Genomic DNA, 72,089 nt, shown 5'->3' on the forward strand with positions numbered 1-72,089 from the left:
GGCAAATGGAGGTGTGTGACATCACTGGGAATGCACCCAGCCCCTGAACAGACCAAAAATACTGTAGCGGGCACAGCATCCCTGACTTGTGCACTGCCTGCACAGAGTAAGCCGAAGCCAAGTAGGTCAGCGGACAGCCAAATACATGAGCTTGTGCTAGACAACTAACCAAAGATAATATCTGAGGGTGCAGTCCCTGTAAAGAAGATGCAGCCAGTAACATGTAGCTCATCTTTGGTCATTACTGGACAAACGTTTTCTATTTTCTGCGCGTATTTATAAAGACAGATTTTTGCTACTGCGTATTTGTGTGACCTGTGTGCTGGATACTAGACACATATACCTGTACCAGTCATTTAGAGAGGCCAAGGGATTTAGTTACTAAGCAGTGTTATGAGACAGAGTGAAAAGTGATAAGAAAGTGATAAGGTGCCAGCCAATCAGCTCCCAACTGTCATCTCACAGGCTGTATTTGAAAAATGACAGTTGTGAGCTGATTGGCTGGCACCTTATGACTTTCTTATCACTTTTCACTCTGTCTCCTAACACTGCTTAGTAACTAGACCCCCAAGTCTTATTTAGAATAATAATAGGGCATTCTCCTCCGGTGTTCAACACCAAACAATGCTAAGGACTTACAAAGCCTCTATTCTAACACCTTCCTGACACATTTGAAAAAGTGTCCAGTTAACGCTGTCCTGACAATAGAAAACATTCACAAACACAGGGGACCTAGAGTAAAGATGGCAGCCTTTGTTTTAGTAGAAGTGGGGAAGCCATCGTGTCACAGATTTGCATAGACAAGAGGAAGAGTGTGTTTCTTACACATCTATAATATAATATGTCAGACTTCACAACTCATGGGTGGTCTGAATGACAAAGTGATAAACCCGCATATGCTTAAGATCTAATAAATCATTAGCTGTTAGTCCTTGGTCGCTGCAATGATCTTGGAATCTAGGACAGGTGCAAACGTGGTGACCGATGAAGGCCTCAGCCCACAAAATGGCTGCCTCTGTCTGATTACTCAAACTCGGTCCTCAGGTCCCCAAACAGGTCACGTTTTTCAGGTCACCCAGCAGGTGCACAGGTGTATTCGTTACTCAAAAACACAATTTAAAAGATCCACAGGTGGAGCGAAATATTTTCCCTGTGATTTTGGGGAAGAAGTACTAAGCCTTGGAAAATGGTAATGTGGAGAGTGATAAAGTACCAACCAATCAGCTCCTGTCATTTTTTCAAACATAGCCTGTAACATGACAAGTTAGGAGCTGATGGGTTGGAATTTTATCATTCTGACCTTTATCACTCTCCAAAGCATAGTACATCTCCCCCTGTGAGGAAATCTGGAAAACATGAACTGTTTGGGGTCCTGAGGACCGGGTTTAAGAACCTGTGCTATAAGGAAATATTTAAGACTATGGGGGAGATGTACACAAGTGGGGAATACAGCAACCAATCAGCTTCTAGCTAGCATCCATCAAGTAAATTCTATAAAATGATAGGTAGCAGCTGATTGGTTGCTATGGGTAACTTCTCCACTGCATCTCCCCCTATGTGAACAATGCGACCGATTTTAATTACAAATAATAGTGCAAATGTGCCGAACAGATGTTGTAAACAGCGAAGGATTAGTGACAGGCATAGAACCCGAATCCTCATTCCACAGAAAACATAATTAAAAGTAAACGTTAATAAACTCTTCTACAGACCACATTTATAGTCATTAAAGCCTGTATAGACTAATGCACACATACTGCAGTCATTGGCATATGCTCGGTCTTTGGTTATACCGGAGGCTCCGGAGAACTAGCATTGTCATTTGCAAATGTCCATGTAGAAAGGACTTTGTATTCCCCCGAACCATCAGGAACGTGCTACTCGTCAGAGCATGACGAACATGGAAGATTTAAAAACAATCTTATATTCTATTTTAAGAGACAACTATATGTGGCTTGCTTTGTGTATCATTTCTAAAATTATTCAGCAAGACAAACGAAAAACCATGTATAGGGAAAAACCCTGATCTGCAAGTTCGTATTGTTTGCTGTAATTAACCAACCCCTCAAAATACAAGTTTTGCTGGTAAAAGAGCTAACAAAACTCAGGCATATATAAGATGAACCTCACATGCCCTGAAAGAACCAAGATGTTTTACTTCGATTTATATTGACAAGCCATTGCTATCTGCTATCAGCAGCCCCACCTGGCCGGCTCCTCCAATAGACTTAAATGGAGGAAGCCTGTTCGACCATAGGAAAACAATTGCTTCTAATTGAAATTAGATAACAAATACCATCAGCTCAGACAGATTTTTGAATAGTAGGAGGCAACTTGTACTTCAGGGTTAGTAATCCATTCAAGTAAGTATCATCTATAGACTCCACAAGAAGAGTTCCGAACAGTGAATATACTGTATATTAGAAATATAGCCTTACTGTTTGTATGTTACTATGAAGCAATAACTCCAAGGGCTAAAACGTCTTAAAAAGAAAAAAAAGAGGAAGCCTTCCCCACAGCAACCAGATTATAGCGATAGTTTTCTAGAATGCACTGGATAATTGATAGAATCTGATTGGTTGCTAAGTATAACTCCTTCAGAAGAACTAACACATTTACCACAAAATTCTTGTTTAACTTACGGAGCACAAAACCTTGTTTGATGGATAGGCCCTGCATCATATAATCACCACCTACACTGCAATTTGTACTTATTATCCCAAACAGCAGAAATGCAGGGGTTCCACACCAAGGACCTGCATTATCAGCCCTGCAAAGAGGACTACTGTCCACATTTTTCCTGGCTGTCATCGCAAATAAACATGGAAGCTCCCCCCTTGTGGGGTAGAGTTCTCCCGAATTGTGTTGTTCCTTGGCATAGAATTCCCGCAGTTCTCCTACTTAGGAAAGCTATTTTCCAAGGCAATACAATTAGGTGTCAACGCATTTGGATCAAAACTTTATTACAAGGAGATACAAACCATTGGCTCCTACCTTAATCTCCTTATGCAAAAAATCACTACCACTCACCCACTCAACCTGAAATAATGAACATCCGCCTAAAGCAGGAAGAGTATTGATTAATTGGAAAGACAGGACCCTAGTATAGCATCATGTGTGATTGAATAATTAATAACCACATTCATTAGTCACTGAAGGTGATCTAGTTAAGGCAACTACAGTATGCATGCAGCCCTAAATCAATTTTCAGGTTCTCAAAAAAAAAATGTAAATAAAATTATATATATATATATATATATATATATATATATATAAATTTATTGCTTGCTGTGTAATGAAAAAAATAAAATAAAAAAATAAAATAAAATAAAAAAAAATAGAAAATAACAAATAATTGCACCCAGGCCGGCAGCTTGCATGTAATTCACAGGTGGTTCTCCAGCACCATTATCAGTGGCATTAACCAGAGGAAATTAGGTTTCATCAGAGCTTTGCAGTCACTATCCCTCACGGAGGTAAAGAATAAAACTGTCCGATACGCAGCTAAATAGTAAAAATGCCTAAATTCCTTGTGATCAGAGTTTCTTTTTGTTCCGCTCTTCTACTGCGAAATGAAAAAATTGTGATTAAAGTGCGAGAGTACGGACTGGCTCCAGGATTCCGTCACTTGGATGGAATATGGAGAACAGACAGGGTCAAAAGGGGTCATGCGACGACGTACAATTCCTCGCGATCCTCTTTGCAGATCTTATAGCCACAGTCCAGAAACTGCGACCATGCCCAAGTCTTTTTGCTGCGCTCGCGTGGCGGGAGCAAAAAGGCCACGCTGATTGCCACCATCATGTGCCAGAGGCTGTGGGTGTAATAGTAATTGGCGCTGGTCTCAGCGAAGACGTAGACTGAAATAGCGATTAAAGCCAACGAGACCCCGGGTATGAGGAAGAAGACCCAGCGCTGCCAGCTGGGCGGGTAGCAGTGGCGACGCCTCACTCCTCGGATGGACTGGAATTGAAGAGAGCAATTATGTCAGTCAGGGACATTTAAGAAAACAAGGCTTCCTAATTGTTCAAAGACAAGGTAAACATTCTGTAGGTGGAATGTTGATCTTACCCATGCAATCACCAGGATTATCAGAGCAAACAGACAGGGGCCCAGCATGTTCCAAATTCCTCTGCGATTAAGTTGCATAGACATTGCAATAACTAATGTTCCCAGCAAAAATAGGACCTAAACAGCACAAGAACAGTAATTGTGTTACAAAAAAAAAAAAAAAAAAAAAATACAACCACCATAAAAAAAAGCTTTATCATCACGTAAAACAAAAATATTTTTTTCTCCCCATTCTTATAGCAAGCAACGTGACTAGCCATACCATTACTAGTGTTAAGATTATCTGGTATATTTTAGTGGACATCTCAGCTGTCTCACCAATGGTCGGGATAATTCGTAAACATGTAACTGGAGCTACTGTTAATACTGGCGACAATATTTGGCCGACTCATTTCGGTATAAGGTTCCATCGGAGCCTCGTGCAACGGCACAGATTTCCAGCTATTACAGTACAGAAACCTTGATGTTGTTTAACTCTCACTACTACTAGGTTTACACACACACACAAAAAACAGGGGGACAAGCAGGAGGAGAGGGAAGAGATTTAATATTTTTAACCTGCATCACTGACCAATTCTCTTACAAGTGAAGATATGCACACAAATGCAATTACGTTCATACACACAAACAGTGTTCACACCAGGGTCACTGTGGGGGGAATCAGCATGATTTACCGCCGACCGCATGGCCGGCGGTTCAAATCCAGACAGCGGCTGCCAGACACAGGAGGAAATCCTGATCATCTAGAGAGTTAAGTAGAACTAATCTAATTCCCCCCCCAACCCCTCCTTTAAAGGTGCCTAACCCTAACCTCCCCCCCCAGTGCCTAACCCTAATCCCCGCTCTAAGTACCTAATCCTAACCCCCCTTCCCCGCCGCCTAAACCTAAATCCCCCGGGGGGTGCCTAACTCTAATCCCCCCTTCCCCTAGCCTAATCCTAACCTTCCGGGGAGTGCCTAATCCCAAGTCCCCCTGGGAGCCCTAAACCTAAGCACCCCCCCCTCCCACGGCTGTCCGCTGCGGCGCCTGGCATCCCTTCGATCAGGATGCCGGTCGCCGGTCTCCCGGCGCAGGTAAAATGACAGGCGTTGGGATTTCGACGCCTGTCCTTTAACATTTGCCGGGATTAAGCAGTCGGGAAGCGGGCGGTCGGCAGTGCGTCCGCCGGCTTCCCGACTGCTTCCCCTGTGGGGAAGGGCACCTGGCGTGCAAACGGGCACTATTGTGCACCCTCGAAAAAGGAGCGTGGCAACTTAAAAAGAGGGCGCGTCCTTAAGACATGCCCATTTTTCGCCACTGTAAGGGGCATGCCCAGTACTCCCATAGATGCTCGGCAGCCTCAAAGGTCTCCAGAACTGTTCCCAACCGCGGTTCGCGGGTGGAGACGGCACCCGGCAGGCTGATTCAGCAGGGCGCCGCCATAAGGGTAGGACGCATTATCCAGTTTTTATTATAGACACAAATTAATTTTTTGTTGCTCTAACCAGTATTGGAATGGAATACACCAAAAGAAAAATGTTGTTTAAGAGAGCAATTTGCTGATCAGTATGGGTTTCGTCACTTACATATTTCATAGTCTTCTTCAGCCTGGCCATACACAGTATGGTCACCCAGATGGCGACAACGGAACCAAAGAAATCGCAGAACTGCAGCGTGTCGTAGTCCATGATGCACATGACCGTTACTCCTGGCTGGTCGCAGGCGTGATAGAACTGAAAGAGCGACACACATTGCCATGTAAAGCAAAATACTCAAGTGTCCGACCCGACCTCCCCACCCTCTCCCTTACTCAGTAAATCATGTCACTCAGACATACAAACACCATGCTAGCCTTATGGTTCATATCCACTAATAGACAGAGAAACGAGAGCACGATTACAACGTTGGAATCGTGCTGTCATTTCACAGTCAGTGATGTGCCTACACTGAACGTTCCGTCATTCAGTGTAGGCACATCCATCATCCCCGCACATGCTGGGACTGACGTGATCGTCAGGTTGACCAGCATGTACTGGCGATGATAGATGCCTAAAACGACCAGCGGGCATGCGCATGGCTGGCCGTTTTTTACATTTAAATGCCCGATTTGCGGACGATTACTGAGCGATTGCACGATTATGATGTCGTTAATTGTGCAATCGCTCAGTAAGGTCGCGTAGTGGATACGCACCTTTACACCTTAGGGAAAAGAACAGGATAAATGTTATTATTATTACACATGTACTTTTCCTTTTGTGGTGATCAGACCAGAGGTGCCCTGTATTTATCTGATATGTAAACCACTGTTGGGAACCTCTTTTTGGGGCCTCAGCAAAAAAAAAGAAAAAAAAAAGAAAGCCTTTTTCAAGCTAATCACATTCTCATAAGCGTGGCAAGGCACGCCTGGGACTTGTAGTCCAGCAACAGACAGCGAGCTACAAGTTAGCTATGGCCTACCTCTAGTCTAGACACAACATTTAGATACAGTTGGGATAGAAACTTCCCGGGGGAGCCGTATTAAGGAGCGCACTACCTGCACATACCGTAGAGAAGAACATAGTGTAGGCGTAGACGGCAGCCTCCACAAAGTACAGGTGGGAAACCGCGACTATGATGGTGGGCACGAAGAGCAGGTTACTGAGGGTCAGCAGCAGTACGGATGTTAACTGCTGCGCCACGGACAGTGCGTTACCGTCATCTGTACAGCTCCAGCCAGCCCAGCCTGTGAGACAAACAAAGCAATGGGAATATCAACATTATATGCCACCAACTAAAAGGCACCAATAAGACCCCTTCCAGTGACGTGCACCTCTAGCTTTCCAATGGACAACCACCATCGCCAGACTGCAGCTGCTCGCTGCCTGCACAGGAAGGGAATCAAACCCCTAAATATAAAAAGGCAGCTAGTCAATGGGCAGAAAGAGTCAATCGTGCAAGACCAAATTCTGCATTTCAGTAATACCCCTTTTCCACCTAAATTCCGGGTCTGACCCGGAGTTGGAACAAAGTTCCTATCCGGATCAGACCCGGAATTTTGCCGGCGCTGACTCAGGAATATCCCGAGTCGGCGCCGGCAAAATTCCGGGTCTGATACGCATAGACCCGGCTTTTGCGGAGTGAAAGTGGTCGCTTGGAGATGACGTCATCTCCAAGCGCCACTGAAGCCGGACCAATCGGCCGGCTAGCAGCGCACTCCAGTTCATCGTGACCCGGAGTGCGCTGTTCTCACAGCAGGGTTTCACGGGCTACGCCCATGTTAAACCCTGCTAGTTACCTGGGTTGGATTGCCGGGTCACTCAACCCGGCGTTCCAACTCTCTCCCCTTTTACACCAGGGAGCTGCCCGGGTTAACCCTTCAAAAACCCGGGTTTTAGCTCCGGTGTAAAAGGGGTAAAACTATGGTGGAAAAACTGTGACATCACAGACAGACTCCTATGCGAGTGACAGCTTGGTGAAGTCTTCTATTACAACCAACAAAATGGCTGCCACCAGTGTGTAGGGGACAGGTCCACTTCTATACTGCTCTCTGCAGCTTTCTCGCCTATTGCTCATGTGACCAGTATTAAATACACCCATTGGTGATGACCTCGACACTGATCCCTACCTCAGTGATGAATGAACCCTATGCACCAATAGGCTGCACAAGTCACCAGTCTGCGATGACTGTGCCATATTTTTCACATAAAAAAAAAAAAAAAAAAAAAGACACCATAAGACGCCATTTCTACAAAGCGCCCTGCATTGTCTATGCTGGTGTGAACATGGTCACACAGACAGGTGAGAGATCCTGCCGTCCACACATGCCCCTCCGCATTAGGAATAAGGTAAAGTCTGTTTGTACTGCAATAACACACACTGCAACAACACAATGGGCTGACACATTTTGATATTGACATTTGGCGAGAAGGTTTTTACTTAATAAAGAGCAACAGAGAAACCAGACAGACCGGTGATACCAATTTGCAGCAATGGCTCGCTCGTTAACAAGTCTGCTGCTTCCCCTTCCTATTATAATTACAGGGGCAGCCCTATTCAAGTTATAATATATATGATACTTTACATCTACTTCATTTTTATTTTATAAAAAAAACAAACAAACAATGGTGACACAAATGGTATAGAGCAGCTGATACTAGGAAAACATTGGTGGAGAAATAAGTCCCAGGAGATGGTCGTAACGGAAGAGAACGGAATCACAAGCTTTGCGTTGCGTTTGTTTCATCAATAGGATAGCGCATTTCACCTCTCAAACATTGTGAACAAATCCCCCCACCCACCCCTAGGCATTTCTCACCTGCTTTACAGCTGCAGGCGGCATAGAGAAAGCCATTTCTCCGCAGCAGCCGACATTCTCCATAGGGACCACAGTCATTCAGGCAGGGATTGAGGTACGCCGTCACAATCACTCTGGAGATCTGCTGCTGGCATGCACTGGGGAAAACACAAAGCACTTCTCTATCATCCAGGGCAAAAGCGAGGTGCAAAAACTATGCTCACAGCCTAAACGTTTTATTATAAGCTGTGCAAACATTGCCGACAGATATTATATATGTATATATATATAGCGGGGCATTCGCCCTATCCATGCCTTTAGCATAAACATTAGTATCCGTAAAAGCTTCCCAATATTATTTAAAAAGAAATTTGCAGGCTATATTTTTAGTGGAGACTGAGTCACCTATAAAAGCCCTGAACCATAAAGGCTAAGGGGTAAATTCACTAAAGTGAGTTTTAAAAGTGATGTTGCCCATAGCAACCGATCAGATTCTTTCTATTATCTTCTAGAACGTGCTAGTTAAATGTTAAAGTAGATCTGATTGGTTGCTATGGGCAACATCACTTTTAAAACTCACTTCTAAAAACTCTCACTTTAGTAAATGTATCCCCTAACTCTCTTATTGTTGTTTCTCTGAGATCCATTACTCCAGCCTCAAGAAGGAATCAACAAAAGGTAAAACGGGGACCCCCCCCCCTTCCCAAAACCAGCTGGAGCAGGGTCCCCAGAGACCAGAGTAAGTAGGCACACTATGATACAAAGTGCCCAACAAAATAGACACTTCAATTATGCTCTATTAGAAAATAATAATAATTATAGTAAAGAAAAAAAGTACACTTAATGGCGATAAAAGGGACACTTTAAATCGTATTAAATAACTATAAAGTTAGTAGAAAAGTGTCTATAATTCCGAAACAAATAAATTCCAGTCTCTTATTTAGGGCGGTATTCAATTAGTTTCGCACCTGCGATAAAGTTTCACACACCGCACCTTTCGCCTGCATTGCGTATTTTAGCCGTGGAAACTTATCGTGCGCGTCCCCGCTATTCGCCAGATTTCAATTCCAAAAGGTGCAAAAAAACGGCGACACGCGAAGTCAGAACAGGCGGAAAGTGGTGTCAGTATCGGGGAGATTAACCTGAACCCCCCCCCCAAAAAAGATGCAGAAACATTGGGGAACAATGTAGTAGTGCCAAATTAGCACTAATTAAACTGATTGGGGTACTTAAGTTGGTACAATTGCCTCTAATTAGCGTCTTTGCACAAGTGGTGAAGAATAGCATAAAGTAGTATATTTCAGAGAAAATAAGTAGTCCTGGCACATTTGGGGTACCTGAAAATGGGTGCTAGCATATTTTAATGTCTCTAAAGTTGTCCTTTGGGGGGCTGTCCCAAGGGTTCTGAGTGGTTTCCCCACTTTTGCATTTCCTTTCTCCTGCTATTCAGAGGCAAATCTTTTTTGCCTATTACATGGCATTGACTTTCCGCGTTCGCGAAAAGCTGATGGCATTGAATACAGAGAGAAGTTTCCGGAAGGCGAACAGTTGTAATCGGTGAGACTTTTTCGCGGATCTCGGCTTTTCGCGTCTAATTGAATACGGCCCTTGGTTAGATACACCCTGCCGTGGAGTATGTATCAGAAGAATCTCCACATGGGCAGTTACTCACCACCATGAGAAGATGTTGGCAGCGGGGATTTTACGACCACTGACCTGGGGCAGATGACGCGGCTAAGCGGAGGTACTGTACAGAGGGCGCTGCATAGTATTTCCTCTACTAAAAAAAGAGTAGAGCACAGGATTAGCTGCACTCTGCTAGAGAGCGTATCTGACTAGCTAGCGGGGACTTGTACTTTCCAATAAGACCCTTTTGGGCAATTAAAGTCGATTGCATGTACACCCTTGTCTGTCTACACCCATTGGTGAGGACATCAACACTGAGCCCCATCTAGTGGCAACCTCAGTGATACTGTAAATGATCCCTACGCACCAACAAGCTGTACACTTCACCAGTCTGCCATGACCGTACCACATATTTCACAACAAAAATGAGACCATAAGGGGTAAATTTACTAAAGTCAGAGTTTTTAGAAGTGAGTTTTAAAAGTGATGTTGCCCATAGCAACCAATCAGATTCTACTTAACATTTAATTAGCACCTTCTAGAAGATAATAGCTAGACTTCATTTCTATGCTGGTGTGAACACGCACACACAAACAGGAGAGAGATCCTGCCGTCCACGCATGCCCATTCGAATTAGGGACTAATTTAATAAAAAGTCTATTTGTACAAGTAACTACACACACCCTGAAATTACACAATGGGCTGACACATTTTGATATTGACATTTGGCTAAAAGGTTTACTTAATAAAGAGCAACAAAGAAACCAAATAGACCAGCGATGCCAACTTGCAGCAATTGCTCACTCGTTAACCAGTCTGCTGCTTCCCCTTCCTATTATAATTACAGGGGCAGCACTATTAAAGTTAAAATAGATTGTACTTTATATATACTTCATTTTTATTTTAATGTCAGAATAAACACCCTCTAAGGCTAAATGGTCAGTCACTGAGCCCTCTGTATGCTGCAATACTGAGACTACGGGGTCTATGTACTAAGCCTGTGAGAGAGATAAAGTGGACCGGAGATAAAGTACCAACCAATCAGCTCCTAACCGTCATTTTTCAAACACAGCCTGCGACATGGCAGTTTGGAGCCGATTGGCTGGTACTTTATCTCCGTTCACTATACCTCCATCCGAAGGCTTAGTAAATAGACCCCTGTGTTTGCAAAATGACAGTTAGGAGCTGATTGGTGTGTCCTTTATCTCCAGCCATTTTTCTCTCTCTCCCAGGCTTAGTACATAGACTCCTACATGTCTAGAACAGGTATTCTCACTAACTGAATCATCTTAATATCCACAGCGCTGATTTATAGGGTCACCATCTGGTATTAAAGCGAATACAAAAGAAACAGAATGGCCAATGACACTGCGCATTTACCTGTCATCCCCTGAACACAGGACCTGCATGGATAGGTACCACCTGTCCGTCTCCGGGTAGGGGATGTTGTGCGTCCAATCGGCTGTACGCTCAGACAGTGTGAAAGGATAACCCTGAAAAAAAGCTGAGACAAAAAGCAGCGCATCGGTTAACGTTTATGCACGTTTGGAGGTACCGAAAATCACTTCCTGTAATGGGAAAGAAATTAAAATAAAGAAAACTATTTAAAAAAACGGTCCAAGAATAAGAAGAAAACCTCCGCTCTACAGAAAGCCGCATAGCAACACACAGGTCCAGCCAGTAGCTGCAAAGGCCAATAAAATCCTCAAACATATAAAAGGGGAGATTCAAATTTTACTATCATAAATATCAGTTTCCCAAATTCCACCTTTACAGTCTAAGTTAAGAGTTATCCATGCTCGAGTCCAGATGGTTAAATCAAGTTGACTGAGGTACTAATTAAGTCACCTTTGCTCAGGCATGGATATCCTTAAAACCTGGACTGTAATGGCAAAGTTGGGGAACCTCTGATATAGATCACTAATTAGACCACATCTTGATTACAGGATGTAGACATGATGACATTAAACATGGTCAGCATGTGCAGGGGTTTGACATGTTCACATGTGAAATGTCGACAATCTGCATGGACCAGAAGTGGGGGGTTAGGGATAGACTATATGAGGGAAGGTTAGGGGGTTAGGATTAGTCACATCTGCCACTAGAATATGCGCAGGATCCACCAGAAGTCATCCTGACGCCACTGCCGGACCCGGAAGACACTGCTGGAGCCGCCATACCAGGTAACTCGCTGTTAAGACCAGCAAGGACGTTTTGTCGACATTCTAATCATATCGACATTTTATCAGTGTCGACATAATGAATATAGATGTGGTCAATGTCAACAAAATATACCACACCCTTTAAATACACCATTAGAGACCTCAATGTAAGAAGGACACAGGGAAATGCAAGAGTCTAACCTCTTTAAATCAGTATCGCTACCGCTAGGATGTTTCAGCGGGGCGTCACGCCCTGCCCCATTTCTGAAGGGAAGAAAGCACCCAGCCCTCCAGTGTGGTTCTGTCCTCCACCTACAGGCCGCAGTGTCCCGCGGGTGAGGAAAACAGAGCAGTGGTCACCACAGATTTAATAAATACGCCCGGCATCCAATCACTGTGACCGCGGCGCTTTGGGGATACCCGGCATGTCCAACCAATCAGATTCTACTTCTCATTTATCTAGCACCTTCTAGAAGATAACACCTGGAATCGGATTGGTTGCTATGGGCAACTTCACTTCTTAATAGAACTCCCATCTTAGTAAATTTAGGACAATGAGGTTAAGCACTACTGGGGAAAAAAGGCACCTTATAAGAAAGGTAACCTGTAGGTAGAATGACTAGTGGACATAGAAGGGACTGACTAGGGAATTTATCACACTGCCATTTTTGAGTGCAATAATAATTATTTAACCCTAGCCTCATGTTTTGCCTTCTTCTGGATCATCATAGCTACAAGTTATTAGAGGGCGAGCTCCCCAAACCAGAGATTCTTTTCATCCTTCCTAGGTGACCACATAGCAGAAATCACCCGACACCTCACTGCAGACCAAAACAGCCTCCTCCCTTCTGCTGATCTCAGATCAAAGGTTTTTACCCGCGGGCAAAATACCTGCACATTATACGTACACAGGGGATCCGCATCACATATCCAGATTTACCTGTCTGGTGTAGTTTCAGTGCCTGCAGACATCGCTACACTTAGGTAATGTACACACGGGTGATATTTATGCAGTTAATGTGTTTACAAGTTCAGCAAATGTAACCTGATATAATAATTATTGTATAAATTAAGGTCGTACATACAGTCAGGTGCATAAATATTGGGACATTGACAGAATTTTCATATTGTGGCCTCTATTCACCACCACAATGGCTTTGAAATGAAACAAACAAGATGTGCTTTAACTGCAGACTTTCAGATTTAATTTGAGGGTAATTACATCCAAATCAGGTGAACGGTGTAGGAATTACAACGGTTTCTATATGTGCCTCCCACTTTTTAAGGGGCCAAAAGTAATGGGACAAACTAAACAATCCTAAATCTAACTTTCACTTTTTAATACTTTGTTGCAAATCCTTTGCAGGCAATTACAGCCTGAAGTCTGGAATGCATAGACATCACCAGACGCTGGGTTTCATCCCTGGTGATGCTCTGCCAGGCCTCTACTGCAAATGTCTTCAGTTCCTGCTTGTTCTTTGGACATTTTCCCTTCAGTTTTGTCTTCAAGTGAAATGCATGCTCAAATCGGATTCAGGTCAGGGGATTGACTTGGCCATTGCATAACATTCCACTTTTTAGCCTTAAAAAAACTCTTTGGTTGCTTTTGCAGTATGCTTCGGGTCATTGTCCATCTGCACTGTGAAGCGCCGTCCAATGAGTTCTGAAGCATTTGACTGAATATGAGCATATAATATTGCCCGAAACACTTCAGAATTCATTCTGCTGCTTTTGTCAGCAGGCACATCATCAATAAATACAAGGGAACCAGTTCCATTGGCAGCCATACATGCCCACGCCATGACACTGCCACCACCATGCTTCACTGATGAGGTGGTATGTTTTGGATCATGAGCAGTTCCTTTCCTTCTCCATACTCTTCTCTTCCCATCACTCTGGTACAAGTTGATCTTTGTCTCATCTGTCCATAGGATGTTGTTCCAGAACTGTAATGGCTTTTTTAGATGTTGTTTGGCAAACTCTAATCTGGTCTTCCTGTTTTTGAGGCTCACCAATGGTTTACATCTTGTGGTGAACCCTCTATATTCACTCTTGTGAAGTCTTCTCTTGATTGTTGACTTTGACACATATGCACCTACCTCCTGGAGAGTGTTCTTGATTTGGCCAACTGTTGTGAAGGGGTTTTTCTTCACCAGGGAAATAATCCTTCTGTCATCCACCACAGTTGTTTTCCGTGGTCTTCCAGGTCTTTTGGTGTTGCTGAGTTCTCCGGTGCGTTCTTTCTTTTTAAGAATGTTCCAAACAGTTGATTTGGTCACACCTAATGTTTTTGCTATCTCTCTGATGGGTTTGTTCTGATTTTTCAGCCTAATGATGGCTTGCTTCACTGATAGTGACAGCTCTTTGGATCTCATATTGAGAGTCGACAGCAACTGATTCCAAATGCAAATGTCACACCTAGAATCAACTCCAGACCTTTTACCTGCTTAATTGATAATGAAATAACAAGGGAATAGCCCACACCTGTCCATGAAATAGCTTTTGAGTTGATAGTCCCATTACTTTTGGCCCCTTAAAAAGTGGGAGGCACATATAGAAACCTTTCTAATTCCTACACCGTTCACCTGATTTGGATGTAATTACCCTCAAATTAAATCTGAAAATTCTGTCAATGTCCCAATATTTATGTACCTGACTGTAATTACAGTTAAAAGTGCATTTAAATGTGTGATGTATTGTTTTGAATGCCTATTGTGTCAGTTCAGGGGCTCTAAGGTGCGTCAGTGTTGTGTAAATCGCAACAAAAAGCACAATTAACACACACATACACACACACACACCTTTAACAAGGGCCAGGGATGAGATAGGGGAGACCAGGAGATTCTGGGGATGAAATAATAGGAAGCTACAAGTGAGAATGATAATAAACAGAAAATTGACAGGCCCAAACAGTGCCCTCTGACCTGTGGTGCCCTGTGCCATGGCACCGGCCGCACTACCCTAGCTACGGCCCTGGCACTGTGTACTAGTGTTCTGATGCCCCTGAATCAAACTGTCTCACAAAATTGTGTAGCCCAAGCAGACTGGTAGAATCCACCCTATAGAAAGCCACCATTACCATTTTAAAACAGAAATCCAGACTTCAAACCCATGTTATGTGGATAGCACAGTAAGCATGGCAACTAGCATGGGCGAGATAATACCTGAGCACTGGATGACATATTTAAAAGTCCATGTTTCAGGAAACATCTCAACAAATTTTCTGAGTACACACAAGCCTCATTGGCTATGAATAATTACGTGAAAGGTTTCCCGATTGGTTCCTTGCACGGTCACATGAATCTGGCTTATTATCTCTCTTACCATTAGGGAATGATGGAAACCACTAGAATCGGGCAGTGCTGACACAGTTCATCTACAGCAGGGGTTCCCAACCACGGTCCTCAAGGTACACTAACAGTCCAGGTTTTAGGGATAGCCATACTTGAGCACAAGTGACTTAATTAGTGCCTCAGTTATTTTGATTTAACCATCTGTGCACAATCATGGATATCACTAAAACCAGAGTGTGCCTTGAGGACCGAGGTTGAGAATCACTGTTCTACAGCAATAGCGTCACTGCCATTAATAAGACACAATAAAAGAGTGAGAAAACCTTATCACTGTTGTAGATTGTGGAGCACGGTCACAGTTATGTGTTTACGTCCATTGCTCCAGCACAATGTAGTAACTGAGTTACTCTAGGCCTTCTTGCCGATAACTTGCCCTATATCTACTGCGGGCTCCAGGATGAATCTCAACTTTAAGACTTCCCAGGTTACAACATAGATCTCTCATTATTATGCAGACCGTCATCAACGAGGGATGGGGAGCATTGAGTAATTGATATATACAAGAGAAATTTACAGGAAGAAAGGAGGAAGACCAACCTCAATGTACCAAAAGGAGAAGTTCTCTGGGGTTGCAGTAACTCATCAGATGTCCCAACAGACATTACAGCAACTCAAATTATTATCATATATCCTCACAGCCATGGACGTAAGGTTAAGTCGGCCTTTGGTCAGATGTTAAGAAAACATGAGAGGTACCAAATACCTATCCCTCATCTGCGATAGCTTTTCCTTCTGATTTGTAAAGTAACGATTTTAAAAATCGTTCAATTGTTCATATCTGAAAGAAAATCTGTGTTCCTGTAACGATGAACGATGCGCATTCCCGTTTGTCAGATAACGATATCGGACATCGGATGTGTTTGCAGTCAGATTTGGTAGATTTTCATACTGTCAAAAATCGTTCGTGGTTGGTAGTTCATGAAATCGTTGGTAAAATCGTTCGTCTGACAGATCTGACCGTGTGTATGCACCTTTAGGGGCTCCTTGGGTAAAAGTTCATAGTAGTCTCCCTCGGTGTATATTGGAAATGAAAAGGAAAAAGAAAACATACTACATATTGTATCGCTGTTTTTCAATCGTCTCTTGATTCATTATACATGGCAGGGAAATTTCGACTATAGGGGTTTAATGGAGCGTACCCTACTCACAAAGAAAACCACCGTGGTAATAGCACAAAAGGTATATTTAACATAGACCATCCCACACCACACGTGTTCTGTACAATATGAGGTACAGCGTACCATTCAATCACTCTACCACAGAATTTTGAAGTCACATCAAGGTATCTTTCATTCTGTGAATATATAAATATGCGTACCGAACTTACGGTTTCAATGTTATGAATTCCACACATCAAGGTATCTTTTAAACTGTTTCTTCAATCAATATAATTCCATTCTCAGACTGGGATGCCAGAAGCGAATGTTGCAGAGAGTGCATCAGACTTTGTAAAGGGAAAATACACCTGCAGAGGATTCTATTGCCAACACAGATCTGTTTATTGTTGTCACCCCTACAGAGTCAGCAGGTCCAACACATAAAGCAGAGCTTTTGTCAGGTCTCAGGACAGCGAGATAAACAAACCTGCCAGGGAGAATGCCATTTCCTGATGGCAGAGCTATCTCTAAGGTGCCAACACACACATCTCCACTGCCTGATAGATGACTGCACTGAGTTAAGAAGAATCACTTAAGCTGGCCACACACATGGCGATCTGCACACGATCAGCCGATGTGTACGATTTCCCTTGAAACTCTCCCCGGCAGCTCTGCACACGATCTGGTGTCCAATCTTCATACGATCTCTCCTGCATCCAGACTAGCGGGGATACGTATCGTGAGTGGGGACTCACAAATTACTCAGGGTTTGGCCATATTTTACACGATCTGTTGTTCCAATGTGTCGGAATCGGCCAGATCGGGTAAAATATCACTATGTGTGTGGCCAGCTTGAGTGGTTGGCTGACCACTAACACATCAACACCAGTGTGCTTATCTGGACCCCATTGCCTAAATCTATAGATTGGCCGGCCTATACCTCCGAGCAGCTGGCTCGTTGAGAACTTGCTCCCGCTATAAGTATCACCGAGCGGTCGATCCACCACAAACACAAACTGGTGTGTTCATTGGCACCACATTACCTAAAGCTACAGCTGGGCTGGCACACACCTTGGAGCAGCTGGCCCACCGAGGGAGTGTACTCCCGCTACCAGGCAGTTGAGGACTGTACCCCACAGACGGCACAGCAGTGAGTGCTCTGTGCAGCCATACAGCTCCGGTATTTGCCATGCATACACGATCGCACGGCACCCTGCATGCAGATTTAATCTACTACTGGGACAAATAACATACCAGCAAGTCCAGCACTCATAGATACCATAGACGGGAGATCTATCCGCAGATCTCCAATATTTCATTTGGCAGTGAAAAGGACGTTCCAGTATACTGGTGCGCTGTGTCCATACAATACTGACACTTGGAAAGTGAGCAACTTCCCATTTTTTTCACATATTACCTCAGAGATGATGGATCTCCGATTTGATTGATGTATAGAGCTTGGAGCAAATTATAAGCACTGAATTTAAATATATTTTATATTACATGATATATACTGTATAAGTGCGTTATTACAATTATATATTTTTATACTAGTGGTGTCTTTTTCAAACCAGCGCTCCATCTATTTTGATTGTATTTCCATATTTAGCAGGTAGCAGATCTTGCTGTTGGGAGCTGCCAGCATAGGCAAATGCAGGGGGGGGGGGGGTTCCATCTGCCTGGAAACCCCCCTCCCCAGCCCACACCATTACCACAATAGAAATAGAAATATAATAGAATTTTACTAGTGCTGCATGTTCTCGGAATGGAGCCCACATCTAAAATAAAAACAAAAAACATTCAGTTCAGGCAGGATGGACCTAGTGCCGCACCTAATGGCTTACTGTGATCGCTGGTCCTCTATATGCTGGAATTATGACATACAATATACTTTGTATGATGCATATTAAAGCTGGATAAGTGGTAATTATGCCAACTTCATGGACTGGCCACACTCGCTCTAAAATCAAGCATTTGGAAACCCCCCCTCTAGAAATCCTGCGTTTGCCACTGGCCAGTTTGAATGAGTTTTTATATACAGTAGATTGGCTGAGAAGCGCACTAGTCTCTTTCTAGGATATCTTGCAAATGTCAATCTAGGTGTTACAGAGCCTATACCTAGGGAGAGCTCATTGACCAGATTAATGGCAGAGTTACATAGGGCATTACGGGTATACTGAGTGCTGGCTGCATAATCATAGAAGGAGCAAATACATGCAATTAGCTTTCTTATGATTGGGAGATCAGCCTCTATATTCCTATTACATCTTTACCCAGTTGTTCTGCGCTTGGGGCATGCCGTCCGTCTATTTCTCCACTGCTTTTTAGGCAATATTTAAGTTTTCCAGTTCCTCAAACCAATAGTAACAGTTTTTGGTGTACCTAAAGCCTCAAAATGACCCAATGTAACTATTTTTAGGCATAAGAGCATATCCATATTGGATCAGCTTGGACTCTAGCACACAGACCTAGGAACATGACATACAGGCATTCGGTAATAACATACTGCAGAGCATTGCTCTGCCTGCCTCCCGGGTCACACTGTACCTGTTGTGCAATTCTGCGTAGAATTCAGGGTAAGAACGGGTGCGGCGGCGCTCAGGCATGCGATCACCGTGGTATTCACATTGCTAACGGCTGTCTGAGACAAAGACACAAGACAGAGAGGACAGATAAGTGTCTTGCAGGCATATTATACTGACACTTCTGTAACATTATCCTTATGTCCAGAGCGTGACAACCTCTGATTCTATTTCTACTACCATGATGCTGGTTGTCCCACCAAGACCTCAGAACTCCGCTCTTCTAAATTTATATAGGGGACCGTATCTTGGCAGCTGCGATACCGGCTGTCGCAGCATCGCTCTGTGTGAAGTACTCAGCATACCCAGTGTGCAAAGCATTAAAGGGGGATGGTTATGGGATGCCAGCACTCGGGATCCCGGCGGTCAGAATCCAGACACTAACCTCCCCACACCCTAAACCTAACCCTCCACTAGTGCCCAACACTAACCCTCCCCCCAATCCGCAGACATTCTGAGCGCTGGAATCCCCGCAGTGTGGATATTGACCGCATCCCTTTAAAAGGACGGACATGTAAATGGTTTAGAGTGCAGGTTCTCAAACTCGGTCCCCAGTACCCCAAATAGTGCATGTTTTTCAGGTCTCCTCACAAGATCACAATTTAAATAATTAGCTCAACCTGTGGATCTTTTAAAATGTGTCAGTGAGTAATGAGTACACCTGTGCACCTGCTGGGTGACCTAGAAAACATGACCTGTGTGGGGTCCTGAGGACCAAGTTTGAGAACCACTGATTTAGAGGAAAATCTGTGCTCCATAAACATAGTGGCCTACTTATCCCTAAGGGGACTGCTATAGGCTCTCATTATAATTATTACATTGTGGACGGCTCTATTGCATGTCATTTGGTGAAATGTAATCTCTAACCTACACTGATGAGCTCTAATAAGAACCAAAAGTCTGTCTGGAGCCAGGACTTTAAATAGTGGTCTATGTCCCATTCTGAACCCCCAAGTGGACAAAGAACTTCCTTAAATGGAAGGGTGTGGTATGACTAGTCAATTTTCAGGAGGACGACAAGTTCTAAATGTTTACAGTCAGAATGTCGACATGAACGTTACATTGGCAACCGATATGTCGACATACAATTAGGTTGTAATGTTCAGAATGTAACATGTCGACACCAGAATGCAGACATTTGTTTGCTTGGTTTTTTTTTTTGCTTATTTTAGCCTAACCCTAAAAATCAACAAAATATAGGTCAACATTCTGGTGTCTATATGCTAAATATCAGCATTCTGAAGTGGTCGTCATTTTAACCATTCAACCTAATTGTATATCGACAATCAGATGTCAACATGCTGCATGTCGACTGTCCGAATGTAGACTAACTGACCAGATACCAAATAGCTGACAGGTAATATAATGTTTTTATTCACATTTATATAGCACAGGAATACGCCATAGCGCTTTCCCGGCCAATCATGGTAAACACAGAGGGAGATTTAAATTGCTGTGAGGTTCCGTGTTGGCATTGGGTAGTATAACCTCATTATCACTTGCGTTACATACCGTAATAGACAGAAGTGTGCCCAGCCATGCATTGCACGTGGCTATAACCGGAGCTACCGGCTAACTGAGTCTCGTCCATAGTGGTTTATTTGAACCGCACATAATAGTGGTTTACCTGCTAGTGGCCTATTTATCATGGGGAAAAAAAACAAAAAAACAACCTCTTTATTATTGGCCCAAATCATACAAATACTGTATGTAGGGGGAACGTGTAATATGGTAAAATAAAAAGAAAAAAGCAGTATTATTCCTACATGACAATGCCAGAAATAATTACCTTGTTCAGCTTTAAATTCACAACCAGCATCCCACCACTGTCCATTTCAGAAGCCAGATTGAGCAGCACCACGCTGGGCAACTGGGCGACCACCGGCACGGACGGGCTGTTTATAGGATGGAATCTCACAGACACCACATCCAGGTCCTCTCTTATCACTGGGTATTTGCGTAGACAGGAGGTGCTGCCCTCGTTTGGCAGAGCAGTGGTATTGCTGGTGGGCTGATTGCCATCTCTTAAAGTGATGTTATCATTGGAAGAGGAGAGGTAGTTTAGGAACGCAAATAGTGTTCTTGATCCTAAAGTTCCCGGCTTACAGACTGCAAAATAAATACATCTGGGTTTAATCGTCATAATGCAGAAACTTTACATAAATAAATTGCTTAGAAATGTAACAAAATCTATATAATGGTTCTTTGGTATACATAGCGCTGGTCCTGCGGCTAAAGGGAATTCAGAAGACTAAATTTATTGCTTTCTATGCATCTTCATGTAGCTATTACCAGCACAATGCTGTATCTTCTGATCTATTTACAATGCTCTTCAGCCATGTATTTATATAATCCGGCACAGAGGTTTGTTTTGTTGCCCTGAGACACAACACAGCTCTGTACACGCTCCTTACACTGGACACAATGGAGGTAACGCCGAAATAAACAAATGCATGCGGATATAAATACTTGGGGGTCAAGTTGGGTTCTGCGAGCAGTTTACACAGGGAACTTGCACCACACATGAAATTAACAATCCTATGCCAAACGCGCAATTATTTTCTACATGAAATTTGTGGAATTTTTGTGCACACACACGAAACAGAAGGGAAAAATCCTATTCTTAAAATATCAGGAGTTGCTTCTTGGACACCCCTCCCTTGACTAATTAGGCAATTAGATTAACGGCCAATAATAACCTGTCATTATTGTGGTTAATAGAAATGGCATCAAATTAGCCCAAAATCAATTTTTTCATAGATTAGGCACCCCCCCCCCACATTAAAAAGGATTTAAAAAAAAAAAAAAAAAAAATTTGTTTTTACGGCATTTTATTTTTTTTAAAAAGGGGCCTCAAATTACCACAAAATCACCTTCTCTACTTTTTTCTGCATTATTCGTTTAATTAATTTGTTATTAAAATATGAGATATGGTAAGAACTTACCCTTGTTATCTCTATTTCTACGAAGTCCATAGGGTTCCACAGGATACCTTGGGGTATAGGTGTGACGTCAGTCGCAGGGCACCAAAGAGTTAAGCTTTCAGCCTCCCAGGATGCACTAGGTCCCCCTCCTATACCCCGCCCCCGGGCCAAGGCACCTCAGTTAGTTACCAAGCCATAGGCCGGAGGAGGAGAAGGAAGAGAGAGAACAAAGATCTGGACACATACAAGAATCACATTCTCACCAGAGGGAGACGGAAAACCGGTGACCAGAGCAAAGCCCATCTGCAGCACAGGTGCGACAGGGCGGGAGTCCTGTGGAACCCTATGGACTTCGTAGAAATAGAGATAACAAGGGTAAGTTCTTACCATATCTCATATTTTCTACTTCAGGGTCCATAGGGTATCCACAGGATACCTTGGGGATGTCCCAAAGCAGTATCCTTTAAGGGTGGGGACGCTCCTGTGCAGAAAGGAGAATCCGCCGCCCGAAGGAAGCATCCTGAGAGGCGAAGGTGTCAAACCTGTAATACCTCACGAAGGTATGGACAGAAGACCACGTAGCAGCCTTGCAGATCTGAACTGCCGAGGCACCACGTCGAGCTGCCCACGAAGGACCCACAGACCTAGTGGAATGAGCCTTCAGAGAAGGAGGGACCGGTAGGCCTTCATGAAGATAAGCTTCAGAAATAGCCATACGGATCCAGGCTGCCAAAGTTTGCTTTGAAGCAGGCCAACCCTTTTTACGGAAGCCATAGAGGACAAACAAAGCGTCCGACTTCCTAAACGAAGAAGTGCGGTCAACATAAGTCCTTAAGGCCCGCACAACATCCAAAGAGGCCTCACCCACGGAAAGACCCGGTGAGTTAAAGGCCGGAACAACTATTTCCTCGTTAACATGAAACTGGGAAACAACTTTGGGAAGAAACTCGGGCCGAGTGCGGAGCACTGCCCTGTTCCCATGAAAAACCAAGAAAGGGGGTCTACAAGAAAGAGCCCCTAACTCAGAAACACGTCTGGCCGAAGCAATGGCCAGAAAGAAAACAGCCTTAGCTGTTAGCCATTTAATATCCACTGAGCCCAGTGGTTCAAACGGCGGTCCTTGGAGAGCCCTCAGGACCACAGCCAAATCCCAAGGCGCCACAGGTGGAACAAAGGGCGGCTGAATACGGAGAACACCTTGCATAAAGGTGCGCACATCCGAGATTGTAGCAATCCTACGGTGAAACCAGACAGATAGGGCCGAAACCTGTACCTTCAAAGAAGCAAGGCGAAGCCCATGATCTAGTCCCGCTTGCAGGAAGGCGAGAATCCGAGACAGACGAAACTCCCGCGGTGCATAACCTCTCGGTCGACACCACTGGAAGAACTTATGCCACACGCGATGGTATATCCTCACGGAAGACGGTTTCCGAGCTCGTAACATGGTACGCACCACAGAGCTGGAAAACCCCCGGGACCTCAGCATGGCCATCTCAACAGCCACGCCGTCAAAGACAGCCGAGTCAGGTCCGGGTGAAGGCAAGGACCCTGAGACAGAAGGTCCGGTCGTAGCGGCAACCGCAGAGGACTGTCCACGGACAGACCCTGAAGGTCTGAGAACCAGTGCCGTCTGGGCCACGCGGGAGCTATCAACAGGAGCGTCCCTCCTTCCTGTTTGAATTTCCGGATTACCCATGGAAGAAGGGAGACCGGAGGGAACAGGTATGCGAACCTGAACGTCCACCAGACGGACAGAGCATCCACCAGAGACGCCCCTTCGTCTCTTGTGCGAGACCCGTACACCGGCAACTTGTTGTTGTGCCGGGACGCCATGAGGTAGATTTCTGGAAGACCCCACCTGTCCACCAGTAGTTGAAAAACGTCCGGGTGCAGGGACTATTCCCCTGGATGAACGTCCTGGCGACTTAGAAAGTCCGCCTCCCAATTTAGCACTCCCGGGATGAAGACCGCTGATATGGCCGGAAGATTGCGCTGCGCCCAAACCAGGATCCGAGAGACCTCTACGAGAGCCGCCCGACTGCGAGTTCCTCCTTGCCTGTTTATGTAGGCCACTGTGGTAGCATTGTCCGACTGGACCTGCACCGGGTGACCCTGGAGAAACCGCTGTGCCTGCAGGAGAGCATTGAAGACCGCACGGAGTTCCAAGATATTTATTGGAAACTCCGCTTCTGTCGGCGTCCACCTGCCCTGGAACAAGTGTGGACCCGAAACTGCTCCCCAGCCCCGAAGACTGGCGTCCGTTGTCAACAGGACCCAATTTGGAACCCAGAACGGACATCCCTTGTTGAGGTGGGTCGTCTTTAACCACCACGCAAGGGACAGGCGAACCTCCGGGGTGAGCACAATCGTCTGGAACTTCAGAGACTGAGGCAGCCCGTTCCACTTGGACAGGATCAGGTGCTGCAGAGGTCTGGAGTGAAACTGGGCGTATTCCACCATGTCGAACACCGACACCATGGAGCCCAGTAACCTCATCGCCGAGTGTAAGGACACCCGGCGGCTGTGCAGACAACTGCGCACCCTTGACTGTAAAGCAGAGATCTTGTCCTCCGTCACGAAGATCCTTTGCTGTCCCGAGTCCAATAAGGCTCCAAGATGCAGAATCCTCCGAGACGGGATTAGAGTGGACTTCTGCCAGTTGATTAGCCAGCCGTGCCGTTGCAGCAGTGCAATGGTCAGGTCCAAGTGGTGTAACAGGAGCTCTGGAGATCCTGCCACCAATAACAGGTCGTCCAAGTACGGCAACATGCGGACTCCTTGCAGCCGCAGAGAAGCCGCCATGACCGCCATCACCTTGGTGAAAACACGTGGTGCTGTCGCCAGGCCAAAAGGTAACGCCCGAAACTGGAAGTGGTCGCTGCGGATTGCAAACCGAAGGAACTCTTGATGGCGCAAAAGAATAAGGACATGCAGGTAAGCGTCCTGTATGTCCAATGACACCATGTAGTCCCCAGGTTCCAGCGCCAGAATGATGGACCGTAGGATCTCCATCCGAAACTTCGGGACCCGCAAAGACTTGTTGAGTGCTTTGAGGTTGAGAATCGGACGATATGACCCATTGGGTTTCTGTACCAAAAATGGATTTAAATAGAAACCCTGGCCCCTCTGGGAGAATGGAACAGACACTATAACTCCAGCCTGGAGCATAGTGTGCAATACCTTCCGCAGCTCCATAGCCTTGTTCCGGTCTGATGGTAGACCCGTGGTGAAGAATCGAGCCGGGGGTCTGTGCCGGAAGGAGAGGGCGTACCCGTGGGAGACCACCTCCAGAACCCAAGTGTCTGTCGTAGTGAACGACCAACACCGGGAGAACTGCAGCAGGCAGTCCGGGTATCCCCTTGGGGGATACCCGGACCGTCAGGCCGCAGGCTTGTCATCTGGCTTGGGGGCCGGACGTCTGGTACTCCATGCCTGTTTCCGGGGCTTGACCGATTTCTTAGGGCCAGCCTGTCGAGGAAAAGACTGTGGTTTGGGCCTGCCCTGGGCCCTAGATGACCGAAAGGACGATGGTCCAGAACCAGAAGGAGCAGCGGCCGACGGAAGACAAGCAGATTTGGCTGCCGCCAGCGTGGCCACAATCTTATCCAGATCCGGACCGAAGAGAACTTCTCCGGTAAACGGCAACGCTTCCAGACCTTTCTTGGAATCTGCGTCCGCCTTCCAGGATCGCAGCCACAAGGTGCGACGAGCAGCTACCGCTGCTGAAGAAATTCTAGACACCAGAGTACCAATGTCTAGAGCCGCCTCGTTGATGTAGGTGGCCGAATCACGGAGATTGCCAATCAACTCCGCCTGTTCGGCCGGACAGTCGGATTCAAAAGAAGCCTCTAATGAATCCGCCCAGCGCTCCATCGCTCTGGCAACCCAGCAAATGGCCATAGCCGGCCGTGCTGCCCCCCCTGCAAGGGAATAAGCGGACTTCAGGCAGATTTCTACCTTGCGGTCCGTAGCATCCTTAAGGGAGGACATGGATGGCATCGGCAATGTGGCACTACGGACAAGACGGGTCACGTGAGAATCCACCTGTGGAGGGGATTCACACTTAGCAAAATAATTATCCGCGAACGGATAAGCCACCGCCAGGCGTCTCTGCGGCTGGTATCTTTTGCCAGGTTGTTTCCACGCCTCCTCTAAATGGTCCACCAACTGACCCGAAAGAGGAAAGACTGTGGCATCGCCCTTCACATCTTTGAAAAAGGCATACTTAGATTTAGCCGCTGGGAGAACTTCGTCCTCAATCACCAAGGCTGTGCGGACCGCCCGAATAAGTCCAGGAATATATACTTTGGACTTAGCATCAGCTTAGTATGGAGAGGTTCCTGATCGTAAGGATCCAGAATCTCCCCATCATCAGACGTCCCTTCGTCATCCTCATAAGGAGCGGACAGAGACGCCACCGGCCTTTTATGAGGCCTCATCACAGACTCCCCTTGCAACACATCCGATAAGTGCTGTACAGAACTCGTCAGGGAGTTAACCCACGCTGGCTCCTGAGAACCCGGGAGCGGGGAAATAGGGAGACTGTGGGGTACCACCAATTGTCGTGGGAACCCCTGCATGGGTGACGACACCACAGACTGCTGGGACAAACCCATCGGAGTAAACGCGGGCTGCGGAGCTAACTGGCCCACTAAAGCTGTTAACGCCTGAGCGAAACAAGCCCAGGGCGGCTCCTGTACCGGTGCTGTAACCGTAATAGGCCGCGCCATGGACAAACACTGCCGGCAAAGGCCCTCCGCGCTACCCTCCCCCTCCGCTAACGGTACTTTGCACGTGGTACACTGTAGCCGGAGGGGAAAATCACTTTCAGACATGATGGCACCACGTATGTGACCTCTCTCACCAATTAAATATTAAATAGGCGAGAGACCACCCTGCAGCACCGCACCGCAAGGGCTTTAGCAGAAAGAACAGGGACAGTAATAAAGCTGACAGTTTAGAGAAGAAAAGTTACAGGCAGCGCTAGCACAGTCACATACAATGCAGAGAAATAACAATTTCTGCACTAACAGCGCTGATCACTCAACTACACAGACACAGGGCCTGGTAGGACACAGCGCTGCATACACAGACCTGAGCCACAGCGGAGGAGAGGTATGCGGGGGGACCCAGACCACGATGCTTCCTTCCAGACTTCCAGCAGCGTTCACCATGCGTTGCAGAGAAGATGGCCGCCGAGGAGCAGAGAGAAGCTGGCCTGGGGGAGGAGCGCTGACACAGGGCCAGTCAGCACAGTGCAGAGAGGGCTGTGTGCAGCGGGGGAGGCGCCGGCTGTGAGACAGGGAAGGCGCGCTCCCCTGGCATGTATTTAACCCCTGGGACGCCGCAGCGCTACCGCTCTGCTGCGGTCCGCTGTCCCAGGGGGTAGTGGAAAGCACAGGTTCAGTACCTGCCTCCACGCTGCAGCCAGTCCCCAGGGAGCCCCCTGCCTGGGGACTTAGGACCATGTGACCAGCGGGGACCCACCGCGGGACCCCGCTGCTTACCTTTGTCCCCCTTGGATCCGGCCATGGTCCGGAACATCTGGGGTCACCGCTAGCTGTGACCCCAGATGCTCACCAGCATCCCCGGATCGGTACCGGCGTTCTGGTACCGGCGGGGGTGTAGGGAAGACAGCATGGACATCAGGACTGACTGTCCATGCTGTACATCCAGATGTGCAGCCACAGCTGCACTGAAGAAAGCTTCAGGGGCTCTTCTAGCCCCCACTCCGACAGGTGCACCCGACGCCGGCCGGGCACCAAACTAAACTGAGGTGCCTTGGCCCGGGGGCGGGGTATAGGAGGGGGACCTAGTGCATCCTGGGAGGCTGAAAGCTTAACTCTTTGGTGCCCTGCGACTGACGTCACGCCTATACCCCAAGGTATCCTGTGGATACCCTATGGACCCTGAAGTAGAAATGAAAAAAAGTTTGTTTTTAATCATCATTTTTTGTTTCTTTTTAAAAATGCACAATTCAGGCATTTGATACTGTTTAAAAACCTCCGGTACTTTCCTTATGGCCACTAACAGCCTTCTATATGATTTTGCTAACAAAATTGTCAGTTTTTTGGGGTCCAGGATGGTCTCCCCACTTTTTCATTCCCTTCTCCCAAGCAACATTTTGTAAAAAACTCACACACACTCTGGACCTCATTCAGAGTCGATCGCCTGCTGCAAGTGATCGCTCTGAATGAGGGCGGCCGCTTACTTTTTGAAGTGCCGCTTCCTGGTCGATCGCTAGGCTGTGGGTTACTACCCACAGCTCTTGCTATCGACCAGGGTGATAGTCGCGATAACCATTGGGGCTTGCGACGAGACCCTAAGGGTGGGTCTCGTCAACCGCAAGCCCCAGGGAGCTTCCTGCTCTGATCGAGCAGGAAGCTCCCCACTGACGTCATTGCTGAGGTCAGTGGGGCCGCCCCCAAACGGCAAGTGTTCTGACAGGAACGCCTCCGTTTGGCCGGCCACGCCCCCTGCCCGCCTCCCGTCACTCACCATCGACAGCTCGCCCCCTTTGGTGCGAGACCCGTAGTGACGGAGCGCCCGTCGCTAGCCACGTCTCGCGCATGCGCACGTCGGAGCTGGCTCCGACGTGCGCATGCCCAGTGGGGAACATTGACCCGGTTGCGAGCGCTCAGCGCTTGCGACCGGGTCTGAATGACCCTCTCTGCGATTATCACGAATAGTCATTTCTTATTGAATCTGGCATTTCTCAGGAGGGCACATTTTTGAGAGGTTTGATATAAATGGATGTGGGGTGATCTGAGGAGTATTACTGAGACATTTGGGGTGGCCTAAGGGCATTGATGGGGGGCAGGTGGGGTGGTCAAACAGTAAAGACTTTAAATATTACATTAAATATTATGCTACACTTTAGTGCCGCCTATTTATAATACACCACACAGCAACCTCATCACGTCCAAAATTTTGCCCTTCAGAATCAAAATGGCCTTCCTCAAAGATCAGCGCCCTACCCTAAATAATCTGAGAGAATAAATAATTTCCATATATTGAGGAACTTAATTTACTCTTTGTACACTGATAATATCTACCAGCAGAAAATTCTGTTCACAGTTTAATTGAAAAAAAAAAAAAAAAAAACATTGGCGTGAGTTGGGATTAATCTCAGACCTAGAAAACATATGACCACACATACAATCAGGAGAGCTCATGTCATTTAGTGGGGCACGTTGCCAAAAACGATGATGATGATGATGATGATTGTGGCTGCACCCATTGAATAAACTCTGAGAACGGATATAAGTTACTGCAGCATAAAACACCCATCACTGCCAAATAGATCACCAGGCGCCTCTACGTATTAGATTGTGGAGTTCATTGTTTAGGTGCATTTGATGAGGGTGAGATCACCTACTGTATTTGCCCTTTGAAACTGGTTAGACACAGACGTGCAAGAGATAAACTGAGTGGGGCCAAGACAACCTGTAGCCAGAGTTTTAGAAAGTTAAGAGCAGCACAGAGTGTTTCAGATCAACTAACTCTTGACAGACGCAATGGACATGTAACCGTGCAGCACCTAACTATTAGCGATACGTGTCCTAGCATATGGGTGCAGAAAAAAAAACTGTGGTGTCACATGTAAAACACAGGCAGCCATTTTAGGTCATCAGTTTCAAGGATTATTCAGCCTGCCAACAAAAAGAGCCAGGTGAGGCAGCCATTTCAGGTGCACTACATAGGATTACACTGGGAAGAATACAAAAAGCCTTGAAGAGATGACACATAATGGGGGGAGATAAAAACGCTAGGCGAGATCTATGCAGAATACACGATTCTGACAATTTTGCAATGGAGTGTACCAGGCGAGGCAGCCATCTTGGGACGTACTACATAGGTTACAGTGTGCGAGACAGAACTTTTTAGTATTTCTTACCCCAAAGAAATGTAACAGTCTAGTACTCCAGAGTATTAAGATTCTAAACGTGTACAGTGCACAAGGTCTGATGGAGCTCACAGACTCAAACAGGAATACATTTGCATTTTAGAAGCCTTCATCGCTTAATGCAGTGACCGATTACTGTAGAGTTATCGGGGGGAGAACTGAATCAGCTCTCCCCGCCAAGACAGATCTCCCCATGGTTGGAGGAAATACAATATTAAACACTATCTATACACCAATCAGGGACCCGAATAAAGCATTTGCCAGGCACTGTGTTAGAACCGGACTGAACCCATTCACCTACAATATGGTCCTGTGCTCAACCTGGAACCAGCTGTTTATTAACATCTGCTCAGACATCATTAAACCCTGACGTTTATATAAGATTATCAGCCGAGAAGTGGGCAAGGATCACTGGAGGCAAAGCTGTGATAGGCCTGCTGGGTCTACAGCACAAATGAAGCAGGCGATGGTCTCCAGGCTTGCATCCTGTTACGTATCCTGCAGTACGTCCTGAAGAAAATGGAGCGGTTTGTGCATCCTCACAGGGAATGACAGGAACAGGTCATACCATATTTAGTAAGATATTGGAACTCTATAAATGAGCATCAGCTCAGGGAGCCTCCCGATGACCCCAGCACTTAGGTATGTGTGTTTACACTGCCGGAGCTTGAAGATCTGCTCGGCAGCTTTATACCCTGCTTGGTGGGAATGATTTGTTAAGCCGAGGATAAAAGAAAAATCCACGGATGACTTCTACGATGTCAAAAAGACAATATTTTTCCTGGCAGCATCCACAGGCCGAGGCCGTGCTCCCAAGTTACCAGCGTATGGCTGACACAATGCAGGTAGGTTACAGAGCTCCATCTATATTTTACCATGGGCCTGAGGGCCAAATCCCATACTGATAATAAACCCTAATTTGCATACTAAACTTAACCATGTTGATCGTGAATAATAAAACTCAAAAATGTAATTCTAGCTAAAAGGAACAATAATGTGTACTTTCCCCCACCATTATCATCATCATCATCCTCCATTATTTATATGGGGCCACAAGGGTTCCGCATTGCCGTACACAGTACATAAACAGTTGAACAGAACAAGAAAACAGTGACATACAGTACATGGTATATAAACATTGGAGTATAGAGTAGATAACAATATAAGTAAAAAGGAAGGAAAAACACATGAGGGAAGAGGGCCCTGCTCGTGAGAGCTTACATTCTAAAAGGGGAGGGGCAGACAGACAGGGGTGACACAGATGGGGTAGACAATTAGCATGGGACAGAGGGTTAGGATGACAGATGGGTGGATTCCTATTTTAGAGTATGTGAGGAAGTCATTTGGAGTAAGATTTATGCCACTGACATTCTACTTTACGTGACAGATATTGTAGGTGTTTGTGGAAAGCCATGGTTGTTATTTCAGTTTACGTGAAGTTTGATGGGTAGCTGGAGCCACTTCATCAAGGGCTATTTAAAGAGTTTGGGTAAGGTGTGAGCCAGCAGTCTCAGGTAACTGTGGAAATTGGTGAAAGTATTTGTTGTAAAGAGATGTTCAGATGTAAAATATTGATAAGTTGTGATCGAGTGTGGATGCCATAAGGCGCATTTATTGATTTGGAGGGTGATGGGAGACACAGGAGGTTTGCAGGATATTTATTACATAGTAAATCCGCTGTATGTGTGTGGGGCCTGGATTTGGTGATATGTCAGCGGCTAATAAAAGCAGGAGGATAGAGAAGTAGATATAGTTACTTTACAAATCACATCTAAGCAGCTGTCTCATCATACAGCGACCGGGATCTCAACTGGACAATTACTGTGATGTGTAGAAGAACCCAAGGAGCCTAACGTGCAGATATACATGCAAGCTGAACTCTGATTGGATGGCTGCAGCAGTCAAGGGTGTATCTCTATCCTTAATCTACCAGTGTATGAAAAACCATTAAAAAGACAACACAGATATTGTAAACGCCATAAAATGTAATGGACAGCTCTGTGACACTATGCCAAGGTAGAACGCACAGTATATTTATGTAATCACTGCCCTAAACGGCTCCCGCTAAGGAAAATACGACACAACTATATCATAAGCTGAATGTAGAACATTAATATTTAAATACCATTCTCTGGTTTTTCACTACTGTATCTGAAAGTGCGGTAGGGACAATTAACTTACCCGAGATGTTGTAAAGAAGTTCAAAGGCCACACTGGAGTTAGTCTCCTGGGGCATCTCGACGATGACATTCAGCCACTTCTCCCATGGTGGAGAGTGCAGACGGAGGCTGCAGTCGGAATCCTCGCTGCAGTTGACCTGCTGGGGAGTGGAGTCCAGCTGGGTGACTGACCCGATCGTAACCATTAGGGGGCAGACACTTTTCGTGTCATTGGAAGTGCATTTCAGCAGTTGAAGCTGCAGGTCCAGGGTATATTCAGGCACATAGAGTCTGTTAACCAAATAAACATACCAAATCAATGGACTATTTAAAAGAGAGATGGTCACATCAGAATATACTGCTTGTCCCGCGCATGAGCCTCTGTCAGTATTGAACTACAGACCCCAAGCAGAAAGGATTGATGTCGGCCTGGGTGTGAAGCACAGATAATGGAACTGCACACTCAAAGGTTTGGCAAATACAGACTACAAGAAGGGCTTGGTCTAGATGACCATAGACAGAGAATTTGCTCACGCCACAATCCCAAAAACATCATACCAGCGTTTGGATCATTGTTCCTGCTGTTCAGACAAGCAACAGTCATATGGCCCAAACAAGCCATTTCTTCAATTACCACAATGATTTCCAGAGCAGCCCAATTCCCTGCATACAGACATGAGCACGCCCTTTAAATGGCCTAGTGAAGGAACCCAAAGAGACAACACGCTGACTGGAAAAAGCGGTGTAGTCTGGTGCTAATTACATATTTAATATTACGTAAAAACTACTAAGCTGCTAATTACTAGAGTAGAAAGGACATGACCTATAATAAACACAGACATACAGTATTTACATTTCACTTTCACTCCCTTATAAAAAGAGATCTTCTCATTAGCTCATTACACGAATTAGAGAAGTATCATTACTTGAAACGCGCCAGCTTCCTTATTGGCTGTAAGACGTGCTGTAAGGGCGAATCGGCTTGTAGGATTGGCACATCCACTTCCCGGAGAACAAATAGCTCTGGCTGGAAAATGTACGTACACGACGCTGTGAGACCCTGAACGGGGGGGAGAAATAAAAATATAATGTATGTAGAAAATAATCCAAATGTTATTATTTTTCATATTTATGTTGCATTTTTACCAGCGCTAAAACCAAGTGTGTCCGTTTCCAGTATCACAGGCACAGTTCACAGATTAAGGTTTGCGAGAGGCCAGGAATTTACTGAACAACCAAATTGACTGATCTATAAGAGACAGCCGCTGGCCTAAGGTATTTTCTAACATCTGTCAATTCATATACTGAGCTTGTGTGTAACAATCGGCATAACAGCTTACTCTCAATGCATTTCATCCCGAGAGAAAACTTTTTAAAAAAAGAAAAAGAGGATTTTACTTTAATATAATAGAAGTTCTAAAGAAGATGTTTAACTATAAATTTGAACAGAATGCTGCAAATAGCACTTTTACAGCTCACTGGAAGCACCCCCTTTGTTTGGGATATTGAAAGAGGGGGGAGCCAGGTACCCTTCTATAAGCACTAGTCTTGCTCTTTTATAGGGTTAGCGAATTTATTGCAACTCCAGATATCAATCAGTATTGAGTGTATTGTCATATATTTACATATATAATACAAACACACACATTTTTTTTCTTTATACATAAGGAGCCCTGGACTGACCTGGATTTCAATTTTTTCAGTGTCCTTCGGCAGGTGGACAGCAATAAACCAGTCTCCCGGGGTGGGATTGGTCACGTTCAGGTATAAGCTACTCTGTGTAGAATTTCTAAACATTATTGTCTTGGTAAAGGACAGTGGGACACTGGTGTTTGCGGCGAACTTGTAGTTCAAGGGATTTACTACCGGTGGGGCTCCGTAACGAAAATGTCTGTAAAATAATAACATAAAAAAACAATTACGATGTGTGCAACTATTCATAATTAACCCTAAGATTGACCTAGAAGGGGTCCGCAGTGCCTTGCAAATTACATAACCGAAAATAGTGCCAAAAAAACTTAGAATAAAAACACTGCAGAACATAGGATAAAAGCTTTATAAATAAACATTGCAGCCTATGCCGAACATAATACCCACAAGAGCATCGCCGGCTGAGCCCAAAGGCTCGGTGCTGCTGTTTGTAATGGGGAGGAGATGACGGCATAGGTCAGGTATGGACGAACTTACATGGTGACCTCCACATTGCCGCACCCATCTCCTCTTCCATGCGAGGCCTGCAGGAACCACCTGAGCAGCACAGCGTCTGCGGGCACATGGAACTGGTACAATCGCACATTCCCGTACCAACTGTAAAAAGACAATCGCTGGGGACTTTGAGAGAAGATCTCGGATACATAAGACAGATCTGTAAGGAGAAGAGACAAGTCTTCTTAAAGTAACATTAACCTGTTTTTTTTCTGTGTTTCATTGTAACTAGCTCAAGAATGTATGTACCAAACATAGGATTAGGTTACCCCTCCCTACACCTGTACAGGGTATGAGATAGGAGGGTTTTGTCTGCTACCTCTTTATGTGCTCTGTCAATATAGTATCTGACCTGCAAATATACCAACATTCTGCATTGTTCCTTGGGTGGTTGGGGGGAAATCACATGGGTAAACAATGGGTGCACTATAAGTACAACTAACATCACAGAAAATGGGATAAAAAAAGTAAATAAGCAAAATAAAGACAAGAAGCTGCTAATGGGCACACAGAGAATGATAACCGTTTGGCACACAGTAGTACATGAGCTTTGTTTGATCCTGTACTATAAACAAGTGTCAGTAACTACATAAAGCAGGCTCAGCAGACATGCAGAGAGACAACATGGCACCGGCCATCTACAATAGCCTGACACTTATCTCACAATGGTTCCCGACTGTCAGGTGGATTGATAAACGTTTGCCTTGTGCTGCAATTAAAAAAAGCCCAGGAACATCAATTAATCTGTAAAGGTTGCTTTCCAAAGAACTGTAAGAAGCCATCTTAAGCTGGGAACACACTAGACAATAAGTCGATTTTAGACGAATTGAAATGAAAAATCCTCAGCATTGTCTAGTGCAGTCATGCCAAACTCAAAATGCCAACCGGGCCGAATATTCAAGGTATAATTGTGCGGGCCGCAAGAAAAAAAAAAAAAGAAAAAAAGTCTTATATGCAATTTTGAAAGGTTTATTATTAATGAAAACGAATATAGTGCCCCCTGTAGTAGTGCCCCCTCTATTCGAGCCCCTTATGTAATGCCATTGTAGTAGTGCCCCTTATGCAATGCCCCATGTATAAGAGCTCCTTATGCAATGCCACAGTAGTTGTGCCCATTATGCAATGCTTTCTGTATAAGAGCTCCTTATGCACAGCCACTGTAGTTGTGCCCCTTATGCAGTGCCTCCAGAAATGCCCATTATGCAACACCCCTAGTAGTTCCCCTTATGTTGTGCCCTCAGTAATGCCCCAAGTAGTGCCCTTATGCAGTGTCCCCCGTAATGCCCCTAGTAGTGGCCCTTATGCTGTACCTCCTCCCAGTGTAGAACAGGCCCCACTGCAGTACTTACCTCTCTTCACTCTGGCCGCTGGGCACCGCTCCCGCCGTAGACGCTGCCTGAATCTAACTAGATCCAGAAGGCGCAGACTAATCTCATCGCAGATGACGTCACCCGCACACCCGCGAACTGCATGATTGGGAACGCTGGCCTCTGAAGTGAACAAAGGCTTCTTTAGTCTCCGATAGCCTCAGAGACCAGCGTTCCCAGTTTTAAATACAGTAAACACTGCCCGATCAGAGCTGAGCTCCGATTGCGGCAGGGGTTTGGGCCGCATGATATTTGTATTTGTGCCCACACAGTCGGGCTGCATAAAATGTTTATTCGGGCCGCATGTTTGACATGCCTGGTCTAGTGAGAACGCACTCCTGAGTGTCGTCAGCGACATCGTGTGATTGGCCGTACTGCATGGCAAATCACGATATCACATGCGGTGCAGTGCCTATTAATGAAGGATGGAACAAGTGATCTTTCAGTATTTCGTCAAAACTTCTAGTGTGTACCAGCAATATTGGATGGTGTGGGGAGAAGAGTAATCGCCCCGATCATCGGCAAGATTGGCAGGTGGTTAAAGGTGTACCCGGCCTTAGTATAACTAATTTCAAAACTTGTTAAGAGAACGTCACCAAGTTAACTTATCTTCAGAAATGTGCCTGCCATTAATGCCTTCTCCTGGTTATCTTATCTAGCCATTTGGACCAGACAGGGACCCAGGCCACCAACGTCATAGATACAGTATATGGGAATTCCCCCAACCTAGACCAGAAGAACGCAACTTTTTTTTCTAAGATAGGAAGGTCCCATTAGAATGTATTACATATCTGATATTATTCAGTGTGCTGAGGAACAATAGGGGGTTAAACCCCCCTCCTTTTTCTACTTCTATCTGAGAACCTGGCAGGTTTAAATAGGCAATAATATTAAATTTTAAAAAAAAATAAAAAAATGGGTGGAATTCAGTTGCTTTTTTTTGGGAGCTGTAACTAACGGACTCCTGACGGAACAATTCAATTGTTGCTCCGTTCGGGGGAGAGAATCGACAGAGATGAGATTTCGTCTCGCAGCCTCCTGAGGTGGAAAGCAGAAATGTGCAAAAAGTTTGTGTATTGAGTGCCCAAACTGTAGTTTAGGAGCCTTAACAACGACTTTACATGGGTGTAGCTGCTCCACGTGGCTAAACCCGATGCTCTTGGACGCGGCAAGCGCGGGTACCCATTAATTATCGTCGTCCAAAACACATTTGAATCGCTCCCAATGTCTGTTTTTGTATTTATTATTGCCCATTTAAATCCAGTGCCCAAAACTGCCAGGCACGGCCGCTTTGAAAGGCAACACATGGGTAAATTTACCCAAAGATTACAAAAATAGATCCAACTACTTCAAATCTGTATAGAGCAGCGTTAGGCAGCCTGACATATTTTATGGTATATGTTTAGGAAGCAGGCGGATGGAATGCCGACCGCTGGCCTCCAGACAATTTAATCCCGACGAGGGACGAATGACAGGCGTCTAAATCATATTAACGATGCCGGGAGACCGGCATACCGATCAAGCAGATGCCGGACACACACACTTAGGGTTAGGCACCCCCTTGGGAGGTTAGGGTTAGGCTGGGGGAGGGAGGGTTAGGCACCCTCGGGGGGAGGTCAAGGTTAGGCACCCCACCGGTGGACTTAGGTTTAGGCGGCGGGGAAGGGGGGGTATTAGGTTTAGGCACTTAGAGGGGGGAGGTTAGGGTTAGGCACCCTAAAGGAGGGTTAGGGAAAAAAAAAAAATAGGTTAGTTTATACTTACCTAGGGACGATTGGGATTTCCTCCTCTGTCGGCCAGCCGCTGTCGGGATGTGAACCGCTGGCCAGGGGTCCAGTGGTGATTCATACCGATTGAATTTTAAGGGCTATGGGACGAATTCAGAGATGTAGGTTAACCCAATGGTTAGTGCACATCTCAGTTTGTAGCCGTTCTGCGGCGGCACTAGACCTACACTGCGCATGTGCTGTACGGGTCTGCGATCTTGCACGCAGACTGTCAGTGATTGACAGTATGCTATCGTTGGGTGGGGAGGGGGCGGCGGCGGCCTCAGATATTCTACTAATCAAATAAAACACTATCTTCTGTTCAGAGAGCATAGAGGAAGAGCAGGTAGAATTACCATAAGGGGTGTACTGTTCTAAGTGGCCCAGACTGACCAGGGGGCCCTCCGATGATCCCAATTGCACCAAAAGCAAACTGCTTCCGTTCCCTTCTGTTTTGGAAAGGAATACCCAGCCCCAACATCAGTGACAGGCACACTCATGTGATGGTGTGACCGGATGTCACACTAGTATTCCCACAACTGCTGTACAGAAGGCACGGAGGAGCGCCAGTGGCACTGCTGGTTCTGGATGCATCAGCTCTCCAGTCATCTATCTCACAAGTAACAGTGTGGAGGACACTCAGTGGTATGTGTACTAGCCTGAGAGATGTGTGGAATTTGGCGATTTAGCTGCTAAATTTAAAAGGCAATACCTACCTGGTTTTGCTTTCTAAAAAATATTGCCACATTTAGTTGTGTATCCGTATGTCACCTTTGTCTAGATTGAATAAAAGTTGTTTTTTTAGGTTGTATCTGGTGAGAGCTCTTCTACTTGCTCTACGATTATCCTATTACTCTAGGGAAAACCCTCCCACCAATTTACACAATATTACACCAACTTAGTTTCCCTGCGACATTTGGTTTTGCCAAATAGGTGATAAAGTAATAAAATTAAAAAACAAATAAAAAAGTTTTTTTTTTCCCTGATTCCGCCATTTGTATCTGTACTAGGGCTAGGCTAAATTTGGTTAATATTTCCATAAAGTAAAGATCATACAAGTGTAGAGGGGGTCCCTGCATGTTTCATTAGTGCTGGACCCCACAATTTCTTATGGCAGACCAGAGAGCAGTAGTGCAGCGTGCATTGCACTCCCTTCTCCGATTGGCTGTGCTGCGTGACCTCACTGCACGGTGCAGATCGGGTAATGTGACGCAGAACCCGGCTGATCCTGTTTAATCTGATCCCGAGCAGAGAAGAAGAAGTTGGAGCAGGGAACAGATCTGGGGTCTGCAGGTGAAGCCCCGCCCTATTGCCCACCACTGGTAAAGAGCTTGGAATTTTAGGCACGTGAGGCGGCTACATAAATATATAGTCCCCCTCCCCCACATTTAATTTGTTTTCCTCTCTATTATTGACTATCTGACAGTATGTAGCAATTTGTACTTGCTCAGGCAGGAACAAGCAGTCAACTGTGAAAGTGACTGAGCAGAATGTCTACGTAACAAACCACACTGAACCCTGCAAACGGAGAGATAAGGACAGTGATCACAGCTGGCCAGGCAAAATAGTGCCCCTCTTGTACCCCTTTTACACCAACTAAAAAATCCCAGGTTGATGCACGTGAATGCACATCAATCCAGGATTTTTGTCAGTGTAAACAGACCAACCAGGGTCCAGTGACCAGGAGATCCAACCTGGCTGGATTGCAAGCCTGAGCACGGATCATTCCCGTGTCACCCTGCAGTGTAAACGGCGCAACCCAGGTCATGATGACCCGGGTTGCGCCGCATGCCGCCCGATAGGCCGGCTTCAGTGGAGCTTGGAGACGTCATCATCTCCAAGTGTCCACTGCCGGGCCGCCCAGAATGGAGCAGCGCACCCCACCCGCCCTCCGGACCGCTTTGGAGTAAGGCAAGGGGGTCGCGGAGGGGGGAGGGAGGGTAAGAAGTGCTGCTCACCTGCGCCGGAGAGCTGGGTCAGTGCTGACCCGGCTCCGGTGTGAACAGTGCCAACCCGGGCATAGCGCCGCAGTGTAAAAGGGGGTCTGTTCCGGGTTGGAAACGTGTTCCAAATCCCGGGTCAGACCCGGGACTTTGGTGTAAAAGGGGTATTGGATGCCACAGTTCAATTCCTTCCTCCCCTTATACAGCTGTGTCCTTATACATCATTGCTGCAGTCGCGCTAAAAAGCCCCGCTTGGCGCGTCAGGTCTCTTGAGACCAGAATTCAAGTAGCCGCGAAAAGTGCTGTCTGTCGAAAAGCGGATTGAATTAGCCCGTCTCGACGCAATGTTTTCTCGATGCGCATCCCAGCCTTTTGCCCTATTCAATTGTAAAACACACGAAAACGCGGATAGGCGAATGTTTTACAAAGTGAAAAGGTCATTTTTTTTCATGGCGGGGGAGGGGGGAAATCAGTCTGTACCCGATAAAAAGCTTTGGTGACCCTAGCAATCAATATAGAATAGTAGTGGCCCTAATAAAAGTATTTAGTGGACAGGCCCTGATTCAGAGCCGGACGCTATTTGCGCTCGCTCGTTCAGAAAAAAGGGGTGGCTATTCAAATGAACCGTTCGCTCTTTGCGGTCTGTTCACGCCTCTAGGTCTGAACGAGCGAACAAAACTTGCGGTCGTTTTTTGGAAAACTACGCCCCCTGGCCGCTCGCATCCTACGTCATGTCCGCTATTTATTAGATTAATCGAGTACATCGACCAGCGTATGAACTGCTCGCTATTCTTGTGGTTGGTTTTTCCTACCACAATCTTGCGAGCAGTTCTGACTATAAAATAATCCAGTGACGTGGTCAATGACGCTGCTGCATTAATTATGCACACCCATAAAACGCCCGTTTTGACCTTTAAGCACGCCTGCGTTCTGATCTCCACTCCCAGTTTTCAAGCACCTTCCTCTGTTACCACCCACATACGCCTCCTTCTGTCACTCAAAATAGCAGGCATTCACTATTTAGCGAACAAATGATTTTCAGGCCCTTATTTTGTTGCAATGGGCTGTTATATGCATATTTGCATGTGAGTGGGAAAAATGATAGCAAGCAAAGTTTTTTTTGGAAAAATAAGTACCGAGGTTAAATTTGGGGTACCTGAAAATGGGTACTATAAATATTTTGGCATCTGTAAAGTGAACATTTAAAAAAAAAATCTAAAAAAAAAAAATACACCTGCTGCAGCCTCGTGCAATCCCAAACACACCTGTCCCAACCATATAGCTCCCCAAAGTACCAGGCCCCCCACTTTATTTTTTTTTCCACATCTTCCAACGCTTTAATTTTCACTCCAAAAATGACATGTCTTCTTTTGGGGTGAATTAAGTAATGTTTTGGGCTGTTAGTCATTAGGGGGGTGTCCAAATGGTTCTGAACCAAGTCCCCAAATTTGTACCCCAAAATATGGATTTTGGACTTTTTTCTTCTGGAGAAACTTTTTTTTGCCTGTCAACAATTTGTGTATCCACCTTTGACCACTTCTCCGCACTTTTCAGTGCTTGATAAATAGACCCCTGTGTACGGGCACCTTAAGACTTAAGCCGATCCGACGAATTGGTACGATTTGGCTGCTCTATCGTACCGTGTATGGGCATGATATCGGACAGAGCGTGCACCCGTGGGGTCGTACATCGCAGCCCCAGATCTTACTGCAGGTTCAGTCGATCAGTGGATGTGATGTGCGATCCCATGCAGCGCTACGTGGGTGGGGGAGCCGGCATTTCGGACGGGCGGCCACCCAATTGCACAGTGTGTGGGGACCGCCCGATATGTCGGACATCGGATCCCCTGTCGTGTCGCACGGTGCATATCGCACAGTGTATGGCCAGCTTTACACCACCGGTATAATCTGAAAATAGCTTTGACATTTACCGGACACTGCAGGAGGTTGGGGGGTTACGGATTAGCTCATTTATCAAAATATTTTTTATCCAGCCTCAATCAGAAAGAAAGGAGTTAATAGCAGCCTCAAACCATCCAGTCACACAGGCTGCTCTACTAAATAAATCTCTGCAATTACCAATATGGGGAGATAAACAGAACAGCCAATTCTTTTCATGAACGTGACTTAAGGGGCCTATCCATTAGCAGATAAATGTGAAAGATGAATGATTTATCGTTCATTCTAAACGATTTATCGTTCAGTCGTTCAATTTCTCTGCTAATGGATAGGCTCTGAACGATAAAAATGCGCACTCCCGCGGCCGACAAATTTGGTCTTTTGTCTCTCCAACATGTTGGTCAATTATCGTTTATTGCTGACAGATATTTGAAATATCTGTCGCGGTAAACAACGAACGATTTTTTAATGTAAATGAATAGAAACTTAAAAAAAAAAATCCACTCCCAGAATGCTGTCATGCAATATCGTTCGTCGTTTGCAAAAAATCTGTCATGTACATGATAGATATCTGTCACAGCAGCCCCAAGAATTTTCAAACGATAAATCTTTTGTCTATCAGAAAGATCTGCTACTGGATAGGCCCCTTTAGGGTGTAACATAAATAAATGGTACAAATGTTGCAAACTTTAAAACCGACATGTAACACATCATATGCCATTCCTATCAATGGAACATAATGCATTATGTCAATGTAACGTGGGCTACATCTACAGCTCGTTTAGATTGAACGTGGGGGAGGATACACTAACCGGAGGTCACAGCTTCATTGCAGACGGTAAACAATAGAAAAAAGATCCAGTTCCGAGAAGAGAAAGAGGACTGTGTGATCCACAAACTCAATGGGGACAGCCAGAAAGAGTGGGGAGAATGCAAGAGCACTACATGGGAACTACAACTACCTATCACTCAATTTACTTGTCGGTGTAGTCGTTACTGTTCCAAGATCAGAGGCGGCCTATCCTCGGCTCTTGGGTCTTTGGAAACGCAGCTTGAGTGTAAATGTAATTCACATGTATGGCATACCCGTTCCTCTAAGATGTGTAAAATAAAAAATAATAATAATTACTAAAAAAAACAAGTTTAATTCATAGACAGCAGAGACCTGCAACTCTAGAAAATAAATGAAGTACTTAGTTATTAGACTGGCCCTGGATCACAGCCTGATCAGAAGAGGGCAGATCAGTTTTCTGAAATCAAGAGGATAGGAGCTACCTAAAAAGTAGTGGTATGATATGTCGACATGGGCATAATGTCGACTATGAATAATTCGACAGATCGTCCCTTGCGGCCCAGCTGTCACTCTCCTGCTCCTGACACCTGCAGCGCGACACCAGCTCCCGGTAGTCATGTGTCCGTCACTTCATGTTCACACCTGTGATCCTCCAGTATTCTTCTGCTATCCCCAACCCTCCCTCTAGTGACTAATCCTACACACCCCCCGCAACCTAAACCTGACCGCCACCTGCAGCCTAACCCTAATGTCGACATTCTGAGCAACCCAATGACAACATCCACTAAAGTAGTCAGTGTGTGTGTGAGAAACACACACACACACACACACACACACACACACACACACACACACACATTATATATAAATTAATCCACTATAAGTTACCAAGGAGACCTGTAGTAGTGTTTTGTACAGGTCACATCTCTGCAGTGATATATGGAATGACTGACTGTACTTTATACCTTATAATACACAGGGTTTCCACATTTAAACAGAGATTATTTACAAGGGTTTAAAGTAAACCTATATTAGCATCACTTGTGTTTAATATCCCTGTAACAGGCACAACAGTCATCACTTCACTAGGGTGAGGTAAGACCTCTTTACTAGAATAACAGGATGGCAACACACTACCCCTTAGTTTTGACACTTCCCTGTGACAAATGCTGAATCACCAGGATAAGTACATAACCTACTGAATACGTGAGAGCTTTCTACATCAGGAAATAACCAAAATATGCCAACATCGAAAACAATGCCGTCACGTGAGAGTACTGGAAACTTCACAGGTTTATCAATGTTTGAACACTGCTGACAAGTCCGTCTGTGCAGGGCATATTGCAGAGCTGGCTGCTCTCGCAGAAATTTGTGAATATGGTGCATGTGTGTACGGGCAGCGTGGGAGGATAATGAGTTAAAAAGTAGATTAACACATTAATGTCATTATTAGGAATTTGTTTCTGAATATAGCAAACAATGAATTGTTATTAAAAAGCTAGGTCTATCCTACACCTGGAGTCCACCCAAAGAGAATTCAATTGAGCGGTGCAGGTGTGGGGGTAGATATTTTACACAGTAATGTGGTTCCATGAAGCATGGGATACAGCTCATTTGGTGCGCGAACACCCCAAATATGTGTGCTACACCCAGTCTCGTCTATGCATACTCATTTTGAGTTACATGGTGGAATTAATGGGAGCACCCACAAATTTTTTTTTTTTTTTAAAAGTTGTCTCCTATACTGTGAAGTATAGGAGGTGGCGAGCAGAATTAATGGGTACCCACGGTAATTGCACCCAAAAGTCAGACAACTGAATACTGTAGCTCCCGTCACTTTATAATGGGAGCTGCGGTCACGATTAAATAATTTAATTCTTACCGTTATGTACTAGTTACTGCAGTAGACGGGGTTACGCTCCATTCTAAGGGTGAAATTCAATTCTTTCCAGCCCCTATCGTGCCCGACGGAGCTATTCAATTCTTGCTCCTGTCGGGCACGATGAGCTGCCAGCGCTACATTTCAGCTCGCAGCCCCTGGGGGATAAGAGTTGAAATGTGCGAAAAGTGACATGTTTGGGCGCCCAAACATCACTTTTCGCAATCGCGCCCAGCACTTTGGTCGGGTTTAGCTGCTTTACGTAGCTAAACCTGACCTCTATGGGCGCGATCAGCACGAAAATCGTTAACAATTGCATAGCGGCCCGCGATCTCCTGTCACTTTAGACGGGAGATGCGGGCCGCGAAAACAATTGAATTCCGCCCTATAAATGTTAAACATGCTGTTAAAAAATGGTACAAAGCAATGACGGGCCCTGTGCTATCTGCACTTACGTGGCATATTTATCAATGACATTTTCAGGCGTTTATGAACGTGTTAAAAGACACAAAGAAGTGGAAAGAACACATCCGTCACTCTCTTTTGCACAGTACTTGCCATCAATGCCTGGAAAGTGTAATTAAAATAGATGCATTGCACTATAAACTTTTAAACAGCATAGCTTATATCTCATGAGTGAATACATGTTCTACCAGTATAATCTATTCCAACTAGGGTGTTGGTGTGGAGTTTGCATGTCCCCCCCCCATATTTGAATGGGTATATTCCAGCTGCTCCGGCTTCATGCCACAGTCCAAAAACATATGGGCAGGGAGATTAGCTTATGACCAAATAAAACCCAATGTTTATGGGTGTATGTAAAATATAACACAAATATTAGATTGTAAGCTCCAGTGAATCAGGGACTGGCATGGATGATTAACCCTTCTCTGTAAGGTGCAGAACAATACGTTGGTGCTTTTTAAATCAGAATAAAAGCTGTTTTTACCCATTGTCACACAAAATACAAAATGTATTTATACTTTTTCTGTCCTGCACCTATTGCAGCCAACCTATGTGCAATATATAACCAGACAACCCTGCCCCCTACCCAACACCCCCCACATGCCTCTAGTCTTAATCTTAATGACTTCAAGCACTTAGATGAGCCCTATTTCATACAGAAGGAATTACTGGAGCCTGGTCCCAGAGACTCTCCCTTTCCAAAGAGGCACCATGAAGTGACACACAGGAGCTGACAATCTAAAACAACAATGAGCACATATAACTGATTAAAAGTGGCAGACAGGTGTGTAAGGTGGTGATGGGGCAGCTGTGTACTCACCCTGTGAGGTGCTGGCAGCTGGGGAGAAGGCGCAGAGCAGTCCCAGGAAGAGGAGACGGATGGGGGGGTCCATGCTGGATCAGGAAGCTGTGCAGCGCAGGGTACACTCCTCACCGGCTCTCATCCTGCGCTCACACACCGAGCACATAGGTAGCACTAGCACACTGCACACACCTAGCACATAGGTAGCACTAGCACATAGGTAGCACTAGCACACACCTAGCACATAGGTAACACTAGCACACACCTAGCACATAGGTAACACTAGCACACACCTAGCCCGTCGTCACACCCCGCACACCTGGTGGTGACACACATGTCCCAGCATGCCCCTCTGGTGACCAGGCTCAGTGAGCTCAGGCCGCGCGTCCCGGCTGCTGGGTCCCCTCCCACTCAGGAGGATAATAATACGCTGGTGCTCCCTCCCTCCTCCCTCCCTGGCACAGGCCGGCTGCTGTGTAATACTCCCAGAGAGAGAGAGAGGAGCAGTGGCTGGCTGACGGGGAGAGAAGAGAATCACAGCACGCTGCCTGACTCCTCCTATCCTCCAGGGTAATGTCCCAAGTCCCAGCCCAAACCTACGTACTCTGTGTGACTACACTATCCTGTGTGTATGACCCCACCCAGAGAAGTATTCCATATACTCCCATAAACACCGACTACATACTGTCTGCCCCCTCCCACTCAGGACAGATTCCACTCCCATAAACACCAGCTACACTCATACTGTCTGCAGGGCCCGTTCTAGACATTGTGGAGCTCAGGGTGAATCAACTAGTTGGCTGGTTGGACAGATAATCTTTAGATGTGTGGCCAGCTATACTGTCTGCCCCCTCCCACTCAGGACAGATTCCATTCCCATAAACATCGGCTACACTCATACTGTGTGCCCCTTCCCACTCAGCACAGACTCCACTACCATAACACTGACTATTCTTATACTGTCTGCTCCCTTCCACTCAGGACATACTCCACTGCCATAAACACCGGCTACACTCCTAGTCATACAGTCTGCCCCCTCCCACTCAGGACAGATTCCACTCCCATAAATTCCGGCTACACTCATACTTTGTGCCACCTCCCACTTAGCACAGACTCCACTCCCATAACACTGACTAGTCTTATACTGTCTGCCCCCTTCCACTCCAGACATACTCCACTGCCATAAACACTGACTACACTTCTCATACTGTCTGCCCCTCCCACTCAAGACATACTCCACTCCCATAAACACTGATTAAACTTATCATACTGTCTGCCCCCTCCCACTCAGCACAGTCACTACTCCCATAAACACTGACTACACTTCTCATACTATCTGCCCCCTCCCACTCAGCACATACTCCACTCCCATAAACACTGACTACACTTATACTGTCTGCCCCCTCCCACTCAGGACATACTCCACTCCCATAAACACTGACTACACTTATACTGTCTGCCCCCTCCCACTCAGGACATACTCCACTCCCATAAACACTGACTACACTTCTCATACTGTCTGCCCCCTCCCACTCAGCACATACTCCACTCCCATAAACACTGACTACACTTCTCATACTGTCTGCCCCCTCCCACTCAGGACATACTCCACTCCCATAAACACTGACTACACTTCTCATACTGGCTGCCCCGTCCCACTCAGCACATACTCCACTCCCATAAACACTGATTAAACTTATCATACTGTCTGCCCCCTCCCACTCAGCACATACTCCGCTCCCATAAACATTTACTACACTCTTACTGTCTGCCCCCTCCCACTCAGCACAGTCACCACTCCCATAAACCCTTCCACCTTGATTAGCACCCCTCTCACCTGTTCCTGGGTGTTTTTTATTAGCAAGGAGTCCTTGCACTCGAGACTGCACATCTAATGAGGCACCCTGAGGGTAAGACCTATCATAAATATATATATAGGCTGTGTATTAGTTTTGGGACTGGTATTGGGGTGCGGGGCTCTCTGGGCTGGTGTGGCTGGACTGCTTCATGGCATCATGATGTACACTTTTTCACTTCTTTAATTTGTTTTTTTATATACGTAGCACTTTATACACTTTTTATTATAACCTACTTATGTAGGACTTAACACATAGGCTTTCTTTATTATTCTTTAACCCTCACTTTAAATCTCACACTATTGTGATGCCATGGGGTGGTTCTGCTGGGTTGGCCTGGGGGGTCCTGTGCCCTGTATTTGTTCCATAGGAGTGTTAGGGACCTGCCTAATAGAGATCACCTGGACGCGGTGGGCAGGCCCATAATTAATGCCCATTATTATGCCAAGAACCTCTTGTGCAATTTAGCAGTATTATTAGGTTGAGTATGGTAGAGTGTACACTTGCATTTGTCTGTTTCTGCTTGCAGCACTACAAGTCTCAGCCGGTAGCACCTCACATTGTGCTTAGGGTGTGCAATCTAGGGCCCCTCTCCCTATGTATTCTACACTTCTCATACTGTCTGCCCCCTCCCCCTCAGGACAGACTCCACTCCCATAAGCACTGACTACACTTCTCATACTGTCTGCCCCCTCCCACTCAGGACAGACTCCACTCCCATAAGCACTGACTACACTTCTCATACTGTCTGCCCCCTCCCACTCAGGACAGACTCCACTCCCATAAGCACTGACTACACTTCTCATACTGTCTGCCCCCTCCCACTCAGGACAGACTCCACTCCCATAAGCACTGACTACACTTCTCATACTGTCTGCCCCCCTCCCACTCAGGACATATGTAACCCCCTGCTAAGGGTGTACTGTTCTAAGTGTGGGGTGTTACAGTGATTTATTTACCAATACACAACCGTGGATAGTACTGTAACCTTCCGGATGGTGACGATTATAGGTACAGGCAATAGGGCACAGTTAGATTAAATATTTATTCAACTATTTTAGTACAGCAAAGTAACAACTACTACATCAGCACCACAATACAACAATTTAAGGTACAATTTGTTACACAACTTTACACCAGAAAAAGTACACTGGGATCCATACATTTTTATTAAGCTGAAACTCAGGAACAGTGGGCAGTGACCCTTCTTCAAACTGTGGGGAAATGGATTAAAGTAGGGATGTGCAGGCTCGGATAGGTTCGAGTTTGCACGTTGAGTTCGGATTTTTCCCTCCAAAAAAACGGAACTCAGAAAGAGGCTAAACGTCATCTTACATGGACGAACATCATCATTCCTGGACAGTCCAGGAATGATGATGTTCGTCCATGTAAGATGACGTTTAGCCTCTTTCTGAGTTCCGTTTTTTTGGAGGGAAAAATCCGAACTAAACGTGCAAACTCGAACCTATACGAGCCTGCACATCCCTAGATTAAAGGCATAGATACAAACAACAAAGTAACTATAAGAGTGCATCAATACCAGAAGATTCAATGACTCCCCGCTAGTTTGTGCGCAAAAAATTGTTACAACCTTATCACTACATGCAAGTGGTGGTATGAGTTTGCACAAAAGTTATAGACGGTGCCCGGGTTAAATATGGTAGACGCTGTTATTAAAATCCTTGCAGTACTGCCAAATAGATTAGAGTGTGCTTTCGATGAAGTGACAATATTTTATTTCTCTAGTTTTTTATTTCTCCTTCATGTACTCATGTACAAACTTAGCAACTGAAAGCTCATTAAGTGTTTCCACTTACTCCTCTTTCATTCCTGTTGCTGTATTCATATCTCTCTCCCTTGCCCTGCCAGCTGTAAGATATAATAGAGGTATAAAGGGCGGCTTTGGTACCTCCTAGTATAGGTTATTTATAGGCAGCTCCTCTCTGTCTATTCTGGCTCCTCCAAATGAGCTAGCTTTTATCATAGGCTGTCTGACGTCAAATCTGCTCTCCTGTCACGTGAGAGTTTTAGCCTTATATTTAACCAGTCCCTCTGCCCAATGCCAGTCTCTCCTACCACTGTGGCTCGGTAGCTGAGATTCTAGGCTGTAGCAAGGTTATCTGTAGTGAATGCAGAGCCCTATAACTGCTGTTTGCCTCATCATATCCTCTGTTAGTCCTAGTCACTGGGTATGCAGTCGGGAAACCAGCTGCCTTAATACCGACAGCCGGCCTCCCCCTTGCTTTATCCCAGCATGGGATAAATGACCGGCGTCTATATCTAGACTCCTGTCATTTACCCGACGCCGAGCGAGCGGCGCCCGGCATCCCGATCGAAGGGATGCCGGGCGCCGCGAGCGGACAGCCTGGGGGGGGGGGTAAGGTTTAGGGCACCCGGGGGGAGTTAGGCACCCCCTCAGGAGGGTGGGTTAGGGTTAGGCACCCCCGGGTTTAGGCAGCAGGGAAAGGGGGGTTAGGGTTAGGCACTTAGACGGGGGAATTAGGGTTAGGCACTTGGGGGGGAGGTTAAGGTTAGTTTATACTTACCTGAGGGACGATCGGAATTTCCAGCGCTGTCGGGCTTCCGCTGCCGGGCTCTGCTGATCTGTCTGGCTGCCGCTGCCAGGAATCGATCTGCCGGCCATTCCATACCGATTCCAGTCACTGAGGGGTGTATATCTGCCTTACCGGTCTCTAGCAGAGTAATGCCTGTCTATCTCTGGGCTATCGTGCTCGGCGTAGGAGATCTGGCAGGAAGGCTGACCCTGGTCTTCTCCAGTCTGCCCCAGCTCGACACTATACTTCTCACCTCTGAGTTCTACCGACACTGCTGATTGCTTGATGGACAGGAAGCTCCGCCTGGTTACACTCCCTCATTCCGCCCCGACAGCTCCAATCGCAGGGATGTTACAGGTAGGCTGCTCCACTTCTTTGCCTCTGTCCCATCTTTCCAGAGCACAAGACTGGACACCCCCTCACCACTGCCGTGCGGCCGGAAACCCCGCTCCCCCGAGGTAGGAGAAACACAGGGCAGGGGACTCCTTCACCTAAACCACCTTCGGCACACTACTCACGGTAGCGGCGGCTCCTCACAGCACCCTCAGTGTGCTCCGGAAAGTTAAATTTTCCCCGTTGTCCCTGAGGTACGAGACACTTAACACAGGAGCTCCGCTCCGCTTCACTGGCTTAGGCTGAACACACTAACGGCCCCCTGCTAGTCCTCCTTATATCATCCGCAGTCGCGTGCGGGGCTCCTTTCCGCCGACCGCACGCGCCACTTCAGCATCTCCCCCACATTGTTTATAGTTGGTCCTCTATAGAGACAGTTCTCCCCTTCTCAGGGAGCACATTCTGGCATCTTGTGTCGTGCTCCCTATGCCCGTAGTGAGCAGCTGGCTCCATTTTCTCTTCAAGAGGGGGGCTAAGGTGTATGTGAAATTAACAACTTCCCTATATAACATACTTATATACCATACTGTGTAAATACATCAACTATCATAACATCAAATTACAATGCATTTTGTACATTTGCAGTTCGGTGTACATATATGAACTATCATTTCTTTCTTACAATAACTATATATATATATATTTTTTTTTTTTTTTTCAGTACCAGTCAAAAGTTTGGACACACCTTCTCATTCAATGGTTTTTGTTTATTTAATTTATTTTCAACATAGTAGATTAATACTGAAGACATCAAAACTATGAAAGAACACATATGGAATTATGTTGTAAATAAAAAAGTGTTAAACAAATCAATATGTTTTATATTTTATATTCCTCAAATTAGCCCCCTTTTTCTTTGATGACAGCTTTGCACACTCTGGGCATTCTCTCAATCAATCTACACATACTGACTGATGGCCGCCCATTCTTGCCTAATCAATGCTTTGAGTTTGTCAGAATTTGTGGGTTTTTGTTTGTCCACCCGTCTCTTGAGGATTGAACACAAGTTCTCAATGGGATTAAGGTCTGGCGAGTTTCCTGACCATGGACCCAATATGTCGATGTTTTGTTCCCCAAGCCACTTAATTATCACTTTTGCCTTATGGCAAGGTGCTCCATCATGCTAGAAAAGGCATTGTTCATCACCAAACTGTTCTTGGATGGTTGGGTGAAGTTGCTCTTGCAGGATGTTTTGGTACCATTCTTTATTCATGCCTGTGTTCTTAGGCAAAATTGTGAATGAGCCCACTCCCTTGGCTGAGAAGCAACCCCACACATTATTAAATTTTATTTATAGGGCGCCACAAGTGGTCCACAGCACCGTACATACAGTAAAGGGTACACAGAACATTACACTACAAAACAGTAACCAAAATATAAACAGAACACAAATAACAATTAGCAACACAATTCTCCATACGCAGTACAGCTCTGAAGGTGAAGGCTGTCATAGAAGTGCTAGAGAAGAAGGCTGTGAGACAGTGGGGAGGAGGACCCTGCTCCTAGGAGCTTAGAATCTAGGGGAGAGAGGAGACGGACAGATGACATGAGGCATGAGTGTGTAGAGGGGGACCTGATTACAGGAAGTAAGTGAGGTAGAGACGGCTGAAGTGGGAGGGACAGAGACCTGGTAACATGGTTATGTGGTGGAAGGGTATGCTTTGATGAACAGGTGGGTATTCAGTGCACGTTTGAAGCTCTGCAAGGTTGGGGAGAACCTGATCGAGTGAGGGAGCTGTCCAGTGGATGGGCAAAATCTTGGATACAAGCATGAGATGAAGTAATCAGAGTGGAGGAGAGGTAACAATCATTGGCAGAATGGGGTGAGCGGAAGGGAGTATGTAATGAGATGAGGTTGGAGATGGAGCTAGCAGTAAAGTTAGAGAGGGCCTTGTATGTGAAGGTGAGGAGTTTGAAGAGGATTCTGTAGGGGAATGGGAGCCAGTGCAGATTTTGGCAGAGGGGAGCAGCAGAAGTGGAACGGCAGGAGAGGAAGATAAGTCTAGCTGCAGCATTGAGAACAGACTGGAGGGGAGCAAGATGGCAATGTGGGAGGCCAGTAAGGAGAAGGTTGCAGTAGTCAAGCCGAGAAATGATTAGTGAATGAATAATCAGTTTGGTAGCATTCTGGGAGAGGAAAGGCCTAATGCGAGCAATGTTGCATAGCTGGAACCGACAGGATTGAGCCAGAGATTGAATGTGGGGGGTGAAGGAGAGGGTGGAGTCAAGGGTGACACCCAAACAGCAAAGTTGGGGACAGGGGAGATGATGGTGTTGTCAACAGTGATGGCGACATTGATTGGACTGGAGACTATATTAGAGGGAAAGATTATGAGTTCGGTTTTGTACATGTTGAGCTTCAGAGAGCACTGGGACATCCAGGAAGAGATGGCGGAGAGGCAGCTGGATACCTGAGAGAGGACAGAAGGGGTGAGTTCAGGAGAGGAGAGGTACAGTTGCGGGTCATTGACATAGAGGAGGTATTGGAGGCTGAAGGAGCTGATGAGTTCTCCTAGTGTAGAGGTGTACAGGGAGAAGAGCAGCGGGCCCAGGACAGAACCCTGTGGGACATCAACGGGAAGGGTGGAAGGGAGGGGAGGTGGAGTCAGAGGCAGACACAGAGAAGGAGCGGTTGGTGAGGTAAGAGGTGAACCAGGCATGGACGGTGTTAGAGATGCCAAAAGTCTGAAGGGTGCGGAGGAGGAGAGTGTGATCCACGGTGTCGAAGCGTTATGCCTCTTACTGAATCTGGTGATACACAGAGTAGCCTGCCTCTGAATGAGCTGGCGTTGTTTGTTAGATACTGCTTCTGCTGCTGCTGAAGGCGAATCACTCACCCAGTGGGCTGCCATAGTCATATAATCTTTAGTTTGCCCACTACCGCTTGTCCACATATCTGTGGTTAAGTGGATAGTGGGTACAATGGCATTTTGCGGGCCAATAATTAGGTTCTGTTTAACGTCCTTGTACAGCCGAGGAATGGCTTTTCAGGTAAAATGAAACCGAGATGGAATTTGGTACCGGGTGCACAGTGTCATGATTGGTGTCTGCGAGTTACCTGTCTCAGGTGGTGATCGGGTTTCAACGGAGGCCGGCATGACTGGAATTACAGATAATGTAGATAGCTCTATTTATAAGACTTGTGTAGCAGTGAAAACTGCCTTTGATGATAAATGACAGGAACTGGAGGGACCGGACTGGGACCGGCAGGAAGACTTGTTGAATTGAACTGATGAACTAAGAACTTGACTCTGGACTGGGACAACGTGGATAGAACTGATGAGCTTGGAACTCGACTCTGGGCTGGAATGTGACAATGGCTGAAGGGAAGTCAGGTAATGCTGAGATGAGGGCTAAACAGGGTAATCTGGAAATGCTGTGACAAGGTTGGAACTCAGGTGCAGGCTGGATAGGATAATTGGGAATAACAGGTTTCAGGAAGGAATGGGTAGGTTTGGGAATTTTAGGTTCAGGGAGGGAGTAGGTAGGTAAAAGGAGCAGGAGTTGATCCACAGCAGTAAGCAAGGCAGGGTGACACGATGCAGGTTACAGAGTGCCAGGGACCAACCAGGAGTAGGACTAGCAGCAGAGCACAGGCCAGGTATTGCTGTAACAGGACGTCTGGATGCCAGGTATTACTGTAGCAGGTTTTCGGGATGCACCAGGGGTTGCTGTCAGCAGGCTTACTGGATTGCCAGGTTTGGCTGTAACAGGTTTTCTGGAAGCACCCGCGGTTGCTGCCAGCAGATTTACTGGATTGCCAGGTACAGCTGAAACAGGTTTTTTGGATAGCGCCAGGGATTGCTGTAGCAGGTTCAGGGATATACTAGAATACAGAAACAGCATGAAACATACACCACGGGAAGACGAGATGTTCAGGCCCAGAATGCTATCAGGAGAAGATATATATACCATGGGTCTGGCAGCAATTGGTGGATACGGACAGGTGGTCTGGTAGTAGCATTCTGAGTGGTGGAAGGCACAACATGCAGAGGGAGTATTCATCACTGCAGCTCTGAGAATCAGAACCACACCTGTGATTCCAATCAGGGCTAGCAGTGCTCACAGACAGAGGAGAGGCCAGGTGCAATAATCAGTGCAAATCCTCCAGGCAAATTACACACACAGATCCATGGGGAAGCTGACAGGGGTAAGTCCCAAGGCAAAAGGTGACAACTAGACTGGGTCGTGACACACAGTTCCTCAATTAACTGTGTAAAACCCTCTGCATTAATTGTGGATATTGGACGCAGATCTAATACTAGCATAGCCGTCATGGTGTCAGTGATCCACTGTGCGACTGGGTGAGAGCTGTCATACTTGCTTCCCCTTACAAAGGATTGTTTAACAATTAATTGTTTTGTTAAACTACTGTACTACTCATAGTCTTCTTGGTTCACTTCTGGGATAAAGATCCACCCCTAGCAGCAGCAGTAGCAGGCCTAGTACTCAATGATTCTTCTGAGGAGCCCTGAAAAGGGTATGAGTCACCTAGCAAATTGGATACGGGACTACCTCTGATCATTACTGTGGATATTGAGGATGAAGGTGTTGGCGGTGGAGATTGCAGATGCTGGGATCTAGTAGAGAGAAGGGAGCTAGCTGATGCTGGACTGCTTATTGTAATTTTTTTAGCAGTAGTTTTTGATGTTATAAAAAACATGTCATGAGCTCGCTGCAGATGATGTAATAGAGTGCAGGTTCCTAGATGCTTAACATCCCTACCTCTACTTACTGTGATTCCACAACGGCTACAGATGGCTTGACAAATGTCAGGATATGGGTAAAAATAATTCCAGACATAAGAGGTAGATTTGTTGGTCCTATGCCCAGGCATGACAATGGCCTTCTTATCATGGCCAAGAGCTGCTTCCACTGGTGCTTGACTTACACAAACAACATCCTCAATATCCTCATTAGTGCCAGTGTCAGCTACAGAAATATTCCCCTCATCATCTTGCAATTCTATGTTGGCATCCTCAATTTCTATATCATCAGCAATACTTGCTCATCCCCACAAATACAGAGGGAGCAGAAACTGTGGAAGGCAGCTTCTCTGAAAGGTCAGGCTCACACATAGCACTCATCGACACACTTAGACTCTCCTCAGGGATTTGTGTTTCTGAACGCACAGTTTGATCTACTGCCTTAGTGGTTTTCAGTTTTTTTACACTTCTGTAGTCAGAGTGAAAAGGTCTTTCATTGTCATGAGAGGCAGAAGATGCCTCACTGACAGTTCCAGCAGCTGCACTGCTAGCATTTTCTTGCTGCTCCTGCTCTACGCTCGGTTGGTTGTCATGATCCATACTGATGAAAACACTCAAGTTGTACAAAACTACTAAGTTACTAATATTATGTACCGTATTTATTTACTAGTCAACATTCACTGCGAGTCACAGTACTTGTGTGTTATGGAGACACGGTGCTTATACACACAGAGGGCTATTGCCCAAGGTGTCATGGTGCTTATACACACAGAGGGCTATTTCCCAAGGAGTCACGGTGCTTATACAGACAGAGGGCTATTGCCCAAGGAGTCACGGTGCTTATACACACAGAGGGCTACTGCCCAAGGAGTCACGGTGCTTATACACACAGAGGGCTACTGCCCAAGGAGTCACGGTGCTTATACACACAGAGGGCTATTGCCCAAGGAGTCACGGTGCTTATACACACAGAGGGCTATTGCCCAAGGAGTCACGGTGCTTATACACACAGAAGGCTATTCCCCAAGGAGTCACGGTGCTTGTATACGCAAAGGGCTACTTATTAACTTTTAATAATTTTTTATTTTTTTTCCTTTTTTACACTTTTTTTTTTTGTTTATATTATTTTTACTTTTTTTTTTTACACTGGAGTACTTAATCAGTAGTAGAGTAGCACAGCATACATTCAGCGTGCACTGTGACCCCCACAGAGTTACTTAGCAGTTAACTTAACACAGCACAGCCAGTGGAGTCAGGACACAGGCTACTACAGCCACTTTAGCAGATCAGAGTAGCAGATTAGCGCAGTGTACATTATTATAGTGTATATTATTATAACAGCACAGCCTCTAGTCACTCTGGACACAGCCACTTCTATCGCAGAGTAGTGCACAGCGTGCGAGTAACAGTGAAATGACGCGGGCGCGGGGCCTTATGTCATCCAAGTTTCGCAAGAATCCGACGTCGAGGGGATGACGTACGGCTTCCAAGTGGGATCCGAGTCAGACGGGAACATCCGAGCAGCGGCTCGGGTGAACTCGGATCCCCTATGTTCGGAGCGGTTCGGATTGCACAGAGGGCCTGATTCAGAGCCGGACGCTCTGAACGAGCGCCCGCTCTGAATCAGGGCATTTTTGGGTTTTTTTGGTAGCGGCCTCTTGGACGTTCGCATAGCTGTGGGTTACCACCCACAGCTTATGCGAGTGTCCATGATGATGGTCGCGATGGTCAAGACCATCGCGACCATCGGGCTTGCGACAAGACCCTTGCGGTAGGGTCTCGTTGCCGCAAGCCCTGGAGTGCTTTTGGCTCTATCAGAGCCAAAAGCACTCCCACTGACATCACTAGTCCATCACCATGGGAACGCCTCCATCTGAGCAGCAACGCCCCTGGCACACCCACCAAAGGGGGCGTGCTATCACTCACCATCGACAGCACGCCCCACTTTGGTGCGAGACCCATAACGACGGTTGGGCCGTCGTTATTCGGGTCTCGCGCATGCGCATGATGGAGCAGCCTCCGTCGTGCGCATGCGCACTTGCCCAACATCGACCCGCTTGCGAGCTCTCAGCGCTCGCGAGCGGGTCTGTATTAGGCCCCGAATCCGAACCGTTCATCCCTAATGTGTGTGTATGTATGTATGTATAATATATATATATATATTGTGACACAGTTAGGTTAGGGGGTCCCTCTCCTGGGTAGAGGACTCCTTCCTTTCACACACAGCAGCTGGGAAACAGTATGCCAGACTGGATGCAAGTACAAGCTGGTCGGCGCCAGTCTTTATTGTGCAATGTCAGAAATAACACAAAGAAAACATAAACGTAAATCCTAGCCCTGTCGGGGCACTAACTTCACAGGTAGTTCCCTCACTACCAGAACCTGGCAGGGCCTAATGCCCTCACCAGCAACAAAAGCACAGCACAACACTTACAGTTAGGTTTTCAAGTGTCTCTGAGCAAACTCCCTGTCTGCTCTCCCAGGTGAGACAATCAGCCCTAAACAAACTAGGCTTATATTGGCCACTCTCAGGTGGAAAACTAACAAGCCTGTTACCAGGCTGCAAGAACCAAAACCTGGAATGGCCGTGGATGGAGCCCTCCCTCTCCTCTCACCCACAACCCCCAGGTCCCAAACCGGCTTTTCAAAAAGCAGAAACTCAAGCCTGCTACACTGCAGACTTTCTCCTGGGGGTTTAAAACACAAAAGACAGGAATCTGGGACAAATGTACCTGCCACAGACCACTTTACCAGTGATCCTATCACATATCCCCCCCCTTTGTTTCGACCTGTGGGGCGGAACAACTGAAGCCCCCAAACAATGAACGCGTGACAACGCGTCAGCATTGGCCAGCTGGCTTCCTGGCCTGTGTTCCACTGAAAATTTAAAAGTTTGTAACTCCAAGAACCATCTTGTAATTCTTGCATTACTGTCCTTATTTTCAGACATCCACTTCAGAGGGGCATGGTCAGTGATCAAAGTTTACCAGCCGGGGAAAAGAAAGCCAGAACAGATATACCATATAAATCTGTTAAAGCCCTGGAAAGATAGAACGGTACTGTCGGCCGTCCGAGACCCTCCAGTAAGTCCAGGGCCCTTAGTTCCCGAAGTGACAGTGGCAAAAACCCTGTCGGCAATTCAACAACAAGAGGTCAAGGAGTTTCTGATTAGAAATAGGGTGCTGTTCTCTGACGTACCTGGGAAAACCTCAGTCATTAAACATGACATCATCACTGACCCAGGGGTTAAAGTTAATCTAAAGCCCTATAGGTTACCAGAAGCACAAAGAGAATCGGTGTCGAAAGAAATTAAAAATATGCTAGAGTTAGGGGTTATTGAAGAATCACATAGTGAATGGTCAAGTCCCATTGTGTTGATTCCAAAGCCCAACGGGAGTGTGCGTTTCTGCAATGACTTCCGAAAGTTGAACAGTGTTTCAGAATTCGATGCCTACCCGATGCCAAGAGTGGATGAACTGATTGAGAGACTAGGGACGGCAAGGTATTTAACCACTCTTGACCTAACCAAAGGGTATTGGCAAGTACCGTTAACCGAGAGCGCCAAACAAAAGACAGCTTTTTCAGCGCCAGAGGGCTTGTTTCAGTACAAGATGTTGCCCTTCGGGCTACATGGGGCACCTGCTACCTTCCAAACAATGATGGACAGGATTCTAAGGCCCCATAGACGGTATGCGGCTGCTTATCTGGATGGCGTGGTCGTTCATAGTCCTGATTGGCAGTCTCACTTACCCAGGGTACAAGCAGTGTTGGACTCCATCTATAAGGCAGGTTTGACAGCCAACCCAAAAAGTGTTGTCTAGGCATGGAGGAAGTAAAATATCTGGGATACACCATTGGCAGAGGCCTGATATAGCCTCAGCTCAATAAAGTTGATGCCATACAAAACTGGCCACGGCCTCTGAATAAGAAGCAGGTGAGAGCCTTCTTGGGAATTACGGGGTACTACAGGAGGTTTATACCCAACTTTGCCACCATGGCAGTCCCACTGACTGACCTGACCAAAGGCAAACAAAAAGTCATGGTAGAATGGAGTCCTGAGGCAGAGAAAGCTTTTCAGGAGTTGAAAGTAGCGTTGTGTTCCCAACCAGTCCTGATGACTCCTAATTTTGAAAGGGAATTCATAGTACAAACCGATGCATCAGAAGTAGGTATAGGAGTGGTCCTGTCCCAGAACAAGGAGGGTGAGGAACACCCTATTTTCTATCTTAGCAGAAAGTTGAATGTACATGAGAGAAACTATGCCACAGTGGAGAAGGAGGGGGGGGGGTAAACCGAAGTTCTTAATTGTTCGATTTTGAACAGGCGGCATAACTCTTTCATGACTTTGGACATAAACGGTGTACCCTGGTCAGTTAGTGTCTCCTTAGGTATACCCAGCCTGCTAAAGACATGAACTAGCTCTCTGGCAATGGTCTTGGTTGACGTATTGCGCAACGGGATTGCTTCCGGGTATCTGGTAGCGTAATCCATTATGACCAGAATATACTGGTGTCCCCTGGCAGACTTCATTAAGGGTCCAACCAAATCCATCGCTATTCTTTCAAACGGCACCTCTATAATAGGCAATGGAACTAGCGGACCCTTAAAATGTGGCCTGGGAGCATGATACTGACACTCAGGGCAGGAATTGCAAAAGTCAGACACCTCTTTATGAAGCCCGGGCCAGAAAAACCTCTGCATTATTCGCTCAGTGGTTTTCTCTACCCCTAGATGGCCTGCTGTTATATGACCATGGGCCAGATCCAACACTGTTCTTCTGTAGGCTTTGGGAACTATTAGTTGTTCCACAATATCTTCCCCCTTCTTAGTCACCTGATATAACAAATCCTGACACATTGCCATGTGGGGATAGGACAAAGTACTATCAGGGTCTACGGGTTTACCATCAAGTACTTTTACATTCTCCCTGGCTTTTACCAAAGTAGGGTCATTCAACTGCTCCACGGCAAAGACCTCTCTTCTGACCTCTAAATCAGGCAGATGATCACTTGGCCCAACAACACTTCCCACCTCAATGGGAGGCACATCAGTTGGCGGGCCACCGTCACGTTCCGCATTCTCTAGTTCGCCAACCATAGTAGAAAAAGGGAATAACTCTGACTCAGAAGAAACTCCCTCCTCCACTACATCGACAACCTTCTCAAATGGATCGGGGTTGTTCACCTCTGGAACAAAACGGCTTTCCCACAACTTCCAGAAGTGAGCAAAGTCTCTCCCCAATATTGCATCGTACACCAGACCATGCACCAAACCCACAGAAACTATAGCAGAGCCACATTGTGTCTCGATGTTCACCTCGGCCGTAACATAATATCGAGTATCCCCATGTATGCAGGTCACACCCACAGTTTTCCCTGTATGCCTCAAGGGGTTCACCAGCTCAGCTTTTATAAGTGTCACCAAGCTACCAGAGTCTAACAGTGCCTCTACTCGGTTGCCATCTACAGTGAGTACACACATGTGCTTATCAGTCTCAGCCTGCCGGTCAGCCGTACAGGCTGTCTGTGCAAAGAAAGACCCCCTGCGGTAGACATGAGCAGTATCACATTGCATAGGTTCAGTTGTAAGTGAACAATTAGCAGCAATATGGCCGAAGCCACCACATTGGAAACACTGAGTCATATTAATGTCTAGTCGTTTGCGGGGCAAGAACCTTCCTGGCCTGGCAGGCCTGTCTCCAGGTTCTACACCCTCAGTCTTAGGTACATTCCACCGCCCAGCACCCTTCTCCCCTGGAACAATCTTACCAGTGTCTGTGGGAGTTCGCCGGTGCCCCATCGGGGCTCGGTGGGGCATACTCATCAGCTCCTCAGCCGCCATGTACCTCTCCACCAGCTCGACCAACTGGTCCACGGACTTAGGGTCTGCATGGCTCACCCACTTGCGCAGAGTCACAGGTAATGATCGTAGGTACTGGTCCATCACGACCCTTTCCACGATCTGTGGTCCCGTCAGTGTCTCGGGCTGTAGCCATTTTGAGGACAGATGGACGAGGTCATGCATCTGTGAACGTGGAGGCTTGTCCCTATGGAACTCCCAGCGGTGGACCCGTTGGGCACGAACAAAGGTGGTGACTCCCAAGCGAGTTAAGATCTCCTGTTTTAGTTTTTTATAGTTCTTGGCATCAGCCAGGCATAAGTCGAAATATGCTTTTTGTGGCTCCCCAGACAAAAAAGGTACCACCAGACTTGCCCACTGCTCCTTGGGCCAACTCTCCCTTTCGGCCGTTCTTTCAAATGTGGCGAGATAGGCCTCCACATCATCGCCCAAAGTCATCTTTTGAAGGAAGTGACTGGCTCGTACGGAGTGAGTGGGGGTGGGAGGACCAGTAGCAACATCTCTGGGCCGGGCGACCAGGTGCTGTACCACCTCTCTTATGGCCTGGCTGTTTTCTGCTAAGGCCTGGCGGGTTTCCTCAATGGAGACCTGTTGAAGTCTGTTAGTCTCCTGCTGAGCGGCTGTAGCTTCCTGCTGAGCCCTGGTAGATTCTTGCTGAGCTGCTGTAGCTTGGAGCAAGGCCTTAATAATGTCCTCCATTTTGTCCTGGGGTGTAGGTTGGAAGCTGAACCTTGCCTCTCTGAGCATTGGCTGACGCCTCCTCTATGGGACTCCAAGGACACAGTGTTATTTCCACACTCACAAATTGGGTGTCTGTCCCTTTAATTTTTAAATGGAAAGTTTTCCTCTTGCTGCAACTTTAGTGTGTGTGGTTGCCCGCATTCTCCACCATATTGTGACACAGTTAGGTTAGGTGGTCCCTCTCCTGGGTAGAGGACTCCTTCCTTTCACACACAGCAGCTGGGAAACAGCACGCCAGACTGGATGCAAGTACAAGCTGGTCGGCGCCAGTCTTTATTGTGCAATGTCAGAAATAACACAAAGAAAACATAAACGTAAATCCTAGCCCTGTCGGGGCACTAACTTCACAGGTAGTTCCCTCACTACCAGAACCTGGCAGGGCCTAATGCCCTCACCAGCAACAAAAGCACAGCACAACACTTACAGTTAGGTTTTCAAGTGTCTCTGAGCAAACTCCCTGTCTGCTCTCCCAGGTGAGACAATCAGCCCTAATAAAACTAGGCTTATATTGGCCACTCTCAGGTGGAAAACTAACAAGCCTGTTACCAGGCTGCGAGAACCAAAACCTGGAGTGGCCGTGGGTGGAGCCCTCCCTCTCTCACCCACAACCCCCAGGTCCCAAAACCGGCTTTTCAAAAAGCCGAAACTCAAGCCTGCTACACTGCAGACTTTCTCCTGGGGGTTTAAAACACAAAAGACAGGAATCTGGGATAAATGTACCTGCCACAGACCACTTTACCAGTGATCCTATCACAATATATATATATATATATATATATATATACATATATGTACTATACACACACACACAGTAGGTGAAGATTGGCACTCTGAAGTTAATAAATGAAGATGTAAGGGTGTCTTTCCAAATTATAGAATATATACAATAATCCTCTAAGAGCTATGACACTCCTGCAAATACACTTACTTTGTGATGTGTTTGCATTAATACAAACACCGATTTGATTACTTTATATATAGAGAGACATACATTACACCCACCTTTGATAATGTAGACTAGTGCCCGGCTGCTGCAGTGTTGATGGATGGAGTGACAGAGGTGAGGGGGCCCAGGCGAATGGGTGAAGATTCAGGCATCCCGGGTAATACAGCATTAGGGGCGGAGCTTAGTGTGATTCATAAATGACCGAACGGGGACTTTCAAGCAAACCTGAATCGGTAGGCGGGGCTTCGGGGAACTGGGCCTGATTCTGACCAGCTCGCGAGCGCTGTATGCTCGCAAGCGGGTCGATGGTGCCCAAGTGCGCATGCGCACGACGGAGGGAGTTCCGTCGTGTGCATGCGCGAGACCCGGCGAGCGACGGGGAATCCGTCGCTCGGGGTCTCGCACCAAAGGGGGCGTGCTGTCGATGGTGAGAGACAGCGCACCCCCTTTGGTGGACGTGCCGGGGGCGTGGCTGCCAGATGGAGGCGTTCCCATGGGAACGCCTCCCGTCTGGGTCCGGCCCCACTGATATCACTAGTGGGAGTGGGAGTGAATTTGGCACTGATATAGCCAAAATCACTCCAGGGCTTGCAGCAGCGAGACCCTACCGCAGGGTCTCGTCGCAAGCCCGATGGTCACGATGGTCGTGACCATCGCGACCATCATCATGGACGCTCGCATAAGCTGTGGGTGGTAACCCACAGCTATGCGAGCGTCCAAGAGGCCGCTCCAAGAATAGGTAGGAGGGCCCTGATTCAGAGCGAGCGCTCTGGTCAGAGTGTCCGGCTCTGAATCAGGCCCTCTGTCTGCACTGCAGTTGGTCTCATGTAGCCAGAATGAGCTTCTGTGCAGAAGCTCATTCTGACCCGGCATTCACCACAGCTCCGATGAGCTGAGCTCCGATCGCGGCAGTGGCGGGGTGAGAGCTGCAGAGCTGTGGAATGCCCATAGGCATTCCAGATGCCCAGGCATTTGCTTAGAATGCCTATGCCTAGTGCCGGCTCTGCTACCGCTCGCCTATCAAAATATAATAAATAGTTATGCAAAGAGCAAAAACTAGAAAAAAGACAAATAAGCCTTTGTTGGGGCACTCTTACAAAGGAAATGTAATGAATATTAATGAACAGAATTATATGAAATTAAAACTTAACTTTTAATAGTGAACTTGGTCATATAAAATCTCTTCAGTTAGGTAACTCACATGTAAAACAAATATATATAGTGAACAAACGTAAGCAACATAAATGTTGCAATCAGCATACTGTAAGTGCACCCCGATCTTCTGTGCGCTGTACCCCAATCCTCTGTGTGCTGCACCCAGGTGCGGATTGGCCATAGGGCTCACCTGGAAAGAATGGAGGCTGGATTGACAGGGGGCAGGAGGGACACAGGGAGCAGGGGGCGATACAGGGGTCCCGAGTCTGGTTAACCATCTATTATATGGTGACGGTTCACCGAATGGGCTCAGGGCTTATGCCTGCCTACTGCAGGGTACACGAGGGACTTGGACTTACTGCCCAGAGTCCCCTTTCCAAAATGTGGCTCAGGCCTATGGGCCTGCCTAATGATGGGGCTTACTATATAGGGCCTAGTGCCCTCCTGTATGGGTACAGGCCTATGCCTGGTTTATGGCCACGGGCCTGGTGCCCGCCTACTTTATTGAACAGTGGCCTGGGCCCAGTACCCAGACCACTTTCACCTAATTAAGGGTAAATCCTTTAATCGGGCCTAATGCCCGCTACTGAGCCCCGGGCCTTGTGCCCGACTAATTACCCACGGGCCTAGCGCCCGACAACCCTGGTGGTCTAGGGAGGGGGGTATATGGTAGGCCTCACGGAGGGCCTACCTGCTACGTTGGATGAGGCTGGGGGGGAACTTCATGCAGGTCTTTACTTCCCACCCCCACAGTCCTCTCCGGTCCTCAGCCGCATTCTTCGGCCGCTGGCCCGTCCTGGCCAGCGGCGCCGCCTCTTCTTCTTTTCTTCTTCTTCTTCTTGACAGTGGCGTCTTCTGGCCTCTTCCGTGGCCGCCGCCCCTGTTGACGCGCCGATCTTCCGCTCTTCGGGAGGTCTTATCTCCTCCCTCTCTGCCGCCGAACTGCCTTTTCCCGCTCGGCTCCGTCTAATACAAGAAAGTACAAAAGTCCAGGAATGATGATGTTTGTCCATGTAAGATGACGTTTTGCCTCTTACTGAGTTCCGTTTTTTTGGAGGGAAAAATCCGAACTCAACGTGCAAACTCGAACCTATCCGAGCCTGCACATCCCTAATATATAAATATATATATATATATATATATATTAGGGATGTGCAGGCTCGGTTCTACTCGGTTCCGTTCGGTTCTTTTTACCGAATCTTATTGGCTATCCAAAACTCGTGACAGCTGAAACCCAATAAGATCCGGTAAAAAGAACCGAACGGAACCGAGTAGAACCGAGCCTGCACATCCCTAATATATATACATATATTACTGTGCAAAAGTTTTAGGCAAGTGTGGAAAAAATACTGCAAAGTAAGAATGCTTTAAAAAATAGACATGTTAATAGTTTATTTTTATCAATTCACAAAATGCAAAGTGAATGAACAGAAGAGAAATCTAAATCAAATCAATATTTGGTGTGACTGCCCTTTGCCTTCAAAACAGCATCAATTCTTCAATTCTTCTAGGTACACTTGCACATAGTTTATGAAGGAGCAACTTCTTTCTGTCACTTCATGTAATCCCTGACAGACTCGATGATGTTGAGATCAGGGCTCTGCGGGGGCCATATCATCACTTCCAGGACTCCTTGTTCTTCTTTACACTGAAGAGACTTCTTAATGACATTGGCTGTATGTTTGGGGTCGTTTTACAGCTGCAGAATAAATTTGGAGCCAATCAGACACCTCCCTGATGGCATTGCATGATGGATAAGTACCTGCCTCTATTTCTCAGGACACCATTAATCCTGGCCAAATCTCTAACTCCATTTGCTGAATTGCAGCCCCAAACTTGCAAGGAACCTCCACCATGCTTGCCTGCAAACATTAATTATTGTACCATTCTCCAGCCCTTCGGTGAACAAACTGCCTTCTGTTACAGCCAAATATTTCAAATGTTGACTCATCAGTCCAGAGCACCTGCTGCCATTTTTCTGCACCCCAGTTCCTGTTTTTGTGCATAGTTGAGTCGCTTGGCCTTGTTTCCACGTCGATGGTATGGCTTTTGGTCGCAATTCTTCCATAAAGACCACTTCTGGCCAGACTTCTCTGAACAATAGATGGGTGTGAATAGGGGAATGAGAGCGCTAGTAAGATCAAGGGGGACCACACTGATTGAAGAAAAACATTTATTAAATGACAAACAATTAAATGAATAAATAAACAAAATAAGTAATAACCACAATCTATGTTGCACACAGTAAATCAATGAACGGACATGCAGGATATAACATTAGACCACTTGACGGTCTTTTTCCTTTGCAGATTTACAATAAATGCCACTAAAGTCCTTAGTAAAGAATGCAGCTGTTATAATGACAATAGTTGAAATGAGAAACCCACATGTGGGAGTTCAAAGTCACCTCTTTAGTGTATGCCAATTATCCACGTCTGTGAACAGTCAAACTAATACCTGATATCACGCCAGGATCCGTTCCAGACCGGGGCCGAGTGTGAAGCTGGTGTTGCTGGATACAAACAGGCAGAAGGAGCCGTGGCCACCGCCTATGGTGATTTTCTTCACTTAATAAGCTACAAATCTCTATATGTGGCTTCCTCTTTTGAGCAGAGTTGTATTAGCATGCTCTCTCCCTTTGAGCAGAGCCGTGTTAGCGTGCTCTCTCCCTTTGAGCAGAGCCGTGTTAGCGTGCTCTCTCCCTTTGAGCAGAGCCGTGTTAGCGTGCTCTCTCCCTTAACGCACCAGGAGGTTGAACAGAGTGTCCATGTGTGGGAACCGCATCCAGCGTCCTCTGTAAGCGATTGTCACCCAGGCGCTCAGGCTGGTGGATCGAGGAACAGAGTGTCCATATATGAGGCAGATGGTCTTGAATAGAGTAACAGTGTGTAGAGCATAGAACCTTGACGCGTTTCTCCGGGGTTGTGGTGTTCCCGGTTTCATCAGAAGGTAAGTAATCTCCATTGTGGTTTAGATTTGTATAGGTGCCTTGATTGATTAATTAAATTCGGACTTGTTTGAATGAGTCTCTCAATCACTGAGAGCAGATGTATAACGATATTAACCCTTTATATCTCTAACTGATTATCTTGTTAAAAAATACCATGGGCAAATATCACCACTGATACACATAAATACTATGATATATCAGAATAAATGGATATTTAATAAAATACATAGCAATGTGGACAATAAAAAGCACAACTAATTAAAAATAAACAATATATTAGCTAATATCATAATGCAAGTCATAATGACATGAAGACTAAAAAAAACTAAACATGGTAATGGTATATGGAAATGATAGAAATTATATATTGTAGAGGAGAAATAACTTAAATTAATTCGGAAAACAGTATATGATATTTAAAAATCAAAATTTTTTCCCTTGAGATATAAAGTTCCCCTATAGAAACTTTTTATCAAGAGACGTTAAAATAATTTGAATCAATCTGCATCAAAGCATCGACTGTTCTAAAATATTGTGACAACTTAACTCCCCAAAAAAGAATAGCTTTGAAAGAGCTACAAAAAGATCAAATGGTTACTATCAAGACGGCGGATAAAGGAAGGGGGGAGTAGTGACACAAAATACGTCTGACTACCTACTTGAAGCAATCAGACAGCTGTCTGATAAAAAGTTTTGCACTACACTACCGTGTGATCCTACTAAGTCCTATCAAAAGGAATTATCTGTATTGTTACGAGATGCTTTAGCAAAAAATGTAATCACGAAAGATATATTTAATTTTCTTTTTCATTTACACCCTGTCATACCTACTTATTATCATTTGCCCAAAATTCACAAGTCACTACACAATCCACCTGGGCGCCCTATTATTTCCGGTGAAGGGTCCCTCACAGGTAACATTTCACATTATTTGGATCTTCATTTACAAAGACGTGCTGTCTCGTTGAGATCCCATATTACAGATACTACCCATTTGCTCCAACTATTAATTGGAATCAAATGGCAGGAAGATTACCACTTACTAACTTGTGATGTATCATCACTATACACCAATATACCCCGTGAATAAGGGATCCAAATGGTGGAAAAAAGCTTAGAAGAGGAAGTTGGGATGTTGGCAGAACAGCGCAACTTTATTATTTCATCTATGCACTTTATATTGACACATAACTATTTTTTGTTCAACCACGTTTTTTATCTTCAGGTCCTTGGGACTGCGATGGGGACTAGGTTCACGCTGAATTATGCGACTATCTATATGGGCGCATTTGAAGAAGAATACATTTGGAGTGGCCCATTCGACGCGACCCTAGTCCTCTACACAAGATACATAGACGACCTATTTTTTATCTGGAAAGGGGATGTTTTGTCTATCAATAATTTTGTCACTCACCTTAATCACAATCATTTTAATTTGACCTTCACTCACCACCCTAGCACCATCATTTTTTTGGATATTAGGGTAAATATAGTAGACAATTGTATCAACACATCCACATTCCAAAAGGAAGTAGACTCTAACAACTGCTTAAGTTATCATAGCACCCATCAAAAAAACTGGTTGAGGAATATCCCCAAAGGCACAGAAACAGACAAATCTTAGGTGCACAACTCCAAATTATTAACAATATATATAAATGCAATAAAATTTTGCAGTCAATAGAGGTTTTTAGCATAATCATGGCCAAGGTTATGGGCCTACCCACCATATCCAGGTAACCTCTTTCGGGTAGGTCCCTAACATACTAGGGTTCAAATCCAGAGCGCAGGACCCCCCAAAACTGGCCCAGCCAAGCTGCCCCAGGGCACCACCATAGTGAGAAAAGTGCAGTGTAAAGAGATAGTTAGGAGCAGCTGCAGCTGCATATAAAGAATGAAAATAAAAAAGTGAAGTACATATATATTAAACACAGTGAAGGGTTAAAATGTGTTATAAAGGAAAATGTGTTATAATGCAGTGCCCTGAGACAGATCAGCCAACACAATCCAGGGGGACCCACGCCCCAAAAATGAACCAAAGTTGCACTACAGTATATAACTTGTAGGACTTACCTAGAATTGTGCCTAATACAGTGTGCATATACATTACCATACTCCATGCTTTTAAACCAATAAGGAAGGGTGCCAGTCCAGAGTGACGGCGTCTCCTTTCCCTCAGAAGTGCAATAAAGCACATTAAATGGAGTATTTGGGAAAGATTTCTGGACTGCACAACCTGACTATATATAATGGGAGGTGCTACCCGATGAGACTAATTGCAGGTACAGAAACAGACAAATCTCAGGTGCACAACTCCAAATTATTAACAATATATATAAATGCAATAACATTTTGCAGTCAGTTTTGGGGGGTCCTGCGCTCTGGATTTGAACCCTAGTATGTTAGGGACCTACCCGAAAGAGGATACCTGGATAAGGTGGGTAGGCCCATAACCTTGGCCATGATTATGCTAAAAACCTCTATTGACTGCAAAATTTTATTGCATTTATATATAATAATTTGGAGTTGTGCACCTGAGATTTGTCTGTTTCTGTGCCTGCAATTAGTCTCATCAGGTAGCACCTCCCATTATATATATAGTCAGATTGTGCAGTCCAGAAATCTTTCCCGAATATCCCCAAAGGCCAGCTGTGTCGTCTCAAACTCAACTGTTCAGAAAAATCTGGCTTTAATGAACAGGCATCTAAGATGCTTGATTAATTTAAGGAAAAAGATTATCCCATGGAAATATTAGAAAACGCAATGAAAGAAACTGTAGACCTAAACAGAACAGCTTTATTGCAAGGAAAACTGAATACTAAAGGAACCAATAACAGAGACGAATATAATGGTTCGACAGTCTTCATCTCCAAATACAATAGCTGGTCCTATAAAATTTAAAACATTATTAAAAATAACTTTTCCAAATTAAAATTAGATCCTATTTTGAAGAATGAACACTCAGAGTCACCAGTGATCGTTTTCAAAAAAGCAGATAATTTAAGACAAAAATTATTATGAAGTCTTTTCAAAACTGTGGGCCTGATTCAGAGCCGCTCGCTATTTGCGGTCATTCGTTCTAAAACAAGGGGTGGCTATTCAAATGAACCGTTCGCTAATTGCGGTCTGTTCACGCCTCTAAGTCTGAACGAGCGAGCAAAACTTGCGGTTCTAATTTTGAAAAATACACCCCCTGGCCGCTCGCACCATACGTCATGTCCGCTATTTATTAGATTAATCGAGTACATCGAACAGCGTATGAACTGCTCGCTATTCTTGTGGCTGGTTTTTTCAACCGCTATTTTGCGAGTTCCGAGTAAAAAAAAACCAAGTGACGTGGGCAATGACGCTGCTGTATTAATTATGCACTCCCTTAAAATGCCCGTTTTGACCTTTGAGCACGCCTGCGTTCTAATTCCACTCCCCCGTTTTCAAGCACCTTCCCCTGTTACCACCCACATACGCCTCCTTCTGTCACTCAAAACAGCAGGCATTCGCAATATAGCGAACAAACGATTTTCGGCTGCACTGACTGGTTCGCGCATGCGTATTAAAATCCGTACGAATGCGCAGATGTGCGAACATCGGTCAGAACGAACGAGCGGCTGCTTACGAGCGGTTCTGAATGAGGGCCTGTGTCTGATAAAATCAAAACCAACCTTTTTCCTGGGGCTACTAAACCTTTAGGATGCTATAGATGCAATCATAGCAGATGCACTACATGCCAACATATAGAAAATCGAAAGTTCATTTTTTTTTTATGCAAATTGTTTTTATTGAAAAAAAAGAGATCAATCATTTTAGATGGAATACAGTGGAAGAAACATGTAAATACAAATGTTGGCAGATGGTGTTTCCATTTCAAATAGTACAGTCGGAATCATAATATAGTATAGATGGATCACATAAAAAATATACAATAAAATAAAATAAAATAACATAAAATAAAATAAAGTCAAATGAGAAAGATATAAAAAAGAAAGACAATAAATAAAACAATATAAAAGGGAGTTCGGGGGAAGGAAAGTCAGAGGGGAGAAGGGAAATTGAGCGATAAATTAGCAGATGATCAAGGTGGATAATCTATCATAGCCTCAAATGGGTTATATTGAGATCAGGAAGACGCAGATATAGGTGCAGAGTTTGAGTTATCAAACATTGAGTATTGCGAAGAACCCTTGAACAGCAGCCAAGGGGACCACATAGCAGTAAAATCGGTAGGTCTACCCTTAAAAAAGATATTATGTCCTCCATATCCATATAATAATCTATCCTCCTAAACCAATCTCTAATGGAGGGAGGGGAGGTGGATTTCCACAAGACAGGGATGACTGCTTTAGCAGCATTATTTAAGTGCCTCAGTAAGGAATTCTTGTAAGAAGCTGTAGAAGATGTCATATTTAAATGCCAGAAACCAGGATCTCTGGGGACCTCACCTCCCAAGATTCTCTTGGAACACTCAAATACATTCAACCAAAAAGGGGCCAAGGAAGGACAGTTCCACCATATGTGGAGGAGGCTACACGGTGCAGAATTACATCTCCAGCAGGTTTTTGGGACCTGAGGAAACATTTTATTTAAAAGTACTGGATGTCTATACCAACGTGATATAACTTTGTAGAGAGTTTCAAGAATAGCAATACAAGAAGAACTAGCAAAGGTGTTATTAGAAACAATCTCCCAGTCTATGTCTTGGATCACACCCTGGAGTTCTTTTTCCCATACTGTAGTAAATTGAGGAGGTAATTTAAACAAATTTCTAATAATTAGTGAGTATAATGTGGATATAGTGTGAGATGGAGTTTGAGAGGTGGAACATAAGGATTCAAACAAAGTGAGTGTCCTAGTGAGATCAGACAGCTTACATGAGGAGGTAATAAAATGTCGTAGTTGGAGGTATTTCCAGAATTCGGATTGGGGAAAGTGCCATAATAACTGAAGTTATGTAAACGGACGCACCCCTGACGAACAGACCATCTGACCTAGTCTAAAGTGGCCTTCACACCACCAATTTTTAAAGGACAGTGTGGAGAGCCCAGGGGGAAAATCCGGATTTCCAAGAAAGGAAGTGAGAGGGGAAACAACAGATGAGATATGGGAGAGACGTCGCAGTTTCTGTCAAGAGCGTAATGTGGGTGTTATAGTGGGATGTCTAATAGTTGGTAGTTTAGGAAGCCATGGGGCAATTTCTATAGGCTGAGCCAGACTGCTTTCCACCAGCATGATCCATTGCTTGAAACCTCTTGATCGGGTCCATTCGAGAACACGATTAAGCATTATTGCCTGATAATAGCTAGTGATATGAGCAAGCTGCAAACCTCCATCTTGTTTACGGCGGTATAGGATAGCATGTTTAAAACGTGGTGTGGAATTGTTCCAGACAAACCTACGAATAAGGCGTTCCATTTCCATAAACCATGTTGGAGGGATATGGATTGGAAGGGATTGCATTAAGTATAAAATTTTGGGTAGTGAATTCATTTTTATCACATTAATCCTGCCGATCCAGGATAAACGAGCGGTGCGCCATCTAGTCAGATCAGTATGGATAGCTTGCAATAATGGAATAAAATTGTTTGAAAACAGTTGGGACAGATCTTTAGTCAGATAGACTCCAAGATATTTAAGTCTAGTGGGGTGCCAAGCAAAGGAAAAAGATTGTTTCAAGGAATCTACC

The 72,089-nt window shown here is 45.7% G+C and overlaps 1 protein-coding gene across 1 annotated transcript; it reads right to left on the minus strand.

Annotated features, from left to right (window-relative positions):
* Positions 1–531: 531 nt before the first annotated feature.
* On the minus strand, positions 532–45,652 carry PGAP6 (post-GPI attachment to proteins 6). The gene is made up of 13 exons (XM_088448151.1): positions 45,270–45,652; positions 34,321–34,498; positions 33,817–34,024; positions 33,060–33,193; positions 32,156–32,424; positions 20,934–21,253; positions 19,110–19,203; positions 11,331–11,454; positions 8,346–8,482; positions 6,595–6,773; positions 5,638–5,784; positions 4,072–4,188; positions 532–3,963 (listed from the first exon to the last, which is right to left on the minus strand). Exons 1-13 carry the CDS (start codon positions 45,340–45,342, stop codon positions 3,667–3,669), a joined length of 2,277 nt encoding a protein of 758 aa, XP_088304277.1. The 5' UTR covers positions 45,343–45,652; the 3' UTR covers positions 532–3,666.
* Positions 45,653–72,089: the final 26,437 nt, after the last annotated feature.

Source organism: Taudactylus pleione, unplaced genomic scaffold, assembly GCF_031769625.1.
Source record: "Taudactylus pleione unplaced genomic scaffold, aTauple2 ptg000451l, whole genome shotgun sequence".
NCBI lineage: Eukaryota > Metazoa > Chordata > Amphibia > Anura > Myobatrachidae > Taudactylus > Taudactylus pleione.

Excerpts from the sequence above, each read along its gene's own strand:
- PGAP6 (XM_088448151.1), bottom strand. The coding sequence starts at position 45,342 with ATGGACCCCCCCATCCGTCTCCTCTTCCTGGGACTGCTCTGCGCCTTC. Across the intron at positions 34,025-34,320 it reads GGCAATGTGGAGGTCACCAT|ACATTTTCGTTACGGAGCCC; the intron begins GTAAGTTCGTCC and ends ATTATTTTACAG. Across the intron at positions 3,964-4,071 it reads TAATCCTGGTGATTGCATGG|TCCATCCGAGGAGTGAGGCG; the intron begins GTAAGATCAACA and ends CTTCAATTCCAG.